The sequence below is a fragment of the Glycine max genome, chromosome 2 (assembly GCF_000004515.6).
Source record: "Glycine max cultivar Williams 82 chromosome 2, Glycine_max_v4.0, whole genome shotgun sequence".
Taxonomy (NCBI): domain Eukaryota; kingdom Viridiplantae; phylum Streptophyta; class Magnoliopsida; order Fabales; family Fabaceae; genus Glycine; species Glycine max.
The window spans coordinates 23,501,575-23,573,663 of NC_016089.4; the positions used below are offsets into that span (position 1 = coordinate 23,501,575).

General features: G+C 40.2%; 2 protein-coding genes and 1 non-coding gene across 4 annotated transcripts in view; all 3 read left to right on the forward strand.

Annotated features, from left to right (window-relative positions):
- The window catches only part of LOC547706 (urease accessory protein UreD), a 15,551-nt gene extending 6,133 nt beyond the window's left edge, over window positions 1-9,418 (forward strand). Inside the window, exon 9 of one of the 2 annotated variants that reach the window (XM_006574412.4) lies at window positions 9,166-9,418. In XM_006574412.4, the coding sequence (XP_006574475.1) occupies window positions 9,166-9,279 (114 nt within the window). In that variant the 3' untranslated portion in view covers window positions 9,280-9,418. 2 annotated transcript variants of the gene reach the window in all.
- An 8,933-nt stretch (window positions 9,419-18,351) lies between these two features.
- LOC106797468 (uncharacterized) lies at window positions 18,352-20,002 on the forward strand. The gene is made up of 2 exons (XM_014771811.1): window positions 18,352-18,421; window positions 19,458-20,002. The coding sequence occupies exons 1-2, from the start codon at window positions 18,352-18,354 to the stop codon at window positions 20,000-20,002; spliced, it is 615 nt and encodes a 204-aa protein (XP_014627297.1).
- Window positions 20,003-31,211: 11,209 nt separating this feature from the next.
- LOC113001010 (small nucleolar RNA R71) lies at window positions 31,212-31,318 on the forward strand. Its single transcript, XR_003266332.1, has one exon. It is a non-coding gene; the product is annotated as a small nucleolar RNA R71 (small nucleolar RNA).
- The last annotated feature ends 40,771 nt before the right edge of the window (window positions 31,319-72,089 follow it).

Consider the following 72,089-nt stretch of genomic DNA (forward strand, 5'->3'; position numbering starts at 1 on the left):
TCATTATTGTTTTGTTCCTCTTCATTATTTTTGGAATAACAACTAAAGGAACAATCACCTTACTGTTAGAGGCACAAGCTAAAGAGACTTGCACTCTAATTTCTTTAATTTTCACATCTCGTGTAATTGTACTCCCACTGATTTCAGCATTTTCAATGAACCTTGCATTTTCAGTTTCGACAATTCTCATACTATGATTAAGACGATAAAACATATATCCCTTTGACTTTTCTAGATAACTAATGAAATATTCACTGATTCTTCTTGCATCCAATTTTCTTTCTTGTGGAATATGAATCTTTATTTCTGTCTGACAACCCCAAACATACAGGTGCTTTATACTAGGTGTCTTATTCATCCATAGTTCAAACGGTGTCTTTGGAATTGCCTTACTAGAAACCCTATTCAACTAATATATGACATTTTTCAAGGCATACATCCATAAAGATACGAACAAAGTTAAATTTCTTAACATACTCCTAACCATATTCATTAAAGTTCTATTACGCATTTTTGATATACCATTTTGTTATGGTGTACCAAGCATTGTGTATTGCGCACAAATATCACCTTTCTGAAGGAATTTAGCAAATGGATCTAAGTGTTGTCCAGTTTCGTCGTATCTTCCATAATACTCACCACCTCTATCAAACCTAATAACTTTCACCTTTTTGTCTAATTGTCTTTCTACTTCATTCAATTTCTAAGGCATCCACTGCCTGAGATTTCTTATGCAGTAATTAAACATAATCGTAACGTGAATAGTCATCAATAAAGGTGATAAAGTATCTTTCCTTTCCAAAAGAATTAACATCGAAAGGTTCACAAATATAAGTATGCATAATTTTAAGAAGTTGAGTGCTTCTTGTAGCTCATTTCTTTGTACGTTTTATTTGTTTCCCTTTAATACAATGCACACAAATATTTAGATTCGTAAAATCTAGATCATAAAGAATTTCATTATTTATTAATTTTTCCATCCTTTTTCTAGAAATGTGACCTAAGAATTTATGTCACAAGAAAACAGATTGTTTGTTCACTAAACTATGTTTAGTGTCAACATTATGATGCATAGTTAAAATAATTTTAGCATACAAATCATCTAATTTCAATTTATATAAAATATCACAAAGAACACCAGTATCAATGAGATGATTATGCTTAAATAAACTAAAACATCCATTACCAAAATTAAAAGAGTATCCAGTAACGTAACATCAAGGTTAGATAATGAAATTAAATTCCTAGATAAACTAGGTACATAAAGAGTTTTCAGTAAATAAATCTCGACTACCACTTGAGCTTTCACTCCATTTCCCATGAAGACGAACTTCTCATTTGGGCTTATGGTTTTGATTGTAAGGAATTCCTACATAGTATTAGAAACATGAGTCGTACATCCAGAATCAATTCACCATGTATTATGAGGAATTTCAGTCAAGTTTGATTCAAAAAATACATGAGCATTAAGCTCACGTTTCTTTTCGAATCAAGACTTACACTTTAGGAAATCCTTTTGGAAGTGTCCAGATTTCCCACAATTTCCCACAAAGAGTCGTCGTTGATCTTTAATGGTCATTTTCCTTTATCATGCTTCTTCATAAATTTCTTTTCATCTCCTTGATTCCCTTGATGACTTACATAATTGATTGAGTGACTTCATTGATTCTTAAGCCTCATTTTTTCTTGAACTAACATATTGTGCAATTCATGCGCATTTCATTTATCTTTCATGGTTTTATAGCTCATTTGGAACGGACCATACTTAGATGGTAATGAGTGCAAAATAATCTGAACAAGGAAGTTTTCATTCACAGTCATTCCCAAGGTCTTAAGTCTTGTTGCAATGTTTATCATCTCAATGACATGTTCATACATAGTACGTGAACCATCAATTTTTATGGTGGTCAATGTACTCATTAATGTCCTAGCAAGAGACTTATTACCTGTTTGAGAGTATTTTCCCACTAACCCCATCAACTTTTTAGCACTTTCGATTTTAGGGAGAATTGTTTTAATAATGTCTGCAATAGTCTTTCTCATCAACATTAGGTTGAGTCTGTTAGATTTTTCCTAAGCTTTATAATGAATTTTCTCTTCATAATAAAATTCACATAAGTGTTTTGAGACATGAAACAGATGTCATTCATATGATTTGTTCACACAACGATCAATGTATATTGATGCTCTCCTTTAGGTGATACACCGACACACAACATACAAACATGATGATGCTAATAAAATTCTTAACATTCTTTGACAATTAAATATGCACCAATTAGTAGTACCTATTTTCATTGGGTATATAAATAAAACCAATGATACACACAAATCACCTACAATTATATTCATTAATTATAAGAACAACTAATCAACCTTTGGAAAATCCATAAATTTCTTATAACAATGAATTTCAATTACCATAAACAAATAATCATATAATTTAGTATCCATTATTTTATGAGTAATTGAAATAATCATGAATTTGGAATTAAATAATCTTATAAATTTGATCACTTTGGTGACTAACAAATTCATCATACACTTAATTCCAATCAAATATATGGTCACATTAATGGCTTTTTCCATGTTCACGAATATATGTTAAAGGAAAAAATCAACACCAGCCATTATCATCAAATCAAATTAGATAGCACCAAAAGATAAATTTGAAATTTTTCTCCAAATTTAATACATACAGCCCAAAGCGTCGACCAAGTACAAACATCACAAGTCTTTCTCCATTGAACAGAATCAAAATAATATAATTTTACGCATTCATACTTGTGATTTGAAAGTCAATTTAATTATACCCTTTTCAATATAAAATTTCATACTTGCAACAAAAAAAAATTCCTAAATTTCATAATTAGGGTTCAAGCATAATTGGGAGAAAATAAATCATTGTAGAATCATAAATTTAATCATGATACCACATGTAAGATCTTTAAGGATTTCCTAGATTAACAATTATAAGAAACCAATAGGATCTTGAAACCTATGATTCTCACAAATAATAGATAAATAATGCTTACCCTTTTTCATAGTAGGGTTTCTCTCCGGTGTACTTTGATTTCTTGGAAGAGGAGAGAAACAAGATTTCACTCCCTTAATTATTTTGTCTGTCTCCCTACATTTGTGATGGCTAGAGATTCGAGAAAACATTTTTTTGATATTAATCCCTTTTATAATCACTACTCTCATCACGTAGCAGTTATTTTTAAAAGTATTTCCTATTTAAATCAATTACAATTTAGTCTCTAATTATTAATTATTTATTTATTAGTTCCTATATAAGTCACATATCTTTCAAATGAGACATTATTTCTAACATTTGTTTGTAGTACATTGAATCTTGCTAGTTGGGGGTATATTTTGATTTGAAATTTGTGTTCCAATTGAGACAAAAGGGTTTTCTCCACTTAGTTGTCAGAGCATATGACCTTTGACACAATGCTGGGGAGGTTCAGGGTAAAGTCAGTATACATGGTGAAAGCATTAATTGTATGATGAAAGGAATGTTGAAATATAAACTTGATTTGGGCCTAAATTAATTATTTGGTTCCTTGGACTTAGTTATTTTGGGCTTAAGTAATTATGGATCATGTTTCTAGAGAATTCTTGTAGTGTTTGGAGTGTCTAGATATTTCTTATGGTTGTGATATTCTCTAGAATACTCTTTGGATCTCTAGAGTTGAGAACTCTCTAGAATTAGTGTGTCTAGAGTTCTCCTTAGAGTAGTATAAATAGAGATGTAATCCTACACATTTGTATCAAGCAAAAATACAAAGTTTTCTCCTCCATAAAGAATTCTCCTTCCTATCAAGTTTCTATTCAAAGTCTCCAATATTCCTAAACACTTTTCCTAAACATAAAAAGCCTTATTTCCAACAAAGTGGTATCAGAGCTTCAAGATCCTCAAAAGATGGCGAATGGAGGTTTTCCTTTCCAAATGCCGATGCTCACAAAAAAACTATGATAATTGGAGTATCAAGATGAAGGCGCTACTAGGAGCTCAAGATGTGTGGGATATCGTAGAGAATGGCTTCGAGGAGCAAGATGAAGCCTCGCTAAGCCAAGGTGTAAAGGAGACGTTGAAGGAGTCAAGAAAGAGAGACAAGAAAGCTCTCTTTCTCATTTATCAATCGGTGGATGAAGATACATTTGAGAAGATATCCAACGCAACAACGGCCAAAGAAGCATGGGATAAGCTTCAAACTTGCAACAAAGGAGTTGAGCAGGTAAAAAAGATTCGTCTTCAAACTCTTAGAGGTGACTTTGAGCGTTTGCTTATGGAGGAGTCCGAGTCAATTTCTGATTATTTTTCTCGAGTATTGGCCGTAGTCAATCAACTTAAAAGAAATGGTGAAGATGTTGATGAGGTGAAGGTCATGGAAAAAATACTTCGAACTTTAAATCGAAGTTTTGACTTCATTGTTATCAACATTGAAGAAAACGATTTAAAGACCATGACTATTGAACAACTCATGGGTTCCTTACAAGCATACGAAGAAAAACAAAAGAGAAAAATTAAACAAAAGGAGACTATGGAGCAACTACTACAACTCAACGTAAAGGAAGCAAACTATGCAAATTACAAGACCCAAAGAGGACGAGGTCGCGGCCAAGATCGTGGACGTGGACGAGGACATGGAGGAGAAGGAAGAGGTGGTTACAACAACCACTCCAACAAATTCAACAATGGAGAAAGAAGTTGGAATCCACAAGTAACAAGAGGTCGTGGAAGAGGAAATTCATGGTCGAGGTATGACAAATCACAAATCAAGTGCTTCAATTGCAACAAGATTGGTCACTACGCATTCAAGTGTAGATTCTCGAAGAAGGTTGAAGAGAAAGCTAACTTTGTAGAAGAAAAAGGCGGAGAAGAAGAAACTTTGCTACTCGCGTGCCAAAACAAATTTGAAGAGAAAAGAAACAAGTGGTACCTCGACACCGGCGCAAGCAACCTCATGTGCGGCGATCAAAGCATGTTTGTGGAGATCAATGAAGCGGCAACTGGTGATGTCTCATTTGGAGACGACTCAAAGATACCAGTCAAAGGCAAAGGTAAAATTCTCATACGTTTGAAGAATGAGAGTCATCAATTCATATCCAATGTCTACTATGTGCCTAACATGAAGAATAATATTTTGAGCTTGGGACAATTATTAGAGAAAGGCTATGACATCCATTTGAAAGAACATAGTCTTTTCTTAAGAGATTTTAGACATAACTTGATTGCTAAGGTGCCTATGTCAAAGAATAGAATGTTCCTCTTGAACATTCAAAATGATGTGGCAAAGTGTCTCAAGGCTTGCTATACCGACTCTTCGTGGTTATGGCATCTACGATTCGGGCACCTCAACTTCGACGGTCTAGAACGTTTAGCGAAGAAGGAGATGGTGAGAGGCTTGCCTAGCATCAACCACCCAGACCAACTTTGCGAAGGATGTCTAATTGGGAAGCAATTTCGTAAAAGTTTTCCAAAGGAATCAACAAGAGCAACAAAGCCGCTAGAGCTCATACACACCGATGTCTGTGGACCAATCAAACCCAATTCATTTGGTAAGAATAAGTACTTTCTCCTCTTTATTGATGATTATTCCAGAAAAACCTGGGTTTATTTCTTGAAGGAGAAATCAGAAGTGTTTGAAAACTTTAAGAAGTTCAAAGCCCTCGTGGAGAAAGAAAGTGGTCTTTCCATCAAGGCCATGAGATCTGATCGAGGAGGAGAGTTCACTTCAAATAAGTTCAACAAATATTGTGAAGACCATGGAATCCGTCGCCCACTGACAGTGCCAAGATCGCCACAACAAAATGGAGTAGCAGAGAGAAAGAACCGGACCATACTTAACATGGTGCGAAGCATGCTCAAAAGCAAGAAGATGCCAAAGGAGTTTTGGGCTGAAGCAGTGGCATGTGCAGTTTACCTAACAAACCATTCCCCAACAAGAAGCGTGCATGAGAAGACACCACAAGAAGCATGGAGTGGAAGGAAGCCCGGGATCTCTCACCTCAAAGTGTTTGGAAGCATTGCCTATACCCATGTTCCAGACGAAAAGAGGACAAAGCTCGATGATAAAAGTGAGAAGTACGTGTTTGTGGGTTACGACTCAAGATGCAAGGGGTACAAGCTCTATAATCCAAATAGTAGAAAGATCGTCATAAGTCGCGACGTGGAGTTCGACGAAGAAGATTGTTGGGATTGGAGTGTTCAAGAAGATAAGTATGATTTTCTTTCTTATTTTGAAGAAGATGATGAAATTGAACAACCAATCATAGAGGAACATATTACACCACCTGCCTCACCAACACCAAGGCTGGATGAAACAAGTTCAAGTGAGAGGACACCGCGACTAAGGAGCATTGAAGAGATTTATGAGGTAACCAAAAACCTAAACGACATTAACCTCTTTTGTCTTTTTGGTGATTGTGAGCCTCTAAGCTATCAAGAAGCAGCGGAAAACATAAAGTGGAAAGACGCCATGGACCAAGAAATCAAGTCAATCACGAAGAATGATACGTGGGAACTTACTACACTTCCACGAGGACACAAAGCAATCGGAGTAAGATGGGTGTACAAGGCAAAGAAGAATGCTAAAGGAGATGTGGAGAGATACAAAGCAAGATTGGTGGCTAAAGGCTATAGTCAAAGACAAGGAATTGACTATGATGAGGTATTTGCTCCTGTTGCTCGTCTTGAAACTATTAGACTGATCATTTCTTTGGCAGCCCAAAATAAATGGAAGATCTATCAAATGGATGTGAAGTCAGCCTTCGTGAATGGTTTTCTCGAAGAAGAAGTCTATATTGAGCAACCACTGGGCTATGAAGTAAAAGGGCAAGAAGAAAAAGTCTTGAAGTTGAAAAAGGCGTTGTACGGTCTCAAGCAAGCACCGAGAGCTTGGAATGTTTGAATCGACAAGTACTTTCAAGACAAGAACTTCATCAAGTGTCCATATGAGCATGCACTCTATATCAAAGCGCAAAGTGGAGATATTTTGATTGTGTGTTTGTATGTAGATGACTTGATCTTTACAAGGAACAATCCAAGCATGGAAGAGTTCAAGAAAGATATGTCAAATGAATTTGAGATGACGGATATGGGGCTCATGGCATATTATCTCGGCATCGAAGTAAAACAAGAAGACAAAGGAATTTTCATCACCCAAGAAGGCTATGCCAAAGAAGTCCTTAAGAAGTTCAAGATGGATGACGCCAATCCAGTTGGCACCCTGATGGAATGTGGCAGCAAGTTGAGCAAGGATGAAAAAGGAGAGAATGTGGATCCAACTCTTTACAAAAGTTTGGTTGGAAGTTTACGTTACTTGACATGTACAAGGACGGATATTCTCTATGCTGTAGGAGTAGTAAGTCGCTACATGGAAGCTCCAACCACAACTCACTTCAAGGCGGCAAAGAGAATCCTTCGATACATCAAAGGTACAACAAACTTTGGCTTGCACTATTACTCTTCTGAAAATTATAACATTGTTGGCTATAGTGATAGCGATTGGAGTGGAGACTTGGATGATAGAAAGAGCACTACTAGTTTTGTGTTCTTTATGGGAGATACTGCTTTCACTTGGATGTCAAAGAAGCAACCAATAGTCACACTATCAACTTGTGAAGCCGAGTATGTCGCTGCCACATCATGTGTTTGTCATGCAATTTGGCTAAGGAACTTGTTGAAAGAGTTAAAAATGCCACAAGAAGAACCTATGGAAATATGTGTTGACAATAAATCAGCACTCGCTTTGGCAAAGAATCCAGTCTTTCATGAAAGAAGTAAGCACATCGACACCCGTTACCACTTCATAAGAGAATGCATTGAGAAGAAGGAGGTAAAGTTGAAGTATGTGATGTCTCAAGATCAAGCTGTCGACATTTTCACAAAGCCACTCAAGTTGGAAACTTTTGTGAAGCTAAGGAGTATGCTTGGAGTCACAAATCAAGTTTAAGGGGGGATGTTGAAATATAAACTTGATTTGGGCCTAAATTAATTATTTGGTTCCTTGGACTTAGTTATTTTGGGCTTAAGTAATTATGGGTCATGTTTCTAGAGAATTCTTGTAGTGTTTGGAGTGTCTAGATATTTCTTATGGTTGTGATATTCTCTAGAATACTCTTTGGATCTCTAGAGTTGAGAACTCTCTAGAATTAGTGTGTCTAGAGTTCTCCTTAGAGTAGTATAAATAGAGATGTAATCCTACACATTTGTATCAAGCAAAAATACAAAGTTTTCTCCTCCATAAAGAATTCTCCTTCCTATCAAGTTTCTATTCAAAGTCTCCAATATTCCTAAACACTTTTCCTAAACATAAAAAGTCTTATTTCCAACAAGGAATGGATATGTGGTCTTCTTTTAAATTTGGTGAAAGGACTGAGCTGCCTTGATATGATGCTAGGGGTAGCTCCTGTGTCAAGGTGTCCTTGTATGAAGTCTTCTTCCTGTTCTGAGATCTTGGCTGTATTGCTATGAGAGATATTGACTTATAATGCACATTGATAATAATAAGAGAAATGATGTTAGCATTCCTCTAATAATAATAATCATAATGTATGAGATATCTAATTTGTTTTTGCGCGTCAAAAGGAGCAGGGAATAAAGACATTTGTTAAAAGTTGAAACAAAATGAAAACTGATTTAGTTTTTAGAGGAATGTCCAAAGATCCCATAATGAATTAGTCTTCATACTTGTTAGATTGTCATAGGACGATAGTGTCTTCAAATTATAGTTGCGTATGGCTATAGGACAATTCTCATATCTTTTAGTTTGGTGGATTGCAACTTACATCAGCACTTAAAACTCTTATTCATCTAATTGCTATGTCATTCATCAAAATTGGATCATTTTGTCCTCAACATAGAAGGGTGCTAGCAATTCACTCTTTCAAGCACACTTTTTATTATTTGGTAAATTTCATTTGAGTTTCACTAGGCAACGAGTGGGTTCATGTGAAATTATTTGGCGAGACTCACATAAAATTTACCTAATGGTGTCCTAAAAAGAGTGTGAATTAATGTGTTGCTAGAATCTTTCAAACATACATTGAAAGATACTATGGTTTGTTAAAACACTTGGGTTATAATATCCTGCTTTACGATTCTGTATTGTTATTTAGTTATAAATGTTGCTAACTGCAACTTCATTTTGTGTGCAGAAAATTGGTCTTCTTGTTCGAGTGGCTGCTGAGACAACTGAATCAGTTTACAAGTTTCTACGGCATCAATTGGCTCCCTTGGAGCCAATGATAGGGGTGCCACCATACAGATAAAGTGAAGTGTTCTCTGAAATAATATTAGTTTTAATTGCAGAGCTATATGTATTATAATTTTACATTCCTTTTATTCATGTATATTTTATTTTTAGTTATCAATCTACCATATATATTAAGGACCCAGGTTTTTAATTTCTGTTAAAGGATCAAACTTCTCTTGCATTCCTAGTTATCTTTTTTTCCTTGGGGCTAGGGCATATTACAAAACTTAATTTGAGAGAATTTGGCAGTCATTGAGCTTAAAATTAATAATATAATTTAGATATGGAATTTCTTGACTTCCTGCCTATTAATACCCTCCAAATAGTAACAACCCTTGTTTTTGGATTAAGAATGCTCTTATTTTTCAAAATAATGTCTAAACCATTGATACATTAATAGCTAAATCAAATAATAGCAGAGATTCGAAAACAACAACTATGGTATTTTTGCCTACATATTTTATATATTCTGAATTTCTAATGAACTTTCTAACCATGGAACAGAATTTGGAGTGATCTTTCTTTTTGTTTTTGCTTTTGGTGAATCTTGTGGTAACGCTTGGTAGACCTCAGAATGGGGGCGAAACATGACAGAGTTATGTAATATGGTTGGTGCAATTTAAAAAAGCAAAAAGAAAAACAACAACGAGGTTACAACTTATAAGAGAGGTATACTTTTGTTCCACGGAAAAGTATAACCATTAACCAAAAGTAGAACCCGAGAAAATGGAACGGTGTAGGTTGTTTTCATGGCGTGGCAAACATATACAAATTACATAACCCAAATTAAAGAAACTAGACTTGGTACCTGTGCATCAAAATATTTTGATTTTTGTAATTTTTTATTTAAATTTCATAATTTTTATATTTTTGTAAATTTATGCAAAATACAAACATAATTTTTTTTATTACGTATATAATTTAATTTTAAGATTAAATTAATCCAAGTCCCTGAAATATTTGATATTTTCAATTATATTTCAGAATTTTTTTTTCAATCCTCAAGTGCATCACATTTTTCAATAAGATTATTTATTTTTATTCTCACATAAGATGATTATTATCACATAAGGTGGTAGCTGGAATTATCATCATGTTGGTGACCATGATCACAATGTTGGTGGTGACAACGATAGTGGTGATTATAATAATGATTTTGACGTAAATTAAATTCTTAAGATATTTAATCTTTTGTTTGATAAATCTTATAGAGATTTTATGATTAAATTAGTTTTTAATTTAAATTTAAAATGTTTTAATCTTGATATTTCATTTTAATATAATGGTTGAAATTAATCATTGTCATTCTCATACAAGTATAAATTATAAAATTAGTATTCATGCAGGACATGGAACACTGAGCTAGTTTAATATGTAAGATAAATATAATTTATATTGTAAAAAATGTAGTAATTAGTTGAATGTTTTAGTCAAAGAAATGCAATCAGACTTATGTCGTGTAATATTTAGTAGTCATTGTAATTCTTCAAAAAAAGTAATAGTAATTATGTAATTTTGTTACAATTAATATTTTGTAACCGATCATTTAAAATTGTAATATATATATATATATATATATATATATATATATATATATATATATATATATATATTATGATTTGACTAAAATGTCAGTTACAAAACTAATAAAAAGTGAAAGTTAAAAAATAAATAAATAGTATGTTGTTGGTTTTGTTTTGGATTTGAACCTGGGAGCAATAATATGGTGTTGCAATAAGCAAACCATTAGTTTATAGTTGAGGACAGACTAATAATTATGATCAATAAACAATCTGTACAAAAAAATCATTACACTAAATGCCATCTTTTAAATCAGAAAAAAATGCCATCCCTTTTGTTTAGCCAAGTATACGTACACAGAAAAATGCCTTCTGCTCCTATTCACCAGTATTGCTAGCTAATGTTTACAAACTTCTTCGTTGGGAAGGAATCCCTGCTGCACATGGAGAGTGTGGAAAGTTAAGAACAATATTATGAATGATAAAACATACCGTTTTGTGATCATCAACACTTCAACAATATAAGCAGTAACACAAAGGCTGGGGGAGATCACGATTGAATAGTAAATTTTACGGATGACTCCTAGATTATTTTTTTTAGCAACACAATGATAAAAAAAAGTAGTAATAAATCCATGAGTCATCAACACATGCATGCAACTTTATACTTTTATTCTTTTCCAATGAATAAAAAATTTTCTTGTATATTTTTTGATAGAAGATTTCAATCAACCGAAGCTAAGCATGAGAGTTAGATGTTGGGAATTTTCTATAAACCTTACAAAATACCAAATGAACACCATAACACATTACGTCAGATTATCAAGAGGTTTTAAGGAATACCTGGATCCATAAAGATTTTAATCAACACACAGCGGAATCTGATAGTGGTCACGAACAATTGATTTAATGACCTTCCTCAACCAAATCACCTTCTTCCTTATGGGACCTTTGTTTTCTCTTCAAATGGGGGGAGGAGAAACTGTTTATTGATTTGGTGTCTTGGGGGACCATAACCATGCCTTATGTTTTAAACCTATTAAGGTTCTCATTATCCCCTAATGGGTCAAACTGGTTTTCGCTCATTAAGCTCATATCAATTTTCTAACAGTCTAATGGGTTCACTTAAATAGATCACTTTATATTGAACCCATTTAAATGTAAATAACTAATATAAATGTTATAGTATAATATGCAGCCCATATTAATTAATTAGGAATTATAAAATTCCTAACAATCTCTCACTTGGGCTTCATATTAACCTTAGACATTTATATCACAAAATTCTTTAGGCGCGCAACCGTATGTTATTTACTTTTAGACTCCTTTTATACAATCTGGTCCATCTCATATAGCAACAGGAAACCACTGCAGTTTTCATCACAATTTAGCTTGACTAAGCCACAATGATCACCACTGTTACTCATACTCGATGACATAGATCAAATATGGATAAGTAGCATGGAAATTACATACAATATGATCTTAATCATGTCTACTTCCAACTAGTCTAAACTTTATTCTTTATAGAGATCAATCCAAAATGCAATACAAATATTGCACACAAACAAACTTATAATGAAATGATAAACTTCAACTTTATTTTTGCAAAAAATCCAAATAACAAAATGTTTGCAAACTGTAAGATATAGAACATGAGTATGACTCCCACTAAACTAAGGTACTATCAGGAATTACACCCATATGAGCAGTGTGCTCGTGAAAAAAAAAAACTTTAGTGTCATACCTTTAGTAAGTGGATCAGCTAGCATGGAATGAGTTCCTATATGTTCTATACAAATCTATATTTTCTGGATTCTTTATTTAACAACCAAATATTTTATGTCAACAAACTTTTATTTGGTTGAATCCTTAATAAGACTGCTAAGATATTGTCTCAATAAACACCTGATGGCTACTTAATGTTGGCGACAACATGCAAACCGATTACGATAATTTAGCAATCATAAATTCTAGTATGATGCCTCATAGAAAAATATTAACTCCACCAACATGGTTAAATGTGGATCCTTATGTAGAGTGATTGCTATTAAGACATTCTGAAAAATCGAAGTCAGAATACCCAATGATCTCTAAACTTCTAGTCTTTCGATATGAAAACACATAGTTTCTTGTTCTCTTCAATTAACGCATAATGCGCTTTACTAATTCTAGTGTTACATACCAAGATTACTTGTATATCACCTTAGGACTCCCACAAAATAATTTCAAACTCTAAATTTTATACATGTAGATTTGGGATTCACATATGAGTAATTTAAACCATAGTAGTAACAACAACAACAATTAAAGAAGAGAACAATAAACATGTAATGCACAAATAATCTTTATGGTAAATTTCAAGACCCAAAGAAGATACCTAACGCACCATTAATCCTCAATCTTTGGATTGAAAAAGACTAATTGCAAGTGGTACTCTCAACGCATTGATCAAACATTGGTGATAAGTCTCGTCAAACAAAGGTTGCCTTTTGACACTCCATTGCTCACATGGAAATCTTATATGATGATTATTCCTGTCAAATAATGATTGTCTTTGAACATTTCATTATTCACATGGAAAATCACACTATTTATAATCACCACATGTTTACCATTGCAAACATGTAATTATTCTGTCAAATTGTGTCTTCCTTTGGGCCGAACACACTTCACAATAATTCCATGCAACATCCATGTAAATTCAATCAAATTAACTTACGCAACAGAGGTTACTTTGGCAACATGTTGTTTCAATCAATTTAACCAAAAAATACAAGACAAATTAATATAACAAATGGGAGGTCTTAAAATTACACAAATTTTCTTAAAATTACACAATTTAACCAAAAGAATCCTTTGAAGATACTGGAGAATAGGTTTCTTTATAGTCAATGGCTTCCTTCTGAGTAAAGTCTTTAGCAAGTAGAAGAGCCTTATATCTCTCGATATTACCCTTTGAATCCTTCTTGAGGTTGTTGAGGTAGCTCTAAAGGTATTTGAGGGAGAACCTCATTGTTGTCTTGTTCTGGAATAATGTCAATAGTTTGAACATTGTCTTCTATTACTGGAGTTGTGTCTTGAACAATAATTGGTACGAGGACTTGATCACTGCAAATAACAGGTTCTTCCTCGAAGACAACATTTCTTATGTTCCCTTTCTTCCCAAACTCAACTTCCTCAAGAAATCTCGCATTTCCCGTCTCGAAAAAGGATCTTAAGGTGGGATTGTAAAATTTATAGCCTCGAGAGCGTTCAACATAGCCAACAAAATAGCAGCTAATTGTTCTTGAGTCCAGCTTTCTTTCATATGGCCTATAAGGCCATGCCTTAACTCGACAACCCCAAATGTGCAAATGATTAATGCTTGGCCTTTTACCAGTCCAAAGTTCATAAGGGGTTTTATCAACTGCTTTACTTGGCACCCTATTAAGGATGTAAACTGCGGTCTTTAAGGCTTCTCCCCAAAGTGACTCTGGCAAAGAGGAATGACTATCATACTTCTCACCATATCCTTAAGAGTTCGGTTTCTTCGTTCTGCTACACCATTCATGCTAGGTTTGCCCGACATAGTGTATTGCGGAACAATTCCACACTCTTTGAGGAAAAGCATAAAAGGTCCTAGACGTTGTTCTCCTGATCCATCATATCTGCCATAGTACTCACCACCACGGTCAGATTTGACAACCTTAATTTTCTTTCCAAGTTGAAGTTCAACCTTAGCCTTGAAAGTCTTAAAAACGTCTAGGGATTGAGATTTCTCATGTGTCAAATATAGGTAACTGTATCTAGAGTAGTCATCTATGAACGTAATGAAATATTGTTGTTCATTCCAAGAAGTTGTAGGAAAAGGACCACAAATGTCTGTATGCACTAGTTCTAAGACGTCTTTAGCTCTTTTTGCACCTAATTTCCTTATGTTTATTCGTTTTCCCTTTATGCATTCAATACAGACCTCAAAGTCTGATAAATCCAAAGGGTCAAGAATTTCATCCAACACAAGTCTCTAAATTCTTTGTTTAGATATATGGCCTAAACGCTTATGCCATAAGGTGGCTGAATTCTCATTCAATTTTCGTTTTGTACCATGTGAACTTATTTGCAGTATTTCATTATAGGAACTAACAACATCAAGAATGTAAAGATTATCAATTAAAGAACCAGAACCAACCATATTTGAATTTTGGTAGAGACTAACTTTATTATTTCCAAATGAACAAGAAAATCCAAATTTGTCCAAACTAGAAATAGAAATCAAATTTCGTCTAAAAGACGGTACAACAAAAGTCTCAAATAAATCCAAATAAAATCCAATTTTTAACTGTAATCTAAAAGTTCCAATAGCTGCCACAACAACCTTCTTGCCATCACCCACAAAGATGAATATTTCATTATCACTTGGTGGTCGGCTCCATAGGCAACCTTGCATAGTCATACTTTTGTGAGTAGTAGCACCAGAATCTACCCACCAAGTATCTTTAGGTACAAAAGCCAAATTAACTTTTGAACAAACTAGAGTAAGAAATTTATCTTTCTTCACATGCCATGCGGCATACTTGGGACACTCTTTCTTCATGTGTCCCGACTTCTTGCAGAAGTAACAGGCAAATTCCTCATCCTTATTTTGTTTCTTTTGCTGAGAAGTCCCTTCCGCAACACCCTTAGTCTTCTTCATTTTCGTATTTTGAGAGGTCGAAGTCAAGTGAGCACTTTCAGTCCTATCTCTTTGGAGCCTCTCCTCCTCTTGCACACAGTGAGATATAGGCTCATTGAGGGACCATTTGTCCTTCTGAGTGTTATAGCTCACTTTGAATTGCCCAAAGTGTGCAGGAAGTGAGATCAAAACCAAGTGCACGAGCAGGTCTTCACCAAGCTCTAACTTAAGTGACTTGAGTTTTGATGCGAGATTGGACATCTCCATAATGTACTCCCTTATGTTTCCTTTGCCTTTATACTTCATGGAGATGAGTTTAGCCAAAAGGTTACTCATCTCCGCCTTTTCATTTTTGGCAAAGTATTGCTCAATTTCCTCAAGGAATTTCTTTGCACTTTGACCCTAAAAAATAAAGCCCCAAAACGCCTCTGGAATAGAGCGCTTCATGATCATAAGGCACATTTGGTTGGACCGATCCCACTTCTCAATTTTTACCTCATTAGAGGTTTCCGGAGTGGAAATGGGTCGTTCCGTCCTCAATGCCAAGTCCAAATTCATATAGCCAAGAACAATTTTTACGGCTTCCTTTCAGACCTTAAAATTTGTCCCATTTAGCATTGGGATAGAATTCACTTGGGCAGCATTTGCAACACTAGTAATATTAACTAAAGATAGAACAAAAAATAATAACATGTCCACAAATAATCAAGCAAGTCATATAAAGTATATATAACAAGACATGCAAATATTTCCCATAACAGATCCATCACAAGATACCTAGCACAACATCAATTCTAGTCTTTGGACAGAGAAATTAATTTGTAATTGGCACTCTTAACGCAATGATCAAATATTGACAATTAGTTCTGACAAATAATAGCCTTTCTTTGGACCAACTATTATTCTCATGAAAAAAAAACTTAATAATTGTCACATATTTATCATCGCATGTATGTTATTATTTGGCCAAATTGTATCTTCCTTTGGGCCGAGCACAATTCGCATAAATAATTCCATACTAACATCTATGCAATTTAATTAAATCAATTTACACAATAGAGGTTACTTTGGCAACATAATGGTTCAATCAATTTAATTAAAATTACAGGACACACAAATAAATGGAAAGGATCCGTAATGGTTAAATTTGCACCCAATTGTGATAGGAGTAAATGTTTGAAAAACTACATCATGGTAAACTAATTACACACCCAAAACAAACATATCACGACAAAAACCACATGAATAACATAAATTATCAGTTTATCACCGTCTCATAAAAAAAATAGTTGGCCAAAAAATAATAAATTATTCATATAAGACAAAAGAACATTGTCTTATTACTGATTCATATAAACAAAAAATATATATATTTATGAAATTGTGCCACATATTAAATGCCAACACCAGATATGTAGAACCTTTATCCCAAATAGAATAATATGCCAGCAAATGCAACTCAAAAAAAAATTGTACAAGCCCGTAAATCAAATGCAGAGGCCTTTTATTATTTCTAAAGAGGAGAAAAACTTTATGGCCATAACACATAAATTTAGGGGTTTTACAATTTTATTGATCAAAATAGTTTCTCCCCAAAATAAAAATTAGGGTTCATATAACTAAAAGGATCCAGATATAATAAATATCAAACAAAACTTTAAATCCCAATAATCTAACAGTAATGGTGGCTCTGATACCAATTGTTGGGAATTTTCTATAAACCTTACAAAATACCAAATGAGCACCATAACACATTACGTCATATTATCAAGAGGTTTTAAGGAATACCTGAATCCATAGAAAGCTTGATCAACATGCAGCGAAATCTGACAGTGGTCACGAACAATTGGTTTAATGACCTTCCTCAACCAAATCACCTTCTTCCTTATGGGACCTTCGTCTTCTCTTCATATGGGGGGAGGAGAAATTGTTTATTGATTTGGTGTCTTGGGGACCATAACCATGCCTTATGTTTTAAACCTATTAGGGTTCCCATTATCCCCTAATGGGTCAAACTGGTTTCCGCTCATTAGGCTCATATCAATTTTCTGGCAGTCTAATGGGTTCACTTAAATAGATCACTTTATATTGAACCCATTTAAATGTAAATAACTGATATAAATGTTATAATATAATATGCAGCCCATATTAATTAATTAGGATTTATAAAATTCCTAACATTAGATAACTCTACTTGAGCAATAGTATAAAGTGGGCATGATATATAGAATTGCAGCAAACATCAAGAAAAAGGATGAGTTAATTAAAGTGCCTCTTTTGCTTTGACTTCGGATAATTGTGTGCAATTGCAACTTCTAACAAATCCAAGCCTAGCTAATAAATTAACCTTTGTTTTACGATCATCTAGTCCCCAATGTATTGCATTTGAAGTTTGATACTATGAATAATCACCTGATTAAAACATTGGAGAAACATATTAAAGGGCAATTATGAGAAAAATCCAGACTAAAATGGAAGAGAATATTATCAATATATTGTTAGTAATTTTGGGTGATACATATATATATATATATATATATATATATATATATATATATCACATAATTGAATGAGTTAGGCCCATTATATAATTAGCCAAAATATTAAAGTGGTAAAATAAATATAAAATTATGGCTAAGGGCATATATGTCACGAAAGGCTAAGTGTGTAGATACCAGTGATATTGTAATTTGATGAGGGGCCAAATTATAATTATCAAATTTGGGGTAAATGATGGCAGTTACCAATATGAGAGGTTATGGTACCATTTGTAGAGAGCAAGGCATCGGGTACAAACATTTTTCTCTTTATCCCCATCGAAAGAGAGAAAAAATTCAGAGAAGAAAAAGAAGGGCTCTCTACAATTGGAAGGTCACTAATCTTCTGATCAACCTTTTATCATCATTATTCCATTATGGCTAATGCTTCTACATCTAGTTTTCATCATGATTTTGAGTATGGGAACACAAATGGGTTTTATTCATGTTTGTACAGTAATTTCTCTCTACATGAATAAAAAGCATGTGGTTAGTATTGATGATTGTCTGTTAGAATGAAATTAGGTTGATTGATTGAATCCCAACATTTGGTATCAGAGCTACCCATGCTTGATTCATGTATGATGTTTGGACAACATATACACATATTAGGTACAATTTTTTGAGGAAACAAAATAATATTATCACATTACTGCGGAATGAACAATGATATAAAGGGTGATTGATAACATCAAATTAATACGACAATTGTTCAGTAGAGTATATTGCATGATTGACAATATGGATATGTTACATGAAAATGATTTTGTAATGTTATTTACATGCTCTAAGCATGACAAATTCACAAGTAGTAAATGATACTTGGTAACAATAAATCAATGTAACACATGTAGAGTAACACTACGGTGTAGGCATACAAATTTGATGTGTTAATGGGTTATGCATTTCATGAGTACCATGTACTTATTTCATGTGAGATAATAAGTATAAATTTAAATGCATCATTTATGTGTTTGTTCTTACTTTTAGAGGCCACTGCAGTATATTAAAATAATAATCATGGGCTTCTAAAATTTAAAATAAATAAATAAAGTTAAAATAATTTCTTCAAGAAACATTTTAATTTTGGATTTGGTGCATCAATGTTCAAAATTCATTTATGGTGTATCATTTTAATTATTTAGCATTTAAATGAGCTAATTGAATCAAGATATCACCAAAGTGACCTCTCTTGTGTAGATTGTTCATGATAAATGTTAAATGTTAACGTCACCTGTGATGTTAAACGTGTGATAATTATGAGGTTTTGCATGTGAATGATAAGTCACATCAAAAGATGGATTTGTTATTTGATATGCTTTTATTATCAATGTTTGAACATTACAATAAGGATATCACTACCAATTAATACCACTATTAAAGACTTGATATTAACGATGCTCTAGATATCTTGAGATGAGACATATCATTCTTTAAATGCATTGATGACTGTTACTTGAGCTTATTGTTTTGATCTTTTCAGTTGTAGCTTCTATATCTGCTAATCTGAATTCGATTCCAATTCTTAATGGTACAAATTTTAAGGACTGGAAAGAGAACATGCAAATTGTTCTTGGATGCATGGATCTAGACCTTACATTAAGGATTGAGAAACCCCCTTCTCCTATGGATTCCAGTACCTCTAAACATAGGAAACTTCATGAGAAGTGGGATCACTCAAATTGCATGAGTCTTATGATCATTAAGAGTGGCATTCCTGAGGTCTTTAGGGGCACTATTTCAGATGATATAACTAGTGCCAAAGAATTCCTTGCTGAAATTGAAAAGCACTTTGAAAAAAGTGATAAGGCAGAAACAAATACTCTCCTTCAGAACTTGATTTCCATGAAGTATCAAGGTAAAGGAAATGTCAGGGAATACATTATGGGAATGTCAAATATTGCTTCAAAATTAAGGGCACTAAAGCTTGAGCTATCAGAAGACTTGCTTATTCATTTAGTGCTAATTTCTCTACCTACACAGTTTAGTCAGTTTAAGATCTCTTATAACTGTAAGAAGGTGAAATGATCTCTTAATGAGCTCATTTCATACTATGTGCAAGAAGAGGAAAGGTTGAAGCAAGAAAGGACTGAAAGGGTTCATGTTGTGAGTACCTCTAAAGACAAGGGCAAAAGAAAAAGAACCGAGGAGCCCAAGAATGAAGTTGTTAAGGGTCCAGCACAAAAGAAACAAAATTAAGGTGACAACTGTTTCTTTTGTAGTAAGCCTAGACATATAAAGAAGAGATGTACCAAATATCATGCTTGCTGTGCAAAGAAGGATATGTTTCTTACTTTGGTCTATTTTGAGGTCAATTTAGCTTAAGTACCTAGAAACACTTGGTGGTTAGATTCTGGTGCCACTACTAACATCAGTGTTTCAATAAAGGGTTGCCTAAGCTACTAGAAGCCAATTGATTCTAAAAGATGGATCTATGTTGGAGATGGTAAATCGGTAGAGGTGGAAGCTATAGGGCATTTTAGATTATTATTATGTACTGGTTTTTATTTGGATTTAAAAGACACTTTTGTTGTACCATCATTTAGACGTAATTTGGTTTCAGTTTCTTATTTGGACAAATTGGTTTATTTGTGTTCATTTGGAAACAATGTGTTTAGGTTGTCTTTCAATTCAGATATTTTTGGAACTGGTTCGCTCTTGGCTAATGATAATCTATATTTACTTGATACCGTATCTTCCTATGGTGAATCCTTTAATGCAGAATTGCGTGGTACTAAGCGTAGAATTGATAATACAAACTCAGGAGCATTATGGCACAAGCGCTTAGGTCATATTTCTAAGAACAGAATTGAATGACTTGTGTCAAACGGAATCTTGGATTCCATTGATTTCATAAACTTTGATGTTTGTGTTGAATGCATTAAAGGTAAATAGACCAAAAGCAAGAAATTAGGTGCATATAGAGCTACAGACGTCTTGCGATACATACAGACATTTGTGGGCCATTTCATACACCTTCATGGAATGATCAACAATATTTTATATCATTCATAGATGATTACTCCAGATATGCATACTTGTTTCTTATACATAAAAAGTCACAATCACTGGATGTGTTCAAAACATTTAAAGTTGAAGTTGAAAATCAACTCAACAAAAGAATAAAGTGTGTTAGATTTGACTGTGGTGGTGAATACTAAGGCAGATATGACGGTTCATGTGAACAACGTTCGGGACCTTTTGCCAGGTACCTAGAGGAATGTGGAATCGTCCCATAGTACACCATGTCGGGGTCACCTAACATGAATGGTGTGGCTGAAATATGAAACAGAACTCTTAAGAATATGGTAAGAAGCATGATTTGTCATTCTAACTTACCAGAGTCACTCTGGGGAGAGGCACTAAAGACTGCAGCTTACATTCTAAATAGAGTTCCAACCAAGGCAGCTGCCAAAACACCTTATGAGCTTTGGGTTGGGCGAAAGCCTAGTCTAAAACATTTTCATGTATAGGAATGTCCAGCTGAGGCAAGGCCTTATAAGCCAAATGAAAGGAAATTGGACTCCCGAACAGTGAGTAACTACTTTATTGGTTATTCTGAAAGATCCAAGGGCTATAAATTTTATGATCCCAAATTAAAGACAATTTTTGAGACGGGAACCGCCACATTCTTTGAGGATATTGAGTTTGGGGGGAAGAATAAGGTTAGAGACTTTGTCTTAGAGGAAGAATCAGTAACAATTCCAGAATCGATTCATATAGTTCCTTTTGATAAAGCAAATTCGAAACCTCTACAAGATATTGTTGTTGAATCCTCCATTCAAGATAATTTGGTCATTCATGAAGAAGAAACTCAAGAACCTATGCTTCATGAGCCAGTACCTTTGCGGAGATCTACAAGAGAAAGGAGAAGCGTTATTCCAGATGATTATGTGGTATTTCTCCAGGAACATGAGGAAAATAATGGTATGATGGAAGATGACCCAGTCAATTTCCATCAAGCCATGCAAGATTCTAACTTAGAAAAGTGGATTGAAGCAATGAATGAGGAGTATAAGTCCATGCAAGACAACAAGGTTTGGGAACTTGTCCCATTACCAGAAGGTGTGAAACCCATTGGTTGCAAATGGATATTTAAGACCCAGTGGGATTCCAAAGGTAGTGTGGAGAGGTATAAGGCTCGTCTTGTGGCGAAGGGCTATACCCAAAAGGAAGGGATTGACTTTAAAGAGACTTTCTCTCCAATTTCATCGAAAGACTCTTTTAGGACAATCATGGCTCTTGTTACACATTATGATTTGGAGCTTCATCAAATGGATGTCAAGATGGCATTTCTCAATGGCAACATTGATGAGACAATTTATATGGTGCAACCAAAAAAATTTGTGTCAGGAGCAAACTGACAAAATCCAATTATGGGCTAAAACAGACATCTCGTCAATGGTACCACAAATTTCATCAAGTCATTCTCTCATTTGGTTTCGAGATGAATCTTGTTAATGATTGTGTGTATCACAAATTCAGTGGGAGCAAGTACATTTTCTTGGTCTTATATGTTGATGACATACTACTTGCCACTAATGATATAGGCATGTTGTACGAAACCAAGAGATTTCTATTAAGAAACTTCAAAATGAAAGATCTTGGTGATGACTCCTTTGTATTAGGAATTTAGATACACCGAGATCGATCTCGAGGTATTCTAGGATTATCACAAAGGACCTATATCAAATAGGTACTTAAAAGGTTTGGCATGCAGGAATGTAAATCTAGGGATACTCCGGTTGCTAAGGGAGACAAGTTTAGTCTCAAACAGTGCACAAAAGGAAATTTGGAAATTCAGGAAATGCAGAAGATTCCCTATGTATCAGCTGTAGGGAGTTTTATGTATGTCCAAGTATGTACGCGTCCGGGTATAGCATACATAATTGGAGTATTAGGCAGATATTTAAGCAATCCAGGAATGGATCATTTGAAAACAACTAAAAGAGTTATGAGGTGTCATACCCTAATTTCGTCCGGGGACCATCTGTTTGGTGGGATGCGACCTTCGCTTGACCACTTCGAGGTACTTGACACCCATCATTAGGCAATCCGTGAAGTTCCGTGGCATGTCGGGAGTTGAAAGGAAGTGTTAATGCGCAATCCGTAAAGTTCTGTAACATTCTGGAAGCCAAAGAGGGGACGATTGCATAATCCGTAAGGTTTCATGACATTACGGAAAGAAAACAAGTATCGTTTACGTAATTCGTAAAGTTCCGTAACATTACGGAAAAAGAATCAGCAAAAAAGGGGCAGAGAGGGTGTATTTAGTAAACAGGGGTGTGCAAATAGAAATTAGACCCACTTGGGCCTTCCAGGATGTTTCATTTGCTTTTCGTACCCCCTTTTGACGTGCTTTAGTAATTTATTTAAGTCACTTTCTCGCCTAATCAAAAAATAAAATAAATTTCCACCGATCATTTGAGTTATAACATCTTTTAAATTCTGTTAGAATAAAATCTGGCCTATATTTCATGCCGTAACCACGTTTAAAACCAAAAAGAGGCAAAATAATAATATAATAATAAAAAAATATCTTTAAATAAAATAATAAAAAAAAATCAATCGGACGTTTTTCTTTGGGATTTTCTTTCTGAATTGAATTGACTAATGATCGAGGCCGTACCCGAATCAAATAAACATGAAAATGCAGTAACTAGGAAGTGATCCTAGGTCGTTTCCCAACAAGCAATGACAAACCAAATGTTCATAATATACTTGCGCAATAACAGTAACGATTAGGGGGGTTTGTTTGTTTGTTTTGTGATTAAAGAGAAGAATAAGTAAACTGGAATATGAAATTACTAATATTAAAAACGGGTTGTTTCCTCTGATTTAGAAGTCATTATCTTATCCTGGGTTATGGAGAATTCGTCCCTAACAGTCAACCACTTAATCCAACCCAATTTCAATTTACTAAGCGAAAATCAACTTGGGTTGTCAATACGTGATTATGCACCACATACACCAGTTAGCCCTTTGTCCATTAAGCATGAACGCAAGTTAGGCTCAGAGGCAATTAATCGAACACGAAGCGTGCACTGATTAATGTTCACGAATTTGGGATAACTGGTGAAGGGAAAACTGCCAGGAAACCACATTACAAACGAAACCTCAAAGAGAGTTGGGCTTCGTCCTCAAAAGGAAACAACACCAGAAAAACTAGCCTTCCATAGATTCAAACAGAAAAATGCAAATGAAACATGAAGCAGAAACGTAAATGAACAAAAATGTAAATGAAACAAAAACGTAAATGAAAGTAGAAGAAGAAGCAAGAACGAAATTGTAATTAGAAGCAGAAAACGGAAGATTGCATTAAGAACGAAAGCAGTAGCCTTAGAACAGAAAAACGTCAAAACCTAAAACAAAAGCTCTGAATAATAAAATAGCATAACAAAATGCCTTTGCACAAATCCCAAGGCTGCTATTTAAAAAGAGTCACTCAAAGTCAGTGGGCCCTATTACAATACTCTGGCTCAAAACGAAATAAACACTGAACAACATAAAATAAAATTGCGAAATTTCCTAATTAGAAATTAACTAAGGTAAGCGCTGCTTTATTTGCCCTCTTCAAGTCCATAACCAAAATCCAGATTAAGCCCAATGTTTCATTAATTCTTGAAATTAGATTAAAAACATCAAATTAGCTAAATGAGCCCAAATAATAAAACTGCCTGATTAATTGACAATTAAGACCAATCAGTAATTAAAATGGTGCAAAAAGGGTTTAGAAAATAGAAGAAAATGATGGCACATCAAAACCCCCCATACTGAGCCTTTTGCACTCCTGGGCAAAATGAAACAAAGAACAAAATCCAAGGATATCAAAGAGAGACAAACAAAAACATTCACATATTTCTCAATGAACATCAAGGAATGAAAGGAATGGGTAACATTTAACATAAGGAGATCCAAAAAGTCAAGACATTCATGAAAATCATCCAAGCAACCCAATCATGGCAAAATAGTTAATCAGCTCAAGAATGAAAAGTGATAAAGCCTCACAAGATATACACTCTATCTCTCAAGTGTCTAGGCTACTATTTAGCCTCAAAGCACCCATGAAAACAAACACCACATAAACTTGGCAAGATTCTAAAATTTACAATCAATCCATAAACACAAGCACATGAGGATCAAAAGGTCTTTTAAGGTTGTAATGGGGCCAAGGACAAGGTATGGAAAAATATGGAATAAGTGGCTAAATCCCAAAGGAATAGAGGAGCAATGGGAAATAAGTGCATATTAAGAAAAAATAAGAAAATAAAAAGAAGTAAAGATAAAATTTAAACATAAAGAGTAGAACCAAGAGTTTCATCATTCTTGTGCCATTTAAGATCTTATTCACTCAACTTTATTGCTTTTCTTTTTCTTTTTTCGATTTTTTTTTACTCTATAGCCTTTGAGAAACAACATTTCATTCAGCATGTCCAACATTTAACCAATATACAATGTACATCAAGTATGGCCCAAAATACATCATGAAGCATAGCCAACAAAACAAGTTATCCAATGAAACAAAAACCCCCCACACTTATTCCTAAAACAATTCCAAAGCTCCAAAATTCCTTAAGGATATGGTGATATCATGGTTTTTCATTTAAGGCTTGTAGTGAGCTTCAAAACAAGGAAAGGGAAACAAGGCTCAAAAGGGCTATCAAAGGAATTAATTCAAGGTAAGTCCATTTGGATAGAAGCTTATAAGAACAAAATTGCCTCAATCATTTCCAAATATGCATGTGAATTAGGAAGCATCAACAAGAATCAAGCCAAGACTATTGTGCAAGCAATCAATGGGGAAAAACACACCAAATGATTATGATGATGGATGGCTCAAATTCTCACAAAGGTAAACTCATCACTTTCAAATTGAGCTTGCAAAACTATCATGACATGTAGAGGAGAATCAAGGATTTCAAGTCACAAAATGTCAAGAACTTTTATTTTCAAAACAATTACCCATTTCATGAACATATCCTATAATTCAAAGAAAAACATGCAAAGTCGTACATGCACACAAAATTGACCCAAAATATTAAACTAAAAATCTGACGAAACTAACAACATTAACAAATTAACACAACTAACAAATTTACAAAACCAACAAAACTAGCAAAACCAAAAAACACCCCCCCCCCCATACTTAAACAACAAATTGTCCTCAATGTAGCACAATTAAAAGATTAAAAACAATTAAATCATCAAATAGAATCGGACAAGTGTAATAAAAGCAAAGAAGGAGATAGGAAAAGAAAAACTCCCTAAGTCATGGTGGAGGAAGAGTAGGGTGGAGTAAGGAAGTCTCTTCCACCACTACGTCCACTAAAGAAGGGTTCGTGAGGAATGGCTTAAGTCAATGTCTGTTGACCTTGAAGCTCTTATTTGTGGAGTCGCTTTTGATCTCAACTGTACCATAAGGAAAAACATTAGTAACAACAAAAGGACCAATCCACTTAGACCTCAACTTACCACTCATAAGTCCAAGCCTAGAATTATACAATAACACTTTTTGCCCAACCATGAAGTCCTTCTTAACTATCATGCTATCATGGAACTTCTTGGTCTTTTCTTTGTAGAACTTGGCATTCTCGTAGGCTTCTAGGCGGATTTCATCTAACTCACTAAGTAGCAACTTCCTTTCCTCACCAGCTTGATCCATAGAGAAGTTGCAAGTCTTCACTGCCCAGTAAGCTTTGTGCTAAATTTCCACTGGAAGATGACATGCCTTTCCAAAGACAACCCGATAAGGAGACATTCCTATGGGTGCTTTGTAGGCAGTCCGATGTGCCCAGAGAGCATCATCAAGCCTGGTACTCCAATCTTTCCTGCTTGGCTGCACAATCTTCTCTAAAATTCTCTTGATTTCCCGGTTAGAAATTTCTGCCTGTCCATTGGTCTGGGGGTGGTATGGTGTGGATACCCTGTGTACCACCCCATACTTTTTAAGCAGGGCATGCATTGTCCTGTTGCAAAAATGGGTTCCTTGATCACTAACAATTGCTTTAGGTACTCCAAACCTGCAAAACAGATTAGACCTGACAAAGTCTACATCAACTTTAGCATCATTAGTTCTAGTGGGCTTGGCTTCCACCCATTTTGAAACATAGTCAACTGCAAGGAGAATGTAAACATAACCAAAAGAGACAGGAAAAGGGCCCATGAAATCTATACCCCAGACATCAAACACCTCATAGAATAGCATAGGTTGCTGAGGCATTTGTTGTCGCCATGTAAGTGTATTTCCTGCTCTCTGACACTGCTCACAAGTGCTGCAGATCTTCCACGCATCTTTAAAGATGGTGGGCCAATAAAAACCACAATCAAGCACTTTGCGAGCTGTCCTTTGAACACCCAGATGACCTCCCGGTGCGGAAGAATGACAAAACTGCAGGACTGAGTCAGTCTCATGATCTTGAATGCATCGTCTAATTACCTGATCACTACACAATTTCCACAAGTAGGGGTCATCCCAAATAAAATGCTTAGCATCACTTTTAATTTTATCTTTTTGGGCCTAAGATGCTAAGGGAGGAAAAACAGAGGCAACTAAATAATTGACAATGTTAGCAAACCAGGGAGTAGAAAGAGAGTCAGAAATACTATACAGTATATACAAATGATCATCTGGGAAATCATCCCGAATGGGTGAATCCGCATCTGATACACGTTCGATCCGACTCAAATGATCAGCAACTAGATTTTGTGCTCCGCTCCTATCACGGATCTCCAAGTCAAACTCTTGGAGCCAGAGCATCCATCGGATCAACCTAGGCTTAGAATCAGCCTTCTTCAACAAGTACTTTAGAGCTGCATGGTCAGTGTAAACAGTAATGCGGGTACCAAGCAAATAAGATTGAAATTTTTCAAGAGCAAAAACTATGGCTAGAAGCTCTTTCTCAGTAGTAGTATAATTCGCTTGGGCAACATCTAAAGTCCTAGAAGCATAATATATCACCCTGGGCATTTATCAATTTTCAGATCAAGGACAGCCCCCAATGCATAATTTGATGCATCACACATAAGCTCAAAAGGGGCTGTCCAATCGGGTGCTTGGATCATGGGGGTGGTAGTCAGCGCTCTTTTGAGGCAATCAAAAGCCTCTTTGCATCTGTCATTAAAGTCAAACTCCACCTCCTTTTGCAACAAGTTGGACAGTGGAAGGGCTACTTTGCTAAAATCCCTTATAAAGCGCCTGTAGAATCATGCATGACCAAGAAAAGATCGCACCTCTCGCACATAAGAGGGGTAAGGCAATTGTGAAATAATAGAAATTTTTGTAGGATCTACTTCAATACCCTTATTGGAAATAATGTGGCTTAAAATTATGCCTTGCTCAACCATAAAATGACATTTTTCAAAATTTAGAACAAGGTTAGTTTCAATGCATCTATTCAAAACTTTTTCCAAACTATTCAAACAACCATCAAAAGAGGATCCATATACAGTGAAATCATCCATAAAAACCTATATGCAATTTTCTAAAAAATCACTGAAAATACTAATCATGCACCGCTGGAAGGTACCAGGGGCATTGCACAGGCCGAAAGGCATCCTCCTATAGGCAAAAGTGCCGAAGGGGCAGGTGAATGTGGTCTTTTCCTGATCCTCAGGAGCAATAGTAATTTGCATATAACCAGAAAAACCATCAAGGAAACAATAGTGGGATTTACCTGCCAGGCGTTCAAGCATCTGGTCAATGAATGGCAGGGGAAAATGGTCCTTTTTGGTAACCTGGTTCAGCCTCCTATAGTCAATGTAGACTCTCCAACTGTTCTGCACCCGAGTAGGAATCAACTCCTCCTCATTTTTGATCACTGTGTGGCCAGTCTTCTTCGGGACTACCTGGACGGGACTCACCCATTGGCTGTCGGAGATAGGATAAATGATTCCAGCTTGCAAAAGCTTGGTTATCTCCTTCTTCACTACATCAAGAATCACCGGGTTGAGTCTTCTCTGTGGCTGTCTTACTGGTTTAGCTCCATCCTCTAAATTTATTCGATGCATACATGTGGATGGGCTAATACCAGGAATGTCCGCCAGGGTCCAGCCTATAGCCTTCTTATGCTTCTTGAGAACTGACAACAACTTCTCCTCTTGCTCATCAGCAAGGGAGGCAGATATAATCACTGGAAAACTCTTGCTATCATCCAAGTAAGCGTATTTTAAATTTGATGGCAGAGGCTTCAATTCTGGTGTGGTCGGCTGGACAGTGGTAGAAGGAGATGGTTTCTCAGCCTTTACCTCATAAAGAAAGTCAGAGGTATGTGTACTTCCTGAAACATGGTTAGTCCTATCTGACTCTATAAAATCAATCTCGAGAGGTAAAACACCACCACCAGACATGCAATCAATATCACTCTCAGATTCACTCTCAGCATCAAATTCAGACATATGATCAAGTACAATTTCAGACTCAATGCATGAAGAGTGAGAGGCATGCAGATTAGAATAAAGATCAGTCATGTATTCATCAACAACATGGTCAATTATTTCAGCACAAAATACAGAAAGATCTTCAGATGGGTATTTCATAGCATCCAGAATATTAAAATGAACAGTTATATCACCAAACTCCATGGATAGTGTGCCTGCATAAACATCTATCTTAGTTCTAGCAGTTTTCATAAAGGGTCTGCCTAGAATGATGGGAACTGATCCTTGAGAAAATCCATCTTCCATATTCAAAATATAAAAATCAACAGGGAAAATCAGTTCACCAACTCTAACTAAGACATCTTCTATGAAACCAACAGGATAGGCAACACTTCTATTAGCTAAATGAATTACCACATCAGTTGACTGCAAGGGACCTAGAGATAGAGAATTAAAAATAGACAGAGGCATAACACTAACAGAAGCTCCTAAATCTAGCATGGCATTGTCAAACTTACTATCCCCTATAATACAAGGTATGCTGAATGTACCTGGATCTTTGCATTTTTCAGGAATTTGAGGAACAGATTTACCAATCAATGCGGAGACATTTCTGCCCATGCTAATTCGTTCACTTCCTTTAAGCTTCTGCTTATTAGTGCACAACTCCTTCAAGAATTTAGCATATCTTGGAATTTGCTTTATTGCATCCAACAGAGGTATGTTTACCTCTACTTTTCTAAACATTTCCAAGATCTCTTTCTCTGCCTCTTCCATTTTTTGTTGGAAACTGCTCTTGGAGGGAATGGAAGAGGGGGAATGTGCTGCTTCTACAAATCAGAATTACCTGTGGAAGAAGATTCACCTGCACAGAAATTGTTAGGTAAATTTTTGTCATCACCTTTTTCTGGAGTAGAGTGAAGTTTGGCAGGTTCATTTGCAGATGAGGAAGGTGCTACGGGTTGAGGTCCTTGACACTGCTTTCCCGACCTCAATGAAATGGCACTGACATTTTTGGGATTTTGGACAGCTTGAGAAGGTAGCTTGTCAGAATTCTGGGACTGTTGTTGATTCAATTGTGTAGCTAATTGTCCCATCTGATTAGTCAAGCTCTGAATGGAAGCTCTGGTCTCTTGTTGAAACTGCATGTTTTGCATAGTCATTTGCCTCACAAGTTCTTCGAGGGAAGGTTGTGGAGGGGCCTCAACTGTTGGCTGTTTCTGGGGCTGTTGCTGTTGTTGTATTGGTGGAGGAATGTATGGTCTGCTTGGGCCAGCAACATTTTGGAAGGAAGGAGCAGGCTGCTGTTGTTGTTGCTGAGGGCTGGACCATCTGAGATTAGGGTGATTCCTCCATCCAGGGTTGTATCTGTTGCTGGAGAGGTCATAATTGTTCTGCTGTGGTTGATTTTGCTGCTGAGGTTGAGGAGGTCTATTGTAAATATTTACAGCATAAGCTTCAGGCTGCTCAATTGCTCCAGGTTGCTGCATGGAAGGGCAAAGGTCTGTATGGTGGTCAACAAAGGAGCACAAACCACAAACCACAAACCCTTGCGACAGGTACAAATTTATGATTCAAGGCCAGCTGGGTTACCAAGTTAACCAATGCATCCAGTTTACCTTTAAGCTTCTTAGTCTCAGATGATGCAGCTGAGTTTGTAGCTACCTCATGCACTCCTCTAATGACTATGGCATCATTTCTGGCGCTAAACTGCTGGGAGTTGGAAGCCATCTTCTCAATTAAATTTCTGGCTTCAGCAGGAGTCATGTCTCCAAGGGCTCCACCACTGGCAGCATCTATCATACTTCTCTCCATATTACTGAGTCCTTCATAAAAATATTGGAGAAGAAGCTGCTCCGAAATCTGATGGTGAGGGCAACTGGCACATAGTTTTTTAAATCGCTCCCAGTACTCATACAGGCTCTCTCCACTGAGTTGTCTAATACCTGAGATATCTTTCCTGATGGCTGTGGTCCTGGAAGCATGGAAATGTTTTTCTAAGAATACTCTCTTAAGGTCATCCCAGCTCGTGATGGACCTTGGAGCAAGGTAATACAACCAGTCCTTTGCCACTCCCTCTAATGAATGAGGAAAAGCCTTTAGAAATATGTGATCCTCTTGGACATCTGGGGGTTTCATGGTGGAGCAGACAATATGAAATTCCTTCAAATGTTTGTGCGGGTCTTCACCTGCAAGGCCATGAACTTTGGAAGCAAATGAATCAGTCCAGTTTTAAGAACATATGGGACATCCTCATCAGGGTATTGGATGCATAAGCTTTCGTAGGTGAAATCAGGTGCAGCCATTTCCCTTAGAGTCCTCTCACAGGGTGGAGATTGTGCCATGTTCTCAGAATGTGCAAAATCAGAATGCTCAGAATCAGAATGCTCAAAATTATAATGTTCAAGATCAGGATGTTCAAAATCACCAATAACAGAATGCATAGATTCACCAGTAATGGAATGCTCAGAATGATCAAAAGATATATGTCGCAACCTGCCCTTCGGCGGGAGGGCGACGCGTGACTCGCGGGATGCGTGTTCCACGAAAGGAATACGCGCGGAGTCGCCACCAACGTTTATTTGAGGAAAACGTCGGAAAAACCGGAAAAGACGCGATCTACGAATTTTTAAGTTTAAAGGTTCGGGAGTTGTATTTACGCACGGGGAAGGTATTAGCACCCCACACGCCCGTCCCAAGGGACGACAGCCTTTAATCGAATGTGCAAACATGACTTTGATTTTTATGTTCCCTTTTATGTTCTTATATCCTTTATACCCTTTTTATATTTTCTCTTTTTGTGGTCGACAAGGGTGTTTCCCTTTGCTCCTACGTATTCCTCAATTTGGGATGAGAAAATCAGACCTACGTAGTTCTTTCGGAACAAAGTGTTTGGTTAAGTTGTTTTTGTCTTTTTTGCAAAATATGTTTTTATTTGAACAAAAGGTCATTTAAGGTGTTGGACCATTAAACGGTCTTTTGATTTTGAAAGGGGAGAAACGTTAAGGCGTTGGACCATTAACGATCTCTTGTTTTTGAAAGGAGAGAAACGTTAAGGCATTGGACCATTAACGATCTCTTGGGGTGGTCGACAAAAGCGGGGCTTTTGCTCCTACGTATCCTCAATGAGGAACTCAGACCTACGTAGTTCTTGCTTATCAAGTGATTCTTTTTGATTTTAAGAGGTGATCATTTTAAGGCGTTGGACCTTAAAAATGATCCATTTTACTTAGTGAAAAATTGAAATGACGAACTTCAAAAGCCTATTTTTGTGGACGAGCTTGACTAGGCGAGTTGATTTTAGCCTTAGTTTCACTTTAGTTATTAATCAATTCGATCAAGAATGAGAAATCCCAAAGAGAAAACGTCCGATTGATTTTCCGCTTTATTTTACTAAAAGATGTTTTTTTGATTATTATATTATTTTTTTACCTCTTTTTGATTTCCAACGTGGTTACGGCACGACCGAACGGTCGGAATTGATTTTAACCGAAGTTAACGGATAATATAATTCAAACGTTCGGTGGAAATTTATTTTGTTTTTAAGTTAAGCGAGAAATGACTTAAGTAAAACGGCTTAAGCACGTCAAGAGGAGGTATAAAAAGTAAACAAAACGAGAATAAAAATGCACAAAACACAATGTGGACCACTACGGGCACATAGAATGAATCGAAAAGCTTGGTTCGAGGTACTTACCCGTTGAAGATCGAAGAACGATGAAGAACGAATGAAGAACGTCGAAGAACGGTTGAAACCTTTGCGAGATTCCTCACGGAAAACGTTACGGAAACGTTTCGGAAGCGCCTCGGCTTAGATTTTCTTCACGGAAACAATTTTTCCAAGCAAATTCGAAAGAGAGAGAAGTGCCTAAGGGGCTGGACCCCTTTCTTCTTCACTTCCTCCCCTATTTATAGCAAAATAGGGGAGGTGCTTGCCGCCCAGCTCGCCCAGGCGAGCCAGGTTGCTTCCTCCAGAAGCAACCGCCTTCTGGAGGAATATTCCAGAGGGCCCAAGTGGGCCTGGGTGCTATTTGCACCCCCATTTTTACTAAGTACACCCCCCTCTGCTGTTTTTTGGTGATTCTTTTTTCGTAAAGTTACGGAAACTTACGAATTTCGTAACGATACTTGTTTTCTTTCCGTAATGTTACGGAACCTTGCGGATTACATAATCATCCCCTTTTTGACTTACGGAATGTTACGGAACCTCACTTAATTATGCAACGATGCTTCCATTTGATTTCCGGTGTGTCACGGAAACTTACGGATTGTGCATCAATATTTTTTTTGGTTTTTCGGCATGTCCTGAAATTTCACAAATTGCCTAATGATGGGTGCCAAGCACCTCACGAGGACCAAAGAATGGTCGCACGTCATCGAGCAAAGGTCCCCGGACGAAATTAGGGTATGACAGTTGCCCCTCTTTACTTGTCTTTTATTGGAGATAAAAGGAAAATAAAGATAAGACACTAATTTCGTTCCTCTCGGTTTGACGAGAGTCGCAGGTGACCATAAAATCTCCACATGCAAATGACTTGTTGTTCCCAAAATTTCACAAATTGCCTAATGATGGGTGCCAAGCACCTCACAAGGACCAAAGAAGGGTCGCATGTCATCAAGCAAAGGTCCCCGAAAATCAGTGTATGACATTAATTTTGCTCCTCTCGGTTGACGAGAGTCGCGGGTGACCATGAAATTTCCGCATGTAAATGACTTTGTTGTTCCCGGAGGAACAAAAGGTGCAGAAGACTCTGTCAGCCCCTGCATGCTATCAAGCGTTCTGTCTTACAGATAGCAAAAGAATGTTTATACGGATAACCACTCGGGTGTTTCCGCGTATCATCGGGCCCGCCGCCTCTGGATGATACAAGGGTGCAGAATGACCAAACTTGGTCTCTGCTTGTCATCGGGCCCGCCGCCTCTGGATGACAAAAGGGTGCGAATAACCGTAAGGTATCTCCGCGTATCATGGGTGCAGAATGACCAAACTTGGTCTCTGCTTGTCATCGGGCCCGCCGCCTCTGGATGACAAAAGGGTGCGGATAACCGTAAGGTATCTCCGCGTATCATGGGTGCAGAATGACCAAACTTGGTCTCTGCTTGTCATCGGGCCCGCCGCCTCTGGATGACAAAAGGGTGCGAATAACCGTAAGGTATCTCCGCGTATCATCGGGCCCGCCGCCTCTGGATGATACAAGGGTGCAGAATGACCAAACTTGGTCTCTGCTTGTCATCGGGCCCACCGCCTCTGGATGACAAAAGGGTGCGAATAACCATAAGGTATCTCCGCGTATCATCGGGCCCGCCGCCTCTGGATGATACAAGGGTGCAGAATGACCAAACTTGGTCTCTGCTTGTCATCGGGCCCGCCGCCTCTGGATGACAAAAGGGTGCGAATAACCATAAGGTATCTCCGCGTATCATGGGTGCAGAATGACCAAACTTGGTCTCTGCTTGTCATCGGGCCCGCCGCCTCTGGATGACAAAAGGGTGCGAATAACCATAAGGTATCTCCGCGTATCATGGGTGCAGAATGACCAAACTTGGTCTCTGCTTGTCATCGGGCCCGCCGCCTCTGGATGACAAAAGGGTGTGGATAACCGTAAGGTATCTCCGCGTATCATGGGTGCAGAATGACCAAACTTGGTCTCTGCTTGTCATCGGGCCCGCCGCCTCTGGATGACAAAAGGGTGCGGATAACCGTAAGGTATCTCCGCGTATCATGGGTGCAGAATGACCAAACTTGGTCTCTGCTTGTCATCGGGCCCGCCGCCTCTGGATGACAAAAGGGTGCGGATAACCGTAAGGTATCTCCGCGTATCATGGGTGCAGAATGACCAAACTTGGTCTCTGCTTGTCATCGGGCCCGCCGCCTCTGGATGACAAAAGGGTGCGGATAACCGTAAGGTATCTCCGCGGGCTACCAGCTCTTGAGTCATGGCAACAAAAGGCGGTGTGGTCGACAAAAGCGAGGCTCTTGCTCCTACGTATCCTCCAATGAGGAATTCAGACCTACGTAGTTCTGGATAACTTGTGAGACTTGAAAAAGTCTCGTTGTTTTCTCCACTAAAATGCAAACATGCTTTAGCAAAGAGACAAATATTCCAACTGATTTAGAGCAGCATATGCTTTTTTGAGTGAAAAACAATGCGTCTACCGGGGAAGGAGAGTCTGCTGATGAAATCTCCCATAACCATAAATGAGATCTTGGATGTTAGCATTTCGTTTCTAAATGACCATTTAGAGGAAACACTGGGTTCGACAAAAATAGAAGAAATCCACTCAAAGTGTATCAATCTCGCACAGGTAAGTGTCTCGTCCTAATTCCGAACCATAGATATGTCATGACTTGACTTTGCAAATTATTTCCTATCAAATCAAAAATTACATGCGTGATCATGGATCAATAGGGCTTCCCTTGGGAACGGGTTCTTTTGGTGGTTTCTTCTTTCGGTTTTTGTGTGTTTTTGGCTTTTGATTTTCCTGGCTTTTTCTTTTTCTGTTTTTTTTGTTTAGTGCGGGGCGAGAAAAAAAGGGTCGCTAGCGCACGGAATTTTGGTTGGTAATTAAAGGGAGGAGACCATTTTAGGTCGTGGTTTCCTTTCCTTCCTTTTTTACTTTCTCCCATTCTTTGGTTGGGAATTTTCTTTCTTTTCTTTTTTCTTTCTCCCACTCTTTGATTGGGAATTTCCTTTCTTTTCTTTTTTCTCTTTCATTGGGAATTTTCCTTCTCTTTTTTTTGATTGGAAATTTCCCTTCTATTCTTTTTTGCTTCCGAGGGTAAGGATTGACATTCTCACCCTGGGTCAAGGTTTATGGTGAGTCAGGATTTTGGCTCAAAGCTTGTAGAATGGCTAGACATGATACATGTCAGGGCTTGGTTTGGTTCAAGGGTAAAAGGGATGCCCCACATTATTTCCATGACACAAATGCAAAAATGATGATTTGGAAACTTTATGCAAAACTGGTCATGCATGCATCTATGCGGACACTCAAATGTCAAATTTTTATGGTCATGTGATGCTAGGGCTCAGGATTCATTTCCTCTATTTTTAATCAACCCAATGTTTCCAAAATATGTTCTTTTATCAATTTGTGCATTCATCCGAGTCCATTTCGGGCGTCCGGGAAATTTCACAGCATTCACCCTTCAGGCGTAGACACATTTTCCAAAAATTGGTTATGATCAATGAATTTTTTCAAAGAAAAGTTGGAAGTCATCTCTTTTCAAAAGCATGTTGGTTTTTCAGCTAGACAACTTATTTTTCTTTTTTCTCCTTCTTTTCCCTTTTTTTTTTTTTCTTCATGAGGTATTTTGCTACCTTTTGAGCTTGCGCTTGTTTTATTTAAATCCCCAGGATCATGAGCAACTAGGTGCGTCCTACTATAAAAAGTGATCAAATAACAAGCATAGATTCAAAAGGTACTAGGTTGCCTCCTAGTAGCGCTTCTTTAACGTCTTTAGCTGGACGCATGATGGCTTGTAGGTCACGGACCTAGTACTTTGCTTACCTTTGGCTTTGGATTTGGTCGCCTGCTGGTCGGCCATGTGTCGTAGGCAACGCTCTAACCTTTTTGCGGATGAGCTGAGGTTAACTCTAGAGGTGGTGGCGGTGTGTCTATTGCCCGCTACCGGCCATCCCAATGCTGTTGTGGTGTTTCGCCCTGCGCCTGCCTGGGGGCGCAGTACTTCTTGATGAAAGCTCGATTAGTAGGGGGCCTGATGCCCTTGCTGGAGGTTACAGGTACTCCGTAGAACTGATAGAGACCCGTAATTAGAGCTTGACAACTCCAAGACCCTGTTGGACTTCTTCGGGTCCACTGGGTGTCTTGCAGGCGCGATCCCTGCAAACAATAGATGAAATCAGAAATCAGTTGAGCGATGTGCATACTTACCTATGATGACATAACCTTGCCGGGGGGGTACGGGCACCCTGTAGGACTGATAGAGGCCCGTAACCAGAGCTGGAAACCCCAGGGCCCTGTTGGACTTTTTCGGGTCCACTGGGTGTCTTGTGGGTGCGATCCCTGCAAACAATAGATGGTATCAGAAATCAGTTGAACTATATGCATACTTACCCATGTCGGGACGACACAGACCAACCGATCCTTTTGCAGGGGGAGATTGGCATTGCGGTCGCTGGGCAGAATGTTGCTAAGTAGCAACGTCATCTATATCTATGTAAGAGTGGTCATGTTGGTGCGCATGATCCGCACTCGTCTCTTTGCAGCGGCACAGGGGAAATCTTGCCCCGGTATGCATAGTAGCTGTGTGATAGCCTTCATCTTTGGTTGTGCTCGCACAGTTGGCCCTCCTCCAATATCAGGGGGTGGCCCAGGAACCGTTAAAAGGAAACTACTCGCCCCTTAACCGGAAGTGCAAGTCTCGGTTAAGCATTTAAGGGCAGAGGACCTTAAATTCTTTTAAGGTGTGGATGTGGAGCCCACCGAAAGTGAGGATGCGTAGTCCTCTAAAGGTGAAGGTAACTAGTACCCAAGGTGAGGGTGTGTAGCCCTCTCAAGGCGAGGACTTATAGTCTTCTGGAGGTGAGGGCGTGCAGCCCTCTGATGGTGAGGACGTGTAGTCCTCTCAAGGCGAGGACGTGTAGTCCTCTCAACGGTGAGGGTAACTAGTACCCAAGGTGAGGGCGTGTAGCCCTCTCAAGGCGAGGACATGTAGTCCTCTGGGGGTGAGGGCGTGCAGCCCTCTGATGGTGAGGACATGTAGTCCTCTCAAGGCGAGGACATGTAGTCCTCTCAACGGTGAGGGTAACTAGTACCCAAGGTGAGGGCATGTAGCCCTCTCAAGGCGAGGACATGTAGTCCTCTGGAGGTGAGGGCGTGCAGCCCTCTGGTGGTGAGGACGTGTAGTCCTCTCAAGGCGAGGACGTGTAGTCCTCTCAACGGTGAGGGTAACTAGTACCCAAGGTGAGGGCGTGTAGCCCTCTCAAGGCGAAGACATGTAGTCCTCTGGTGGTGAGGGCGTGCAGCCCTCTGATGGTGAGGACGCGTAGTCCTCTCAAGGCGAGGACGTGTAGTCCTCTCAACGGTGAGGGTAACTAGTACCCAAGGTCCACCCTTATGAGAAAGCAAGAGATCGACTCATCGAGAGGGTCGGTCATCCCAAATCCACAAGATTTGGACATTAGATGTAGGAAATCTATGCAGTTAACATGATTTTTAGGGATGCAGATGCATGCAACCTTTGTCATGAAATTTGGTAAATGCGAACTTCATATGAAACAATGCAATGTAATGGAAAGTTGTACAATGTTCATGACATTCTTTCCCTATTTTGTGATTTTGATTTTAATTTTTTTGGAAAACACAGATTGACTGTCCTTTTGAAAGAGGTGATAATTCATGCAACCTCATCCTATCCTTTTTTGCAAATCTCTCCGGGAACTTCCTCAGAGTGTGTGTTCTGTTTGATTTAGTCACTTGACCATTTTGGAGTGACGGCAATGGAGCCATTTGATGTTTGATCAATCCATTGAAATCCTAGGGTTTGTCCCCCTTTTTTTTTGTTATAAACATCGATGGGTGTGAACTTTTGATCGGCCCCTATGTTCACTTGAGGCTCATGCACGGTGCCCCTCATTGCCCCAGTGTAAGGCTTTGAGGTACCAATCGTTGCCTTTCGTCATGACCTTGTAGGAGGGAACCTATTGGGTGAGAACTGCTAATCTGCCCCTAGGTTCGCTTGAGGTTTTTGCATGGCGCCTTTCGTTGCCCCAGTGTAGGGCTTAGAGGTACCAAGTGTTGTCTTGTTTTCACAACCTCGTAGTAAGGAAGAATGAAAGAAGCGATTGATTTTTGCAAAAAGAATTTTCCAAGGACGAGAAATAGTTGAAGGATTTTTTTCAGTTGATGGATTAAGTCAAATGACTCCTATGTAGAAGCAAGATGTTTTGACGTTTCGATGATGCCAAAGGATCAAGTGCTTCCAAGTTTTATTCAAGACAAGAATCCAAGAAAATCAAGATATATGATCAAGTTGATCTCTAGAATCTTAGGAAGAAGTTTCCAAATTGAAGAAGCAAAAGGTTTGACCAAGGAATTCTATCCTTTCAAATTGAGATTTGCTCTCTGGTAATCGATTACCAGCAGTTTGAAAATGTTTTAATTCAAATTTTTAAAACCTGTAATCGATTACATAAGTCTTGTAATTGATTACTAGAGGGGATTTTCAGAAAATAATTTCCAAGAGACATATCTATTCAAATGTTTTATGAATGGCCATTCAAATGTTTTAAAGAGAGTTTTCATTGCCCAAACAGTTTTATCCTCTCGAAAGATCAAGAGTTTTTCTGAACTGAAATGTCTTATCCTCTCAAAAGATTCCTTGGTCAACCACTTGCATATTCAATAAGGAATTTTTGATTGATCTTCATTTTACAATCTACCTCTTTTAAGAGAGATCTCTTCTTCTCTTCTTCTTATTTCTGAAAAGGGATTAAGAGACCGTGGGTCTCTTGTTGTAGAGGATTCCTGAACACAAGGGAAGGGTTATCCCTATGTGCATTGTTAATTCGAAAAGAGAGATTGATAGTTCAATTGGGGAATAGTCTTTGCATCTTAATTCAACCCCCCTTTTTCTTAAGGTAACTGAGGCCATTTGTCCAACATCCTATTCTTGATAACTCACTTCTCTCTAAAAAGACAAAATGAGGTCACATGAACACACAGTCAATCAAATGCCTTTTTATTTTTTATTTTGAAACTTATTTTTTATTTGAAACTTATTTGTTTTGAACTTTGCTCGTTGTTTTACGGCACCCCCACCAACGTGCAAGATGAGTAATCTCTGATTGAACGGTTTTGGAAGTCAACACTCAGGAGCGCAGGTTGCTTGAGCAAACAGACCAATGGCTTACACCCACATTCCGGTGAAAGTTGAATAAGCAAACATGCGTTTGTGAGAGGATGAGGGACAAAGATATCCACTTTATCCATTTCATTTAACATTGTAGCTGTGGTTTACAATAATGGCATAAACTTGGAAACCCTGATGAGTCATTAGGGACACCTAACAACAGCTTTCAAAATTGCCCCATGTGTGGCATTTCTTGTCAATGTCAGGATTTACACGCAATTCTCCTCAAATTTCAGCCAGCCCGTATCAATTAGACTTCACACTTTATGCTTCGGGGTCATACAATGCTCAATGGAATGCCCCAGGGCTCCTCCATGATAAGCACACGTTGCGTTCGAGTCGTATCCTCAGAAAAGTGGAGGTTGATGAACCTTGGCTAGGGTTATGGCTACCATTGAAATATCAAGTAGATATGGGAGCAAGTCAGCATAGGACACTGAATTGGGGTGAATTCTACAGGCTTTCTCGCTACAAAAATTCACTTCTTGGTTGGTGTTTTTGGTTTGTGCTAAAGGTGGTGTTCGTCATTGGAAGTGCGGTAGACAGACTTTGTGGTAGATTTAGGGATTGCCTTTGTGGATACCTGGGTGGTGGGTAAGGAGAAGGTTTGTTATTGGCTGAGTAAAGATATTGTTGGGTTGGTGGGAAACTTGGTCGTACAGGAATGGCAGTCACAGCATGGGTTTCTCCCTTATCCTCACCCTCTTTATTTGCCCCAATTTTCTCAGTCGTCCTAGTAGGATGATCAAATTTGCCTCTTTTTGGACCCACATTGATCCTTTCACTGGCGAAGACCAAATCTGCAAAGCTTTGAGGGTGCGCAGCCCACCATCTTTTCATAGTAGAGTACCGATAATGTGTCTACCATCACGATTATCGTCTCCCTTTCCATTATTGGGGGTACCACCTGGGCCGCCAGATCCCTCCACCTTTTGGGCGTGTTCTTTGAAAGATCCGTCCCCCTTTTTGCACATGTTCTGTAGTTGCATCCTATTCAGAACCATATCAAAATTGTACTGATACTGCCTAACACAGGCAACCATTAGGTCCTTCCAAGAATGGACTCGGGAAGGTTCCAAGTTAGTGTACCAGGTAACAGCTACCCCAGTAAGACTTTCTTGGAAGGAATGTATCAGCAATTCCTCATCTTTTGCGTATTCCCCCATCTTCTGACAATACATCTTTAGATGGTCCTTGGAGCGAGTAGTCCCCTTGTACTTGCCAAAGTCCGGCACCTTGAACTTGGGAATGACCATGTTTGGGTATTAGGAACAACTCTTCTAGGTTAGCAAAGGCATAATCTTCACCTCCTTCAATGGCCCTGAGCCTTTCCTCTAGATGATCCAACTTTCCCATTCCTGCCATAGTCATGAGGGTTTTTAACCGCTGTGGAATGCAAGAGGTGCAGTTGTGGGTGATACTGAGGGCCCTCCAAAGGGTTTTGTAGGGTACACCACCAACTGCTTGCCCTTCAGTGGTATATCCGAGCCAAGGCTCGAAGTCGGCTAGATTGTGATGGGGAATTTCATGGGTCTCTTCCACGGTTTAAGAGACATGTGCATGATCAGTTTGGGGTTGTTGGCTCTTAATGGGTATAGGAGTGGAGTTATTGACATTCTTATTGGGAGTGTACGCCACTTTGGGTGGCGTATAGTTGAGAGGCAAGCCATATGGCGGGAAGGCGTGCTCGTTTTGAATTTGTACATCATGGGGGCCGCCCGTACTTCCTAAATCTTTGCCTACCATATTTGAGGTTGGATGATTCATTTGCTTGAGGCCGGATGGGGACGTCGGGTTCACCTTAGCAACAACGCTGGTAGCGGCAATTGCAACCGCATTGGCTTCCATTATCTTCTTCACGCTCATCATGGCCTCCATCATTGTGGCCATTTTCTCTTTAATGGCCTCCATGTCGGCCTTCATCTTCTCTTGTATCTCCTCTACTTCACCCATTATTCTAGCTCTAGCACGAGTTCGGTAAGGGCGTCGTAAAGCGTGTCCTTTTCTTTTTGATAACAATGATTAAGATCATTTTTATTTTATTTTATTTATTTATTTATTTTTATTTTCTTTTTCAAGGAAAGAATGCAATGAGCAATGCAACCAATGAAAAGCATGGATGTATGCGAATGATGTACAGTTGAAGTATTGCGAATTTTTACGCAGGATATGGGGTTGAATCAATTTAGATTTTCCACATGGTCTATGACATCTTTGTCAAGGTGAAACTGGAAGTAACAAGGACATCAACAATCCTAAATATGTTTGGCAGTAGACGAAGCAGTGATGTGACTCGATTCATCTTTTGCCCCAATTTTGCAAGACGGTTACTTCCATATTTCAACTTGACTTGATGAACCCTTTTTGTAAAAGCATGAGCTTGGTTCAACCCTATAATCCAAGGAATGGCAATTCTGATCGCCAATACTTCAACAACATCTCATAGGGATGAATGACTCGGGCATACTTTAAGCTTATGCACGGAAAATGTAATTATGAAATTGAGATGCCCGAAGAAACACCATTTCCTAGTTAACTATGCATTAGGTACCATGTTCACTCATTTTGTTTTTAAGTGAAACGGGTTTATGATCCCAACATGGTTGGCTCATGGTACCGAATATATGCAACTAAGAATGTAGTGTGAAGTTTCACGCTTCCCCCTTTTTGTTTTTGTTTTGTAGAGGAAAACGCAAGGATGAGCAAACATGAAAACAAATGGTATGCAATTTTGCAGATCAAAAAGTTTGTTGAACGCATATGCATGATGATGCCATGACTCATGCAAAATGTGAGGCCGGAATATGATAACGGACAAATGCAGGATATGTCCATTATGATGTTATGAAGAGATGCTTATGCGATGCATGATATGAATGCATTTTACGGACACGAGAGCTCGGAAAATTATCTCTTCTTACTTGCGCATTTGGGGGCGCAATGCCCCATGTGTACAATTAAGAAGGTGATATGGACCTTCCGGCTTCCCGTGACAAAGGACGAGACCAACATACAATGCATGCTAGAGATAAAATGCGGGAGTGACTTGATTTGCACAAGCTTTTTGGAGTAGAAACATGGGACCAACTCATTTTATTTCAAAAAGGAAGTCGTATCTAGTCAAGGTCTGAGAGACCATACAAGTTTCCTAACGATTTCTAATTATGTGGGCCATTAAGTCTATCATATGCTGACAATAGCCGAGAAGCCCATGAATCTCTTCGGGGGCGGAGTAGGTGTCTGCCATCGCTTTGGCCTTGGCTAACAATCGGGGAAGTTCTTGACTCCCGTTCAAGGTAAGAGCAAACCGATCCATCCACATGGTTGCCTCTTGGTGTAAAGAGTCGATCACCCTTCCTCTAGCCTCTTTTTCCGCGTATACTTGGGCATATTCGTCCGCAATCCTATGCTCGTGGGCCGCGGCTAGACCTAACTCTTCTTGGTACTTGGCGATGATAGCTAGCATGTTGGTCTCCGTCTCGCATAAACGCTGAGACAAGCTTCTTTTGGACCTTGAACCTTTAGAACCATGCTATGTGCTCGCGACTGGTCCCTTTCTTCCCTTCGCAACTTGAGTTCACTATTGCTACCCCATAGAGCTCCGCGAAATTTGTTCCGGCCATACTCTTCCTTGCGAGCCCTCTTGGTCTCTTGTTCAAGGGCTCTTGCGGTAATTGCATTCTCTTCCCGTAACCCGGCACACTCCTTCCGAACGTGTGTAGCGGCCAACTTGAACTTCTCCTTGGCAAGTTTTGCCTTTCCTAACTCGCTTTTGAGAGTTTGGACTTCTTCGTCCTCTTCCGGTGCTTCAAAACTCTCTTCGCTGACGACTTTTAACTTGGCGAGCCAATCTAAACCTCGTATATGAACTTTCATCCATTCGTGGTACCCACCAATGATGCCATTACGAATGCCTCTAAGCTCTTGATCTTTCCTTAACGGGGTTTCCCATGCCTTATGGATTCTTTGTATAGTCTTGGAACTTTGTGCGCCGAGATCCCTCACAAGGAAAGGAGACATGCTTTCTTCCGTCGGTGCTCCCCTCATGGGGTACCCTAGTTGTCTTATAGCGAGCGCGGGATTGTAGTTAATACAACCCCTCGTTCCTACCAGCGAAATGTTTGGGTATCCTCCACATGAGAAAAGGAATCCTTCTTTTCCTTCCTTCCATCGGGGGAACCAACTGATTGTTCTACCTCCTATCCCGGCCAAGAGCTGGTCCCAATCTATTCTCCTCTTTTCAGTACACGAGCGATGGCTCAGGAGCGGACATGGATGTCTTGTGTCTTGTTGGAACAAGTGTGAAACCAACCAAACACAGAGGGCGGGTAAGCAACAGATGATCCGTGCGCTACTCTTTTTGCACCTTCGGTCAAACGTGTCAAATAGATCTGCCAAGACAGCCACCACCGGACTTTCCTTGCTATGGTGGTAGGCAAGGAAAGCGTCGATTGCTGCTAGGTCTACCAAACCATCCACGTTTGGAAAGAGGACGACCCCAAAAATTAGCAAAGCTAACACATCCATAAACGAGACCCAATCTCCTTGATTGGCCATACCCCTCGCCTTGTCTTCTAGGTACTTCTGTGGTAGGCCCGCTATGCCGTTCCGAGTCTGTTTTATGCGGTCCAAACCTCTTGCTGAATCCTTGACCACAGTTGCAATTCTGCTCAGAGAGGGGAGACACCCGGAGGAAAGATATGGTTTTCTTCCCCCGAGAGGACATCCTAGAATTTCCTCAAATTCTTCAATGGTTGGTACTAATTGGAAGTCTGCGAATGTGAAACACCTCAAAGGCTGGTCGTAGTATTGGGTAAGTGATGCAATGGCTTCTATGGACACCTCTGCTATGGTCAACTCTAAGATCTTCCCGTAAGTCTTGCGGAAGGCTTGCATTTGGAGGGGTTCCATCAACCGCCCTAATTCCTTGATGCTGGTGGTATCTAGGCTTTTGACCTTGACTTGGTAGAACCTCTTGCCGGTTTGATTTGTTCCCATGCTTACTAAAGTGAGACAAAAGCTGGTGCAAATCAAAACTCCGATATCTCATGGGTGGGATGGATGAATGCATGATGGAATGCATATGACACAGATGCAATCTAGGAATGCGGGGGTCCGGGGAATTTGTCCCCTTCTTAGATACGACGTCTAGGGGTAGCAAAATGCCCCAACGCACGTTTTTAAGAAGGCGACACGGACCCTCCGTTGGTTTGTTTACAGTAGGGATCAAGACAGAACCGATATGCAATGCCTATGCAAAAGACACAATGCGGGAATGTACACAGTATGACAATATTTACCGAACATAAGAAAAAGGGTATATGATACTCATGCATGGCAGTGTGAAAAATGGCACGCAGCGTGTTTGCTCCGTGCCCCTATTTAAGGGACCTATAAGGGAAAAAGCTAACTAGGCTTTTAGTAATAACCCCCAAGGTAGTCATATCTCTCTTGATGGTTTCTAGAGGTATCATCCCCTTCGAAGAACATATTGCAGCAGTAGGGACTACTAGCAACAATAAGTTTTCAAAGAGAAAAGCTCTAGATGAGGGTTCACTGTAATCAAGCAAGTCGGAGACCTAGCATGATCACAGATTCACCTCCACTCCTTATGCTCCCATGAACCCGGGTATAGGGCCCTTTTTCACTCACAGTGTGTGCAAATAGTGTTGGTGTTTGTGTGCATCAAATGAATAAATATTTACTTCATGCATACATTTAAAACGCACTAAAAGCAACAAAGAGTTTATATACACAAGAACATAAAACAAATAAAGGGAAACCAACAAAGGAGAAAGTCATGATAAAACATTGCACAAGATTAAATGGCCTAACTCTCTAAAAAACAGATCCCCAGTGGAGTCGCCAACTGTCGCAACCTGCCCTTCGGCGGGAGGGCGACGCGTGACTCGCGGGATGCGTGTTCCACGAAAGGAATACGCGCGGAGTCGCCACCAACGTTTATTTGAGGAAAACGTCGGAAAAACCGGAAAAGACGCGATCTACGAACTTTTAAGTTGAAAGGTTCGAGAGTTGTATTTACGCACGGGGAAGGTATTAGCACCCCACACGTCCGTCCCAAGGGACGGCAGCCTTTAATCGAATGTGCAAACATGACTTTGATTTTTATGTTCCCTTTTATGTTCTTATATCCTTTATACCCTTTTTATATTTTCTCTTTTTGTGGTCGACAAGGGTGTTTCCCTTTGCTCCTACGTATTCCTCAATTTGGGATGAGAAAATCAGACCTACGTAGTTCTTTCGGAACAAAGTGTTTGGTTAAGTTGTTTTTGTCTTTTTTGCAAAATATGTTTTTATTGAACAAAAGGTCATTTAAGGTGTTGGACCATTAAACGGTCTTTTGATTTTGAAAGATGAGAAATGTTAAGGCGTTGGACCATTAACGATTTCTTGTTTTTGAAAGGAGAGAAACGTTAAGGCATTGGACCATTAACGATCTCTTGGGGTGGTCGACAAAAGCGGGGCTTTTGCTCCTACGTATCCTCAATGAGGAACTCAGACCTACGTAGTTCTTTCTTATCAAGTGATTCTTTTTTTGCTTAAGAGGTGATCATTTTAAGGCGTTGGACCTTAAAAATGATCCATTTTACTTAGTGAAAAATTGAAATGACGAACTTCAAAAGCCTATTTTTGTGGACGAGCTTGACTAGGCGAGTTGATTTTAGCCTTAGTTTCACTTTAGTTATTAATCAATTCGATCAAGAATGAGAAATCCCAAAGAGAAAACGTCCGATTGATTTTCCGCTTTATTTTACTAAAAGATGTTTTTTTGATTATTATATTATTTTTTTACCTCTTTTTGATTTCCAACGTGGTTACGGCACGACCGAACGGTCGGAATTGATTTTAACCGAAGTTAACGGATAATATAATTCAAACGTTCGGTGGAAATTTATTTTGTTTTTAAGTTAAGCGAGAAATGACTTAAGTAAAACGGCTTAAGCACGTCAAGAGGAGGTATAAAAAGTAAACAAAACGAGAATAAAAATGCACAAAACACAATGTGGACCACTACGGGCACATAGAATGAATCGAAAAGCTTGGTTCGAGGTACTTACCCGTTGAAGATCGAAGAACGATGAAGAACGAATGAAGAACGTCGAAGAACGGTTGAAACCTTTGCGAGATTCCTCACGGAAAACGTTACGGAAACGTTTCGGAAGCGCCTCGGCTTAGATTTTCTTCACGGAAACAATTTTTCCAAGCAAATTCGAAAGAGAGAGAAGTGCCTAAGGGGCTGGACCCCTTTCTTCTTCACTTCCTCCCCTATTTATAGCAAAATAGGGGAGGTGGTTGCCGCCCAGCTCGCCCAGGCGAGCTCAGCTCGCCCAGGCGAGCAGGGTTGCTTCCTCCAGAAGCAACCGCCTTCTGGAGGAATATTCCAGAGGGCCCAAGTGGGCCTGGGTGCTATTTGCACCCCCATTTTTACTAAGTACACCCCCCTCTGCTGTTTTTTGGTGATTCTTTTTTCGTAAAGTTACGGAAACTTACGAATTTCGTAACGATACTTGTTTTCTTTCCGTAATGTTACGGAACCTTGCGGATTACATAATCATCCCCTTTTTGACTTACGGAATGTTACGGAACCTCACTTAATTATGCAACGATGCTTCCATTTGATTTCCGGTGTGTCACGGAAACTTACGGATTGTGCATCAATATTTTTTTTGGTTTTTCGGCATGTCCTGAAATTTCACAAATTGCCTAATGATGGGTGCCAAGCACCTCACGAGGACCAAAGAATGGTCGCACGTCATCGAGCAAAGGTCCCCGGACGAAATTAGGGTATGACAGTATAAAATGATACCTAACTAATCTATGAAATGTCCTATCTATCTCAGGATCAAAGGGTTGTAAGTCAGATGGATTGCCTCTAGTCATACACTACATTCAGCATACACAACTAGTTGCTTTGTCATGTAAATAAAGGTGTAGGTTTGAACTACAGCTACCCTCAAATGATATCCAAATGACTTGAAATTTTGGTGAGAAACCTTATAAAATGATGATAAGATAGCACAAAAAATTTCAGACAAAAATTCAAAGTCTAACTATAGAAGCTAAAAATGGTAGGATAAGAAAAATAAGTGAATAAAACTTGAAAAATAAAAAACTTTTGACAGAAACACTTTTTTTGGACGATGGAGACCTCAGCCGGCCTATGGCTGCCTGCCAAGGTGTAGGAAATTTTTTTCTACCCCAAATACATATATAATAATTGCGATTCTGATAACCGGAGCAAAAGTTATGGCCGTTTGAAGTTTTGACAAACACAAAATTTGCTACTTTTTTGGAACTTTCAAATCTGACCAAACTAAAGGCTCTAGCTATTTTTCCCACAAAATATGGATTAAATGAAGTTACCACAAAAAAATTCAGCAAAAAATAACAACCCTAGCTACTAAAACAAAAAATCACAAATAATTCAGCATGGGTGGTCGCTAAAATCCGTCGCTACATGATTTCTACTACTACTCTGGTTTGCCGCAAGCAAAAAAAAATGGTCGCTAAGTCCGTCGCAAAGCACTATTCACAGCAAAACACCCAAAACTGAAACAGGGGAAACGCTTAATAGAAAAACTGAAACAGAACACACACTAAACAAAATACTAGGACACTAAACAACACTAACACACATACTAACACAATACTAACAATTAAACATAGAACACGAAAAAAATTAAACACACAACGCTAGCTATTATGAACATTTGGACACTGCTCCTCGGCGACGGCGCCAAATTTGTTCGAGGCCGTACCCAAATCAAATAAACATGAAAATGCAGTAACTAGGAAGTGATCCTAGGTCGTTTCCCAACAAGCAATGACAAACCAAATGTTCATAATATACTTGCGCAACAACAGTAACGATTGGGGGGTTTGTTTGTTTGTTTTGTGATTAAAGAGCAGAATAAGTAAATTGGAATATGAAATTACTAATATTAAAAATGGGTTGTTTCCTCTGATTTAGAAGTCATTCTCTTATCCTGGGTTATGGAGAATTCGTCCCTAATAGTCAACCACTTAATCCAACCCTATTTCAATTTACTAAGCGAAAATCAACTTAGGGTTGTCAATACGTGATTAGGCACCACATACACCAGTTAGCCCTTCGTCCATTAAGCATGAACGCAAGTTAGGCTCAGAGGCAATTAATCGAACACGAAGCGTGCACTGATTAATGTTCACGAATTTGGGATAACTGGTGAAGGGAAAACTGCCAGGAAACCACATTACAAACGAAACCTCAAAGAGAGTTGGGCTTCGTCCTCAAAAGGAAACAACACCAGAAAAACTAGCCTTCCATAGATTCAAACAGAAAAATGCAAATGAAACATGAAGCGGAAACGTAAATGAACAGAAACGTAAATGAACAGAAATGTAAATGAAACAAAAACGTAAATGAAAGTAGAAGAAGAAGCAAGAACGAAATTGTAATTAGAAGCAGAAAATGGAAGATTGCATTAAGAACTAAAGCAGTAGCCTTAGAACAGAAAAACGTCAAAACCTAAAACAAAAGCTCTGAATAATAAAATAGCATAACAGAATGCCTTTGCACGAATCCCAAGGCTGCTATTTAAAAAGAGTCACTCAAAGTCAGTGGGCCCTATTACAATACTCTGGCCCAAAACGAAATAAACACTGAACAACATAAAATAAAATTGCGAAATTTCCTAATTAGAAATTAACTAAGGTAAGCGCTGCTTTATTTGCCCTCTTCAAGTCCATAACCAAAATCCGGATTAAGCCCAATGTTTCATTAATTCCTGAAATTAGATTAAAAACATCAAATTAGCTAAATGAGCCTAAATAATAAAACTGCCTGATTAATTGACAATTAAGACCAATCAGTAATTAAAATGGTGCAAAAAGGGTTTAGAAAATAGAAGAAAATGATGGCACATCAACTAATAACCAAAGTGAAACTAAGGCTAAAATCAATTTATAAACCAAGCTTTTGTCATCACCTAAGAAACCATTTTTAAGGTCCAACGCCTTGAAATGGTCCTTTTCGCTTTTATTGGTAAAACATGGATTTTAAGGACCTAAAACCAACACATAAGCTTTGTCACCTCTTTCAAAACACCAAGAGATCATTAATGGTCCAATGCCTTAATGTTTTCTCTCCTTTCAAAAGAATCGAAAGATCGTTTAATGGTCCAACGCCTTAAATGACCTTTCATTCAATCAAAATATATCTTGCAAAAAAGGATAAAAACAATGTAACCAACGTTTAGTTCTCAAAGAACTACGTATTTTTTACTCGGGTATAGGGCCCTTTTGTATTTTTTTATCTTTTTGTATTTTTTACGTTTAGTTCTCAAATATATCTTTTTGTATTTTTTATCTTTTTAGGCCCTTTTTCAGACCTACGTTGGTTACATTGTTTTTTTACTCAAAGATATATTTGAGAACTAAACGTAAAAAATACAAAAAGATAAAACAATGCCTTTTTATTCATTTGATGCACGCAAACACCAACACTATTTGCACACACCGTGAGTTGAAAAAGGGCCCTATACCCGAGTTTGTGGGAACATAAGGAGTGGAGGTGAATCTGTTGTCATGCTAGGTCTCTGACTTGCTTGATTATAGTGAACCCTCATCTAGAGTTTTTCTCTTTGATAACATATTGCTTTATCTTTGCTTTCCTCCTATCTCCGATAAAAGGTAAGTAAAGAGGGGCAACTGTCATACCCTAATTTCATCCGAGGACCATTGTTTGATGGCATACAACCTTTGCTTGACCGCTTAGAGGTACTTGGCACCCATTATTGCACAATACGTGAAGTTCCGTAACATGCCGGAAATCAAAAGGAAGCATTGTTACGCAATCCGTGAGGTTCCGTAACATTCTGAAAGCCAAAAAAGGGATAATTACGTAATCCGTAAGGTTCCGTAACATTACGGAAAGAAAAACAAGTATCATTACGGAATTCGTAAATTTCCGTAACGTTACAAAAAAGAATCAGCAAAAAAAGGCAGGGGTGTATTTAGTAAATAGGGGGTGCAAATAGGAACCAGGCCCACTTGGGCCTTCCAGGATGTTCCTGCAGAAGGCGGTTGCTTCTGGAGGAAGCAACCTAGCTCGCCTGGGCGAGCTGGATGGCAAGCTCCTCCCCCATTTTCCTATAAATAAGGGGAGGAGTGAAGGAGAAAAACGTTCAGCCCTCCTCGTATCTTTGGATCACTTGAAATTACTGAAAAAAAATCAGTTCCGTGAAGAAAATCCAAGCTGAGGCGCTTCCGTAACTCGTCCGAGACGTTTTCGTAAGCAAATCCGTGAAGATTTTCCGCCATCTTTCGTTCGTTCTTCGTGTTCTTCGGTCTTCAACAGGTAAGTTCCCGAAATCGAACTTTTTAATTCATTCTATGTACCCTTGGTGGTCCCCACATGTTTCGCGTACTTTTATTTTCATTTCATTTACTTTTCCGTACCCCTTTTGACGTGCTTTAGTCATTTATTTAAGTCATTTTCTCGCCTAATAAAAAAATAAAATTAATTTCCACCGATTATTTGAATTGTAATATTTGTTAATTTCTGTTAAAATAAAATCTGACCGTTCGGTCATGCCGTAACCACGTTGGAAATCAAAAAAGAGGTAAAATAATAATATAATAATAAAAAATATCGTTTAGTAAAATAAAACAAAAAAATCAATCGGACGTTTCTCTTTGGGATTCTTCTTTCTTAATTGAATTGACTAATAACTAAAGTGAAATTAAGGCTAAAATCAACTCACAAAATCAAGCTTTGTCTGTAAAAATCACTAAAAAAGCATTTTAAGGTCCAACGCCTCAGCTTTTCTCACCAAGTAAAAATGGATCATTTTAAGGTCCAACGCCTTAAATGACTACCTTCCAAGTAAAAAGAATCATTTGATTCGCCCCTTTTGCGAGAACTATGTCGGTTTGATTTCCTCTTCGATGGAGGATACGTAGGAGCAAGAGCCCCGCTTTTGTCGACCTAAAAAATAAAAAATAAATAAAGGTTTAAATACATAATTTCACACAATTCTAATCTAAGGCTGTTGTCCTTTGGGACAAACGTGAGAGGTGCTAATACCTTCCTCAAACGTAAATATAACTCCCGAATCTGGAACATTCTTCATGACTAGTTTCCTTTGGTTTTTCTAACGTTTTCCTTTCAATAAACGTTGGTGGCGACTCCGCGCATTTTCCTCCTATGGAAGACGCACCCGTGAGTTTCGCCTCGCTCTCCTGCAAAAGGATAGGCTGCGACAGTTGGCGACTCCACTAGGGAATTGTTTTTGTGAGTTAGGCCTATTTTAGGAAAGTGTGAAATTGTGAAGCTTTTGTGTGTGCGTTTTTTCTTGAACAGTGTAAAAATAATAAATGTTGTCTTTTCCACATTTTTACACTGCATTCTAAGCACCCACGGGTTTGAGTAAAAAAGGGGCTCTATACCTGGGTTCATGGAAATCTAAGGAGTGGAGGTGAATCTATGGTCATGCTAGGTCTCCGACTTGCTTGACAATAGTGAAACCTCGTCTAGAGCCTTCTCTCTTTATAATGTGTTGCCGCTAGTATTCCATACCGCCGCAATATTATTATCTTGGGTGATGATACCTCTAGAAAACAGCCATGTGAGATATGGATCGTTGGGAGTAGTTATTAGAGACCCCTAGATATTATCCTATAGGTCCCCAAATAGGGGCATTGAGCAAGCACGCTCTGTACCATTTGTTCTCATGCATTCTTCTGCGAATAACACATAAATTATAGTTTTGCTGTATAGCTAATGATATCTTGTCTCTTTAGAGTAACGCATCACTTTTTAATGCATACGTTGGGGTGCCGCAATGCCTAGAATGTAGTATTAAAAAGATGGATCTTTTTCGGTCTCGCATATGTAAATTACCACTTGTTTTTCTTTTCGTTTCATGCATATGCATTGCATCATTCATATCAGAGCCTTGATTCACCCCTTTTTAGGTAAAGGATGGGGACAAATCAAATCGGAAAAAGATTCTATCAAGTCAAGATTAAGGGCCTAGATGTCACCAGCCTTAAGGAGTTGGGACGGTTGATGGGACCCCTCCAGAGGCAAGCCTTCCGCAAGGCGTACACAAAGATTTTAGATTTGACCATAGCGGACGTATTTACGGAAGTCGTTGTATCCCTCACCCAATACTATGACCAGCCATTGAGATGCTTCACGTTTGGGGACTTCCAAATAGTACCGACTGTTGAAGAATTTGAGGAGATTCTAGGATGTCCTCTTGGGGGAAGAAAACCGTATCTTTTCTCTAGGTTTCTTCCCTCCTTGAGCAAGATTGCAACTGTGGTCGGGGATTTGGTGAGAGAGTTGGATCATATAAAGCAAACTCGAAACGGCGTAGTGGGCCTACCATGGAAATACTTGGAAGGCAAGGCAAGGGATATGGCGAATCAAGAGGAGTGGGTCCCGTTTGCGGATGTACTAGCTTTGCTAATCTTTGGGGTTGTCCTCTTTCCAAACGTGGACGGTTTGGTGGACCTAGCCGCGATTGATGCTTTCCTTGCATATCACCATAGCAAGGAGAGCCCGGTGGTAGCTATCTTGGCGGACTTATTTGATACATTTGTCCGAAGGTGCGAGAAGAACAACGCACGAATTGTCTACAGCTTACCTGCTCTTTGTGTGTGGTTGGTTTCGCACCTATTCCAACAAGACATAAGGCACCCGTGTCCGCTCCAAAGTTATCGCTTGTGCATCGAAAAGAGAAGAGTAGATTGGGAACAATACTTGGTTGGGATAAGAGGCAGAACAATCAACTGGTTTCTTCGATGGAAGGAAGGAAAGGAGGGAGTTCTCTTCTCATGTGGGGACTACCCAAATCTGGAAGCCTCTCAGTTCCGGTCATGGAAAGACTTGGCAACTGCTTTCATTAGGCAATACCAATACAACATGGATATGGCTCCCGATTGAAACCAACTTCAGAGCATGAACAAACGGGAACATGAATCCATCAAGGAATATGCTCAAAGGTGGAGAGACCTAGCAGCCCAAGTCATCCCACCCATGACTGAGAGGGAAATGATCACGATCATGGTAGATACGCTGCCTACATTCTACTACGAGAAGCTGATAGGATATATGCCAGCCAACTTTGCAGACCTTGTCTTCGCCGGAGAAAGAATCGAGTCTGGACTGAGGAAAGGCAAGTTTGAATACGCCTCTAACGCTGGCCCCAATAGCAATAGAAGAGCCCCAGTGGTGGGCACACGGAAAAAGGAAGGGGATACCCACGCGGTCACCACCGCCCCAATGTGGATGAAAATGCCCCAAAATGCTCAAAACTCATACCAACACAACCACCCGAACTTTTCGATCCGAGCTGGAAGTTCCCTCCCAACTCAAGTAGAAGGGCCTGCCACAACAGAAAAAACGCTTGCACAACACGCGGCTCCAGCCACACCCCGGCTAGCCAATAATATGACTCCTGGCGCGAGCTATAACAATACACGAGGCCCCCCGAGAGACGAGTTCTCTCCTATTCCCATGGCGTATTCCGAGTTATGGCCCTCATTATTGCAAAACCATTTGGTGGTGGCCATACCTGGGAAGGTCTTCCAGTCACCATACCCTAAGTGGTACAACTCAAATGCCACATGCGCATACCATAGTGGAGCCCCCGGACACAACATTGATTCTTGCCTGCCATTCAAGTATAAGGTGCAACACCTAATAAATGCCAGCTGGCTATCATTTCAAGAAGAGGGCCCCAACGTTAAGACCAATCCACTAGCCAGTCATGGAGGAGCTAGCTTAAATAACATCGAAAAGGATAGGCCGTCAGGGTCAAAGAGATTAGAAGATGTGGCTACATCTAGAAGATTCATCTACCAGTCGCTGCAGGCAGCATGCATGGTCTCTTGTGGCGGAGACAAAAGCGACGAATGTTTGTTTCATCTCGGGGAATCACACGACATGGAAACCTGCCCCGCGGTGGAAGAGCTGCTTCAACGGCTCATGGACTGGGGGCAACTCGAAGTGTTCGAGGGAGATAGGGAAGAATCGCAGATTTGCACGCAATCGACAGAAAGGAAGGCTCCCCCAACCCCCAAAGCCCTAGTAATATGTTTCACTAGGAATGTGACCGGCTCTAGGTCCGAGTACCCCCCGACAGTGCCCAAGCCGATGTCGTTTTCCTATCAAAGCAATAAAGCCGTTTCATGGAAATATACCCCTCCCGCTTTTGGAGAAGGGGCTGCAACCGAGGTTGACTCCTTGTCATCCAAAGTGACCAACATTACCGGCCTTAGTGGCATAACCCGCAGTGGTCGGGTGTTCTCTCCCCCTCACTCGGCGGAATTGCCCTCCAAGGGGAAAGCACCCATGATCCAAGAGTCCGCAGGCGCGACCACTCCCTCAAAAGAAGTGGATCCCCTGGTAGTAAAGGGAGCTGAAAAGAAGGAAGGTCTCCAAGGAAGGGCGGTGACCTTGGAAGAGGCTCATGAGTTCCTTCGTCTCATCCAACAAAGTGAGTTTAAAGTAGTTGAGCAATTGAATAAAACTCCAGCAAGGATCTCTTTGCTCGAATTGTTCATAAACTCCGAGCCTCATCGTGCACTATTGGTAAAGGTCCTCAACGAAGCCCGCGTAGCACACAACATCTCAGATGAGGGTTTTGAAGGCATTGTTAATCACATAACTACCAATAACTATATCGCGTTTGTGGAAGAAGAGATTCCGATGGAGGGGAGAGGGCACAACAAAGCTCTAGATGTGTCTATTAGATGCATGGACCGTGTCGTCGCTAAGGTACTCATCGACAATGGTTCAAGTTTAAATGTGATGCTAAAGACCACCTTGGAGAAACTTCCTTTTAATGCGTCACGTCTAAAACCGAGTTCGATGGTAGTACGAGCCTTCGATGGTAGTCGGCGGGAGGTGATGGGGGAAATTGACGTCCCCATTCAGATAGGCCCCCACACTTGCAATGTGGTTTTCCAAGTGATGGACATAAATCCCGCCTACAGTTGCCTTTTGGGGAGGCCGTGGATTCACGCGCTAGGAGTGGTCCCTTTAATGCTTCACCAGAAATTGAAATTTGCGGTTGGTGGACTCTTGGTGATAGTGTCAGGTGAAGAGGATATGTTGGTAAGCTGCCCCTCCCCTCCTCAGCACCATATGTAGAGGCAGTGGAGGAATCATTGGAAACAGCTTTCCAATCCTTCGAGGTGGTAAGTTGTGCCTCTATGGAAACAAGTCCATTGCTACCTTGTCTCTCTAATGCGGCCTTGATGGTGGCGCGGGTAATGCTCAGGCACGGTTATGAGCCCGGAATGGGTTTGGGCAAGGACAGCCACGGGAATGCCGATGTGGTTGGCATTAGGGGTAATCCGTACAAATATGGGTTGGGGTATGAACCCGGGAAACCTGGAAGAAGGAATGCACCATCAAGACTTCGGGCAGATACGGCATGGCCCGGTCATGTTAGCCAGTGTTTCACCAGTGCCAGAATAATGTTCGAGGAAGAGGTGGCGGCAATAGGAGAGGAGGCTCCACAAGATCCGCCAAGTTTCGTGCGACCGTGCCATCCCAATTTCCAAGTGGAGAACTGGCGCATGATGAGCCAGTCGGAAGTCTATACCGCTGATTCAATATGTGAGGATCGATCCTTTGAGGATCCTAACAACGAGGGTTTGATAATCGATTTTGACCGAGAAGTAAGTCAAATGATAAATGAAGAAGAGGAAGAGGACGTCCTTTCACTAGAGTTGGAAAGATTGATCACTCAGGAAGAACGCGAAATGAAGCCTCACCAAGAGGAAACTGAACTGATAAACTTAGAGACCGGAGAGGGAAAGAAAGAAGTGAAAGTAGGAACCGGTATGACCGCACCTATCCGCCAAGGTTTGGTAACCCTTCTTGAAGAATATCAAGACATCTTTGCATGGTCGTACCAAGACATGCCAGGTCTGGACCTCGACATTGTGCAACATAAGTTGCCATTGAATCCTGGGTCTTCCCCGGTTAAGCAAAAACTATGAAGGATGAGACCCGAAATGACTTTGAAAATTAAAGAAGAAGTAAGAAAGCAGTTCGATGCGGGTTTCTTGGTTGTGGCTCGATACCCGGAGTGGGTAGCCAACATTGTCCCGGTCCCAAAAAAGGATGGCAAAGTGCGAATGTGTGTAGACTATCAGGATTTAAACCGAGCAAGTCCTAAAGACAATTTTCCCTTACCACACATTGATATACTAGTAGATAATACCGCTAAGTTCGCCCTTTTCTCATTTATGGATGGTTTCTCAGGGTATAACCAAATAAAAATGGCACCCGAAGATGTGGAGAAGACCACTTTCGTCACCCTATGGGGGACGTTCTGCTACAAAGTGATGGCCTTCGGGTTAAAAAATGATGGGGCAACCTATCAACGTGCCATGGTAGCTTCATTCCACGACATGATGCATAAAGAGATAGAAGTCTATGTAGATGACATGATTGCCAAATCTCGGACCGAGGATGAACACCTCGTCAATCTGCGTAAGCTGTTTGGAAGGCTGCGGAAATACCAACTGAAACTAAACTCCGCCAAGTGCACCTTCGGGGTAAAGTCGGGAAAGTTGTTGGGATTTATCGTGAGCCAAAAAGGGATAGAGATAGATCCCAAGAAAGTGAAGGCCATTCTTGAAATGCCAGAGCCATGCACGGAGAAGCATGTTCGAGGTTTCCTGGGCAGGTTGAATTACATCGCGAGATTTATCTCGCAACTCACCCCTACCTGCGAACCCATCTTCAAACTATTGCGTAAAAACGAGGTGGTCCTGTGGAATAGCGACTGCCAAGAGGCCTTCGAAAAAATCAAACAGAGCCTCGTAAATCCCTCGGTGCTCATGCCACCTGTAACAGGAAGACCTCTTTTCCTGTACATGACTGTACTAGACGAGTCTATGGGGTACGTGCTGGGTTAGCACGATGACTTTGGAAAGAAGGAGCAAGCCATTTACTATTTAAGCAAGAAGTTTACCGCCTGTGAGATGAATTACTCAATGTTGGAAAGGACGTGTTGCGCCTTGGTATGGGCGTCACATCGTCTTAGGCAGTACATGCTCAGTCATACCACGTGGCTTATTTCCAAAATGGATCCCGTGAAATACATCTTTGAGAAACCGGCCCTCACGGGATGAATAGCTAGGTGGCAGGTACTACTATCTGAATTCGATATTGTGTAGGTCACCCAAAAGGCGATAAAGGGAAGCGCCTTGGCAGATTATTTGGCCCAACAACCCCTCCAAGATTATCGGCCGATGCACCCTGAGTTCCCGGATGAAGACATCATGGCCCTATTCGAAGAGAAGCGGATGCACGAGGATATAGACAAATGGATTGTTTGTTTCGATGGGGCATCTAATGCTTTGGGCCATGGAGTAGGGGCAGTCCTTGTATCCCCAGATGATCAATGTATTCCTCTCATGGCCAGGCTAGGTTTCGATTGTACCAACAATATGGCCGAATATGAAGCATGCGCCCTTGGAATTCAAGCGGCCATTGATTTTGACGTAAAGCTACTCAAAGTGTATGGAGACTCGGCTTTGGTAATACGTCAGTTGAGAGGAGAATGGGAAACTAGGGATCAAAAGTTGATACTCTATCAAACTTATATCTTGAAGTTAGCCGAATTATTTGACGATATTTCTTTCCACCACATACCTCAGGAAGAGAACCAAATGGCCGATGCATTGGCCACCTTGGCATCCATGTTTCAACTTGCCCCACACGGGGATCTGCTGTACATTGAATTCAGATCTCGGGGCAAGCCGGCACATTGTTGTGTGATAGAGGAAGAGCGAGATGGGAAACCGTGGTATTTCGACATCAAACAGTATGTCGAGAATAAAGAATATCCACCAGGGATTTCCGACAATGACAAAAGAACGTTAAGGAGATTGGCTACTGGTTTCTTTGTGAGTGGTACCATCCTGTACAAATGAAACCACGACATGACCCTCCTGCGATGCGTAGATGCCAAAGAGGCGAACTACATGATTGAGGAAATCCACGAGGGTTCATTTGGGACACATGCCAATGGGCATGCTATGGCCAAGAAGATCCTTAGAGCAGGTTATTACTGGCTCACTATGGAAAGCGATTGCTGCACCCATGTAAGGAAATGCCATAAATGTCAAGCGTACGCAGACAATGTCAATGTTCCGCCACATCCTTTGAATGTCATGTCCGCCCCTTGGCCTTTTTCCATGTGGGGGATAGATGTCATAGGGGCCATTGAACCCAAGGCTTCGAACGGTCATCGCTTCATTCTCATGGTGATAGATTATTTCACCAAATAGGTCGAAGCGGCTTCCTATACCAATGTCATGAGGAGTATGGTGGTCAAACTCATAAAGAGGGAACTGATTTGTCGATACGGACTCCCTAGGAAAATCATTACTGACAACGGCACCAATCTGAATAGCAAAATGATGCAGGAAATGTGCCAGGATTTCAAGATCCAACATCATAACTCCACCCCCTATCGGCCAAAAATGAATGAGGCTGTGGAGACTGCAAATAAAAATATTAAGAAGATTATTCAGAAGATGACAGTGTCATACAAAGATTGGCATGAGATGTTGCCTTTTGCCCTGCATGGATATCAAACCTCGGTACGAACATCTACTAGGGCAACGTCGTACTCTTTGGTTTATGGGATGGAGGTGGTACTCCCATTTGAGGTAGAGGTCCCTTCCCAGAAGATACTAGCGGAATCAGGCCTAGAAGAATCAGAGGGTGCTCGAACACGCTACGACCAACTCAACCTTATTGAAGGTAAGCGTTTGACGGCCATGAGCCATGGGCGCCTATATCAACAAAGGATAAAGAACGCGTCTGACAAGAAGGTGTGCCCGCGCAAGTTCAACGAGGGGGACCTTGTGCTGAAAAAGATATCCCACACTGTTAAAGATAATCGAGGGAAGTGGGCCCCGAACTATGAAGGCCCTTTCGTTGTGAAAAGGGCTTTTTTCTGGAGGGGCTTTGGTGCTCACCAACATGGATGGCGAGGAGCTATCCTCGCCCATAAACTCCGATGTTGTCATGCGATATTACGCTTGAGAGCTGGGGCAATTGAGGAAATCGCTGCATGTTCTTTTATTTTTCTTTGTTCTTCTTGGTTTCCTCCAGGGATTCCTGTCCGCTGTAATTTTCTCGTCACAGTTCTTTAAAAGAAGAGAACATGGGTTTGAGGCTTCAATCCTCACTTTGGTTTTAAACCATGTGCAGTTTGTGATAACCTGAGCCCTTTCGCTCAGTTCATGGGGTGCCCCAAGCGCTTAATTAAAACTGAACCTAACTAGCTTTCACTAAGAAGATTATTGCATTTGAAAACCCTTATGCATACGCATACGCATGCATATTTTTTTATAACAGGGGTAGAATCGTCTTAGGCAACGGTCAGATGTCAAGACAAAGCTAAAGGCAGAAACCAATCAAGGTAAAACGGTAACGCGGCCACAGTTCGCCGCACAATGTTGTTTCCTACTTTCAGGTACTTAGGGACGGACGCAAGTAAAGGCTAGGGTCACAACCGATGGATTGTCATCCCTTGCCCAGCTCTAGACAAACGGAAAGCACTGTTGCAAGGCAGCCCAGTATCCTTTAAATTCCCAGTAATTATTACCGTTATGTCTTTAAAGTAAATATTGGATGCGTAATATACCCTGAGGGGGGTTCGAGTAAGCGAACGCCAACCCATAGAAAGGTTTACTTATTTCCTCCAAAAAAAATGCAGGTTAGCTCGCCTAGGTGAGCAACCCCTACACGAAATGGGTTAAAAAGGGGGAGGGGGAAGGTTTCTACACAAAAAACTCTCCCCCCTCATTCAAAAAAGCAGGAGCTCACGGGACTCACGGATTTTGCAGCCCTTAGGTCACCATTTTTCGCGTTTTTGATTCCGTTTTGCTCTATTATTCATCTCCAACAAGTAAGTACCTCATTCTTGGGCTCTCTAGCTTTCCATTGATGTATTTTGGTGCCCTAAATTGCATGTATTTGCTCCAAAATGTGAGGGATTTATCCTTGGATTGTAGCCTATGGTGCATTCTGAGATAATGGGGCATGCCACATTGTCCCTATTCCCTTGATTTTCATGCTTAAACATGCGCCCACCAAGTGTTCGGTGAAATGCCTCAATGGCATTTGTGCATGATTTTGTGGAACTTAGCTTGTGAAACAAATTATGCACATGTGGCTGTCATTGTGAGTGTGTGGGCAGTTTTGTAGAAGCTAGACTAAAGTGTCGGAAGCATGACTTACACCTAGGAATCTAAGCTTTTCGTTTTGAATGTAAAAGATGCATGAATATTAGGACATGATTGAGAGGTTTTTGACTAGAATTTGGGTTGGCTGCCTCATGAGGAATACCTTGCATCTAGGTAGCATGGAAAATACCTTTCAATGGTATGTATATATGTGAATATGAATAGCATGGAAATGCCTTGAAAAGTGTGTGAATATATAGCAAATAATGCCTTTCAAAAATCTGTATATGTTGGATTGGTAGCGTAAAAATGCCTTTCAAAATATGTATATTTGTGAGTAGGTAGCATAAGGAGCCTTTCAAAAAAAATGTACACATGTTGAATGTGGCACGAGAATGCTTCCCAAAATGAATATATATGATGGGGAATTTCCTTTCAAGTGTAGATAGATGACATGAAAATTCCTTTTCAAATAAATGCAAGTGTGTGTATGACATGAGATTGGCTCACCAATGTGCATATATGTATAAATAAATGTGAATGAAACAACAAAAAAATTTGTATGCTAATAAAATACTTCATATGTGCGTATGTAATTTTTGGTAGCAAAATGCTTTGAATATGGACATGTGTAAATTTTGGCACAATACCTTAAGCATGCATATATGAATTCTTTTCAAAAGAGTATGTGTGCTAGCTAGAATGTTTTGAATGTTCTTGTATATTGATATGAATAGCAAGATATTTTGCGTGTATGCACATTCATAGATGTTCTTCTTTAAGGAAATGTGTGCACAAGTTTGTTCTAAATCGAAAAGATTAGCATGCTGTTTTTGCTTTAAAATAGCATTTCCTTGTAAACTAACTTTCCAAATGTTTGTCCTCGCAGGAAATGGCTCCGAAAAAGCTTTCCGCAAAGAGATCTAGGAGGGACGCCGCGGCTGAAGGGACCAGTGCCGCCCCCGAGTTTGATAGCCACCATTTTAGGAGCGCCGAGCACCAGCAGCGCTTCGAGGCCATCAAAGGATGGTCGTTCCACCGAGAGAGACGCGTCCAGCTCAGGGACGATGAGTACACCGATTTTCAAGAAGAGATAGCTCACCGACATTGGACGTCACTGGTCACTCCCTTGGCTAAGTTTGACCCAGATATAGTCCTGGAGTTTTATGCTAATGCTTGGCCCACAGAAGAGGCAGTGCGGGACATGCGGTCATGGGTGAGGGGTCAGTTGATTCCCTTTGACGCGGATGCCCTCAGCCAGTTCCTGGGTGACCCGCTAGTGTTAGAGGAAGGCCAGGAGTGTGAGTTTAGTCGGAGGAGGAACAGGGCCGATGGGCTTGACGAAGAGGCCATTGCTCAGCTCTTATGCATATCGGGTCAGGATTTCGCTCGGACCGCTGCAGGGAGGCGGGTGCGGATCATGCGCACCAGCATGACCACCTTGACCCAGATGTGGATGACATTGCTGCTCAGCAATGTCTTGCCTAGTGATCATAACTCTGACCTTCCTCTGCCGAAGTGTCAGCTGGTGTATGCCATCTTGACACGGATGAGCGTCCATGTGGCTCAGTTGATTGCTGACGCCATCTATTTATTTGCAGGTATGCCACCCACCAGACACCCTTTAGACCCGGATAAGTCTAACAGGGCCCTGGGGTTCCCAGCATTGATCACGGGCCTCTGCCAGTCCTTCGGGGTTCCGTTACACCTAGTAAGGTGATCCGACCGTCGATCACCCGGGCCTTCATTGAGAAGTATTGCACGCCTAGGCAGGCGTAGGGTGATGCACCATAGGCCGCAGACGCACCGCCACCACCTCATCAGGCTGATCCTGCTGGGTCATTAGGCATAGAGCGGTATCTACAACACTTGGTTCGCCAGCAGGCGGCCAACCATCGGGGGCAGGTGCAGATACATGAGTGTCTCTACCAGCTCAGCCTCAGTCAGCAGGGCCAGGGTTTCATTCCTTTTGCGTGCCCTACTCCATATCAGTTTAGGGCTAAGGTCGCATGGCCCGGAGATTGGCCCGAGGCCCAGGAAGGGGAGGCGCCTGCAGAGGCTCCCGGCGATGCAGAGGAAGCTCGCATGGATGAGGAGATGAAGAATTTGCTCGGTTTCTTGGGAGGGAGCGGAGCCACATGACCATGGGATCTCCAGATTCATATTCTTTTTATGTTCCATCCTTTATCATTTACATGTTATTATATTTCTATGACTTGAGGGACTAACGTTTGTTTTTGTTGTTTTGATTGTCATTTGTTTTGTGCATACATTTTGTTGAACTGTTGTGTTAGTGCTTACTTCGTTATTGTCGATAATGTTTGTTGAAATTCCGGAACCGTGTAGAGTTTTCATTTTGGAACGTCGTCCTAAAATAAAACGAACAAAAATCATGATAACACCAAGAATAGAAAAAGAAAGAGGCATTGTGAACAAATGTCATATCTGTATATAAAGAAAAGAAAAGAGTTTTTGTATATAAAAAGTGTATGAAAAGATTTTGTGTGTATAAATAATGTGTGAAAAGAAATTCTTATGTGTGAGCAATGAGTGTATATAAAGAAATTTTTTGTACAAAACAACGAGTGTATGTTGAAAAAGGAAAAAGAAATCTTTGAAAAGGAATAGAGGTTTTTTATAGACCATGTTGATATAAAGAGAAAGGGTTTTTAATAATACGTGTGTATACAAAAAACGTTTTTCGTGTATAGGAATGTAGGTGTACAGAGAAAAAGCTTTTCTCATAGATAGCGATGGATATATAGTTTTTGCAAACATGCATAAGAAAAATGAAACAAAAAGAAAAGAGAAAGAAAGACCTCGGAGGTCGGCATGCTATGGTCATAGGAAGCACAAATCATTCATAGAGAGCAAACATATCTTTTGGAAACAAGAAACTGACGCTAAGAGTTTATTTTCCAAAATAACCGAGATAAGAATGGATGGATTCGTTGAACCAATGAAAGAACATAATTTGGAAACGTTGGGTCTACTTGCGTGAATCCCAAGCCTTAGTATCACAATGCCATAAACTGGATGCTTGAGTACCCACCTAGCTGTATGCATGACTAATTTTGCACGTTATTTCCAAATCATCATTGTTACGCGTGCCTCGTGGAAATGATATGGAAGTTTAACCCGAAACCGACACCCTGACACATGAATCTATTTTGCCCCAAATATCAAAGTTGGGCACGCACGATGAAAATAACATGTTGAGACACAACCTTAAGCTACTTTGAACCTTGGCATGTGAAGAGAATCCTCATCCTTTCCCTCGAAGAAAAGGGCAGCAGAATCTCATCAAGGGAGAGCGAATAATGAATGCTAAAATCCGAATTCCCAATCAAAGATCGAATGAAAATGAAAAGAAAGAAAAGGAAGAAATGAAAAGAAAGAAAAGAAAAGGAAACGAAGGATTCCCGATCAAAGATCAGAAGAAAGTAAAAAGGAAAAGATCGGAGGAAAACAGAATAATTCCCGATCAATAAAGGAAAGCAAGAAAGAGATCTAAAGATCTTCGGACCAGATAAATTTTCGGCGAGGTGAATAACCGCCGGCAAAGGGAAAACCCATTTTTAAAGTGGTTCTTCCTTTGGGATTGCCATTCAAGGTCGCTCCCGACTGGCGATGTCCCGCCCCGCATAAACAAAGAGGAAAAGACCGAAACACCCAGCTTCCTCTCCAAAAACACTACCCTCGTGAAAATCCTATTGATCCGTGATCGCGCGTGTAATCTTTTGGTTCGATAGGAAATCATGTGCAAAATAAAGTCATGGTACAGTTATGGTTTGGAATTAGGATAAAACACTTACCTGTGTGAGTTTTTATATACCATGAGTGATTTTATTCCCAGTTTCAGTTTGACCCGACGTTTCCCTTGAATGTTAATTTAAAAGCTAAACGTTGACATCCTATCCTTCATTTTCGGTTGCAAGGAAAACTATTTTTGCATAAGCATATTGTTTCTCTAAAATATGGTGCTCTCGTGAATGATTTATTTTTCCTTGCTAAAGCATGTTCGCCTTTTAGGTGAAAGAACCCGGTGGACCATTCGGTCCTAAATTCAAATCAAGTCCGAAGCCCCATGAATTGATTGCCATTCATGCATCCTCCACCATCGAGTCCGGAGCCCCACGAATTGATTGCCTAGCGCTGTTCATGCGTCCTCCACCATCAAGTCCGGAGCCCCATGAATTGATTGCCATTCATGCCTCCTCCACCATCGAGTCCGAAGCCCCACGAATTGATTGCCTAGCGCTGTTCGTGCGTCCTCCACCATCAAATCTTATTCGGAGCCCCATGAATTGATTGTCATTCATGCATCCTCCACCATCGAGTCCGGAGCCCCACGAATTGAATGCCTAGCGCTGTTCGTGCGTCCTCCATCATCGAGTCCGGAGCCCCATGAATTGATTGCCTAGCGCTATTCATACGTCCTCCGTTATCAAGTACAGAGCCTCCGGTGAGGGGAAAATATGGTTTTTTTGTTATTTTCCCAATCGGTTCCTTCATTAAACATGTGTATACGTATATATATTATGTTATTTTTGTTTGTTTGTTTGTTTGTTTTGTTTTGTGTTGTGCAGTGAAAGAAGAAGGAGAGACGGGAGTCACTTATTTCAAATCATTTTGGGTTGGAACTATTGTGATTAAGATCAATTGAATCCCCATGATGGGCAAAGGATGGCCTTCGGGGGTCATCATAGATTTGTTACGGAAAAGGGCTAAGACGGACGAAATCAGTATTTTATCTTTGCTTTCCTCCTATCTCCGATAAAAGGTAAGTAAAGAGGGGCAACTGTCATATCCTAATTTCGTCCAGGGACCATTGTTTGATGGCATACAACCTTTGCTTGACCGCTTAGAGGTACTTGGCACCCATTGTTGCACAATATGTGAAGTTCCGTAACATGCCGGAAATCAAAAGGAAGCATCGTTACGCAATCCATAAGGTTCCGTAACATGCCGGAAATCAAAAGGAAGCATTGTTATGCAATCCGTGAGGTCCCGTAACATTCCGAAAGCCAAAAAGGGAATAATTACGTAATCTGCAAGGTTCCGTAACATTACGGAAGGGATACAAGTATCGTTACGGAATTTGTAAATTTTCGTAATGTTACGAAAAAAGAATCAGCAAAAAAAGGCAGGGGTGTATTTAGTAAACAGGGGGTGCAAATAGCAACTAGGTTCACTTGGGCCTTCCAGGATGTTCCTCTAGAAGGCAGTTGCTTCTGGAGGAAGCAACCTAGCTCGCCTGGGCGAGCTAGGTGGCAAGCTTCTCCCCCATTTTCCTATAAATAGGGGGAGGAGTGAAGGAGAAAAATGTTCAGCCCTCCTGGTATCTTTGGATCACTTAATATTAGTGAAAAAAAATCGTTTCCGTGAAGAAAATCCAAGCCGAGGCGCTTCCGTAACTCGTCCGAGACGTTTCCGTAAGCAAATCCGTGAAGATTTTCCGTCGTCTTTCGTTCGTTCTTCGTGTTCTTCGGTCTTCAACCGGTAAGTTCCCGAAATCAAACTTTTAAATTCATTCTATGTACCCTTGGTGGTCCCCACGTGTTTTGCGTACTTTTATTTTCATTTCATTTACTTTTCTGTACCCCCTTTCGACGTGCTTTAGTCATTTATTCAAGTCATTTTCTCGCCTAATCAAAAAATAAAATAAATTTCCACCGATCATTTGAATTGTAATATCTGTTAATTTCTGTTAAAATGAAATCCGACCGTTCGGTCATGCCGTAACCACGTTGGAAATCAAAAAATAGGTAAAATAATAATATAATAATCAAAAATATCTTTTAGTAAAATAAAACAAAAAAATCAATCTGACGTTTCTCTTTGGGATTCTTCTTTCTTAATTGAATTGACTAATAACTAAAGTGAAACTAAGGCTAAAATCAACTCACAAAATCAAGCTTTATCCGCAAAAATCACTAAAAAAGCGTTTTAAGGTCCAACGCCTCAACTTTTCTCACCAAGTAAAAATGGATCATTTTAAGGTCCAACGCCTTAAATGACTACCTTCCAAGTAAAAAGAATCATTTTATTTGCCCCTTTTGCGAGAACTACGTAGGTCTGATTTCCTCTTCGATGGAGGATACGTAGGAGCAAGATCCCCGCTTTTGTCGACCTCAAAAATAAAAAATAAATAAAGGTTTAAATACATAATTTCACACAATTCTAATCTAAGGCTGTTGTTCTTTGGGACAAATGTGAGAGGTGCTAATACCTTCCTCAAACGAAAATACAACTCCCGAATCTGGAATATTCTTCATGACCAGTTTCCTTTGGTTTTTCCAACGTTTTCCTTTTAATAATCGTTGGTGGCGACTCCACGCATTTTCCTCCTATGGAAGACGCACCCGTGAGCCTCGCCTCGCTCTCCCGCAAAAGGGTAGGTTGCGACAGCCCCTACTGCCGCAATATGTTCTTCGACGGGGATGATACCTCTAGAGACCATCAAGAGAGATATGACAACCTTGGGAATTATCACTAAAAGCCCTTTTAGCTCCCTCCCATGTAGGTCCCTAAAATAGGGGCACAAAGCAAACACACTGCGTGCCATTTTTTACACTACCATGCATGTAGTCAAATGTCGTGTACCCCTTGATTATATTTGTTTGTGGATATTGTCGTAATATGTACATCCCCGTGTTGTGCCTTTCGCATATGCATCATGTGCGAGTTTCATTATGATCCTCTCGCTTTGGCAAACCAATGGAGGGTTCGTGTCACCTTCTTAAATACATATGTCGGGCGCCGTGCTGCCCCAAACGTTGTATCTAAGAAGGAGACAGTTTCCCGGGCTCCCGTATTCATGAAATTGCATTTGTGTCATATGCATTTCTTCATGCATTCATCCATTCCACCCATGATAGATGTCGGAGTTTTGATTCGCACTGGTTTTGTTTCACTTTAGTAAAACATGGGAACAAATCAAACCGGAAAAAGATTCTATCAAGTCAAGATTCAAGGCCTAGATGTCACCAGCCTTAAGGAGTTGGGGCGGTTGATGGGACCTCTCCAAATGCAAGCCTTCCGCAAGGTGTACGGAAAGATTTTAGATTTAACCATAGCGGAGATATTCACGGAAGTCGTTGTATCCCTCACCCAATACTATGACCAGCCTTTGAGATGCTTCACGTTTGGAGACTTCCAATTAGTACCGACTGTTGAAGAATTTAAGGAGATTCTCGGAAGTCCTCTTGGGGGAAGAAAACCGTATCTTTTCTCCGGGTTTCTTCCCTCCTTGAGCAAGATTGCAGTTATGGTCAGGGGTTCAGCAAGAGAGTTGGATCGTGTAAAGCAAACTCGGAACGATGTAGTGGGCCTACCACGGAAGTACTTGGAAGGCAAGGCAAGGGATATGGTGAATCAAGAGGAGTGGGTCCCGTTTGTGGATGTATTAGCGTTGCTAATCTTTGGGGTTGTCCTCCTTCCAAACGTAGACGGTTTGGTGGACCTAGCCGCGATTGATGCTTTCCTTGCATATCACCATAGCAAAGAGAGCCCGGTGGTAGCTATCTTGGCGGACTTATTTGATACATTTGACCGAAGGTGCGAGAAGAGTAGCGCACGGATCATCTGTTGCTTACCCGCTCTTTGTGTATGGTTGGTTTCGCACCTATTCCAACAAGGCATAAGACACCCATGTCCGCTCCGAAGCCATCGCTCGTGTGTCGAAAAAAGAAGAGTAGATTGGGACCAACACTTGGCTGGGATAGGAGGCAGAACAATCAACTGGTTTCCTCGATGGAAGGAAGGAAAGGAGGGAGTTCTCTTCTCATGTGGGGACTACCCAAACATCCCGTTGATAGGGACGAGGGGTTGTATTAACTACAATCCCGCACTTGCTATAAGACAGTTAGGGTACCCCATGAGGGGAGCATCGACAGAAGAGAGCCTCTCTCCTTTCCCTGTGAGAGATTTCGGCGCGGAAAGTTTCAAGGTTATACAAAGAGTCCAAAAGGCGTGGGAAAGCCCATTAAGGAAAGATAAAGAACTTAGGGGCATCCGTAATGGCATCGTCGGTGGTTATCATGAATGGCGGAAAGTTCGTACACGAGGGTTAGATTGGCTCTCCAAATTGAAAGTTATCAACGAGGAGAACTTCGAAGCTCCGGAAGAGGATGAAGAAGTCCGAGCTTTAAAAACAGAACTAAGAAAAGCAAGACTTGGCAAAGAAAAATTCAAGTTAGTCGCTACAGACGTCCGAAAAGAGTGTGTCGGGTTACGAGAAGAAAATGCAGCTACCGCAAGAGCCCTTGAACGAGAAACCAAGAAGGCTTGCAAGGAAGAGCATGGTCGAGACAAATTCCTTGGAGCTTTGTGGGGCAGCAATAGTGATCTCAAGCTTCGAAGGGAAGAGAGAGACCAGTCACGAGCACATAGCATGGTCTTGAAAAAGGAGTTAGCTGCTTGCTCAAGGTCCAAGAGAAGCTTGTCTCAGCGTTTATGCGAGACAGAGACCAACATGTTAGCCATCGTCAGCAAGTACCAAGAAGAATTAAATCTAGCCACGGACCACGAGCACAAAGTGGCGTACGAGTATGCCTGAGTGTACGCAGAAAAGGAGGCTAGAGGAAGGGTGATCGACTCGTTACATCAAGAGGCAACAATGTGGATGGACCGATTTGCTCTTACTTTGAACGGGGGTCAAGAACTTCTCTGATTGCTAGCCAAGGCCAAAGCAATGGCGGACACCTACTCCGCCCCCGAGGAGATCCACGGACTTCTCAGCTATTGTCAGCATATGATAGACTTAATGGCCCATATAATTAGAAACCGCTAGGAAGTTTGTATTGTCACTCAGATCTTGACTAGTTATAACTTTCTGAATAAAATGAGTTTATCCCATGTTTTTACTCCAAAGATCAGTGCGAATCAAATCACTCCCGCATTTTATCTCTAGCATGCATTCATTTTTCTTTACCTACTCCTCACGTTTGGTTTTTTAGGAAAAACGCCATAACTAAACGCGCTCCAAGGCATCCCTATCGCACCAGATCCAAATCAAGGATGATGGGTGACCAAGAGGAGACACAGGAACAGATGAAAGCCGACATGTCGGCTTTGAAAGAGCAAATGGCTTCCATGATGGATGCCATGTTAGGAATGAGACAACTTATGGAGAATAACGTGGTCACCGCTGCCGTTGTTAGTTTGGCTGCCGAAGCAGACCCAACTCTCCCAGCTAGCGCGCACCATCCTCTCCCAAACATGGTAGGACGAGAAAGAAGCACACTGGGGCACATCAGCAACCCCCATTTGGGATAAAACCGAGAGGCTTACCCTTATGGTTACCACCTAATTACACGCCACCAGTCATGCGTGATGACGCGGATCATGTCCCTTCCCCCATCCTTGAAGGGGAGCCTCCTTGACAGTCGGATGAGGTTCATGAGGATCATGCCCAAGGGGACATCGATTTCTACCCCCCGGTCCCCATCGAGGGGTCGGCACCCAACATACTGCCTCAGCCCAACCTCCCAGCACAGCCAATATTCTTGTCCATAGAAGGACCACCCCCGGTAGCGGAAGAAAGAAGGAAACTCGATCTCATTGAAGAGAGATTGAGAGCTGTTGAAGGCTTTGGCGACTATCCGTTCGCGGACATGGCAGATCTTTGCTTGGAACCGGACGTCGTCATCCCCCCAAAATTCAAGGTACCTGATTTCGACAAATACAAAGGGACGACTTGTCCTAAGAACCATCTCAAGATGTATTGTCGCAAGATGGGGGCGCATTCTAGGGATGAAAAGTTGTTAATGCACTTTTTCCAAGATAGCTTGGCTGGAGCCGCGGTCATTTGGTACACTAATCTGGAAGCTTCCTGCATCCTCACTTGGAAGGATCTGATTACTGCCTTCCTTAGGCAATATCAGTACAATTCCAATATGGCTCCCGATCGCACTCAGCTGCAGAACATGGTTAAAAAGGAAAGTGAGACCTTTAAAGAGTACGCTCAGCGGTGGAGGGACCTGGCAACACAAGTGGCCCCTCCCATAGTCAAAAGGAAAATGATTACCATGATGGTAGACACCTTGCCGGTGTTTTACTATGAGAAGTTAGTGGGCTACATGCCCTCCAGCTTCGCGGACTTGGTATTCGCCGGGGAAAGAATTGAAGTAGGTTTGAAGAGAGGGAAGTTCGATTACGTCTCCTCCACAAGTACCAATGCTAGGAGGATCGGAGCAACTGGGGCAAAAAGGAAGGAAGGAGATACCCATGTTGTCACTTCAGCGCCCGCATGGAACAAACCACCGCAGACCTCTCACGGTACCCATCAGTACGCGCAACATCACCCGAGCTTCTCAGCTCGCGCAGGGGACTCTTCCAATTCAGCACCCGTACAACCTAGAGCGCCCGCGCCCATCCAGAGGGAGACCCCCCAAGCTCCGGCTCCAACCCCGACTCGCCCGGCCGGCAACGCCCACTTTGGCGCCGGTTCCAACGCGATAAGGAACATTCCCCCAAGGCCAACTTCAGAATTCACCCCGATCCCAATGACGTACAAAGACCTCTTGCCGTCCCTCATCGCCAACCAGATGGCTGTAATATCTCCCGGGAAGATAAACCAGCCTCCTTTCCCAAAGTGGTATAACCCTGACGCAACCTGGGCATACCACG

Coding starts and splice junctions, on each gene's coding strand:
- LOC106797468 (XM_014771811.1), top strand. CDS start 18,352: ATGGCTAATGCTTCTACATCTAGTTTTCATCATGATTTTGAGTATGGG. Junction 18,422..19,457: donor CACAAATGGGTTTTATTCAT/GTTTGTACAGTA, acceptor TGATCTTTTCAG/TTGTAGCTTCTATATCTGCT.